Genomic DNA, 60,948 nt, shown 5'->3' with positions numbered 1-60,948 from the left:
CGGCATGGTTGGATTAGTTGAAAGGATTTTCCTTAGTCTAGATGCCTCAGAGGAGTCTTCAATTTTACTACAGAAATTCCTCCAGGAGGATCTTTTACTTTTCCGTAGTTGTTTTTTGTAACTTTTTAGAAAAACTTTGTACAGGTCCCAGTCTGATGGGTTCCTTGTTTGTTTACCCCTATTGAAAGCCTTTTCTACAGTCTTTCCTGAGCGGTTCAAGCTCTTTATTCCACCAGTGCGGTTTTTTCTTTCCTCTTATTGTGGTCAGAGCACAAGAGTTAGCCATGGATTTGTTTAGAGCTTTAGTGAGATCGTTGACTTCTATGTCAAGATCATCAGTATTAGAAGGGAAAATATTGTCCTGATTATTATAGCAGTTACTGAAAGTTTCCCTATATTATACCCAATCGGTTTTCCTGTAATTAAGAAAACCATTACCAATATTACAAATAAGGAGACTAGTACTAAGAATAAAATAAAAAAGCGACTCACCTCTTTCATTTACGTCAGTACTACCCCACACTATGTGATGAGCATCATAGGAGCTAGTCCAGAATTTTGACAGGAAAAAGTCTTTCACAAATAAATTTTATTTCACTTTTTCAAATCCTTTTTTCTTGAGTTTTTTTTTACTTATTTGTTTGGACTCGGCCTCCAAAAATAACGCGACATTTGTCATGGACACTTTTTAATTTTCTTAAATGAAATAACTTCAACTCGTTCGTATTCTTTGAATTGGGTGCGTTTAAGTTCGCACAGATACCCTATCCAAGATACCTAAGTATCCGCTACGTTTGTGAACACGAATCAGCTGTTCTTCAAATCTCCTATAAGATATACAAGAATCCAGAAATTTTTAGGATACCTTTGGTTTTTTTTGCTTATCAACACTTGTGTTCGATCAGCTCAGATTTTATATGGGATTACAACAACACAAAGGTATACGGATACCCTTGGATCGGTACGTGAACGCACCCATTGTTTTTTCATTCTTCAAGCAAGAAAACGGAGTTCGGAAGAGACACTCCGACCTCCGAACGAGAAAAGCGGGGTTGCACTCACACACTTGAAACTTTTTGTGTATGAACACAAAGTCGAAGGAGTAATAGTGGTGAAAAGTGCAAAAAGGAGAAATAAAGGAGGAAAGACAAAGGCAACAAAATGACATAGCGCCATTTTGTTATTTGTTGCATTGTCTCGCGTGTCGTGGCTCGTCATAAATTAATTTTTATTTTTATAATAATGTTAACAAATTGGAATATTTCAACCAAAAATAAAGGTAAGCATTGCTGAAATGTAGCATAGCAATTTTCTTGTTAATAATTAATCATTTTATGTTTTTCGTAGGTAATCTTCTCCGGCATTAAACCACCACCAACATTCAACAGCTACATAATTATGCAATAATTTGTTGAATTATATGGAAGGAAGATCAAACACCACTCCAGCCGCTGGCCAGTACAGGATATATCAACAGAAAATTATCAAAATATGTTTTCGTTTGTGAAAATAAAATGAAAAAATTTTAGTGAAAAAAAAAATAAATTGTGTTCTTTTTGTTGGTGCAAATGGCTTCAGGTGCCAAACGTCATTCCTTTTTCGATTCCTTTTCTGGTAGGCTTTTGCTGATCCACCTCGGGTCCGACTTCGGCTCCGTTTTCTCGGAATGGAGGTTTTCACCACACCAATACATATGCAATCGACTTCGCGGTGATTATAATTTCCATACTAATTTGAGCCGCCTTCGGACCAGTTTCTGATCCGAAGTCGGACTCAGCTCCGCCTCAGGCGGAGCGGATTCGGACCGAGGTCGGACTTGTTTGCTTGAAGGGATCTTTCATCTTCCTTCAAGCAAGAAAACTGAGTTCAACAAAGACACTCCGACCTCAGAACGCGAAAAAAGGGGTTGCAACTTTTTGTGTATGAACACAAAAGTCAAAGGAGAAGCGTGGTGAAAAATGCGAAAAGGAGAACTGACGAAAGAAAGGCATGTCTTTGCAAAGGCAAGAAAATGATAAAGCGCCATTTTGTTATTTATTTGTTATTTGTTGAAGTTCCTCGCGTGTCGTGCTCGTGACTCGTCAAAAATAATAATAATAATATTATTAATATTAATTGGAAAAAAAAAACAGGTATGCATTGCTGAAATGTAGCTTAGCAAATTTCTAATCAATAATTAATCTTTTTTATGTTTTTCGTAGGAAGTCATCTTCTCCTGCAGCCTGACGCCACCACCAACCACGAACAACATTCAACAAATAAAATTTTGGAAAATCAATTATTCCTGCCGCTGGCCTGTATGCTGTTTCTCCAGAAAATAATTGTAAACATTTGTGTTTGTGAAAGTTTAATAAATAAAACAATTTCAGTGAAAAAAAAATAAATCTTGTTCTTTTTTTGGTCGCAAATGCGAAACGTCATCAATTTTTTGTTCCTCTTTCTAATAGGTTTTCGCTACTCCGCCTCGGGTCCGACTTCGGCTCCGTTTTCTCGGAATGGAGATTTTCACCAAACCAATACACATGCAATCGACCTCGCGGTGATTATAATTTCCATACTAATTTGAGCCGCTTTCGGACCAGTTTCTGATCCGAAGTCGGACTCAGCTCCGCCTCAGGCGGAGCGGATTCAGACCGAGGTCGGAGCTGTTGTTTTTTTCTGCCATCTGTGATAATTATAGAGATGGCCTTCTCAAAAAATATATCGATATTTTTCGATTCGATATTTTTTTGAATAGAAATATCGCAATATCGATTAATTTTCTAATAAACGCAAGGGTGTGATTTACCCTTACATTGACATCCCTACTTATGAGAAACTATGAAATGAAACTCTAAATAGTTATATGACAATTTAAATGTATTTAGGTGTTTTTATATAAAAATATCGGAAGATATATCAAGTTATCGATATATTGGTATATTTTGTGCATCTCTATTAAAATCTTGAATCTGACACATGTCAATTGAATCCCTTCAAGCAAACAGGTCCGACCTCGGTCCGAATCCGCTCCGCCTGAGGAGGAGCTGAGTCCGACTTTGGATCAGAAACTGGTCCGAAGGCGGCTCAAATTAGTATGGAAATTATAATCACCGCGAAGTCGATTGCATATGTATTAGTGTGGTGAAAATCTCCATTTCGAGAAAACGGAGCCGAAGGCGGACCTGAGTCGGAGCAGCGAAAACCTACCAGAAAGAGGAATAAAAAAGGGATGACGTTTCGCATTTGCGACCAAAAAAAGAACAAGATTTATTTTTTTTTTTACTGAAACTGTTTTATTTGTTTTTTTCTTTTCTTTATTTTATTTTCACAAACACAATTTTTATAACTACCCTTCAAGCAAGAAAACTGAGTTCAACAAAGAAACTCCGACCTCAGACCGCGAAAATCGGGCTTGCACTCACACACTTGCAACTTTTTGTGTATGAACACAAAAGTCGAACGAGAATCGTGGTGAAAAAGTGCGAAAAGGAAAATTGACGAAGGAAAGACAAAGGGAACAGAAAAACAAAGCGTCAACTTCATTTTATTTTTTTTCTTGCAGTGTTTGTGGCGTGTCGTATCTCGCCTTGTTTAATATTAAATTAAATAAATATTAAATAATATGGGATCATTTTAAGGCAAAAAAAGAATTTATCGATAAAATATGGGTGAGTGTGCTCGCGCAGTGATTTTTTAAATAATAAACTAATCATTATGTGTTTTTCTTAGGAAATCTTCTTCGGCAGCCTGACGCCACCAGCACCCACATACATTCAACATCCACAATTTGTCGAATTACATCGAGTTCTCCTGCCGCTGACCTTCACCAGAAAATAGTTATAAAAATTGTGTTTGTGAAAATAAAATAAAGAAAAGAAAAAAAAAATAAAACAGTTTCAGTGAAAAAAAAAAATAAATCTTGTTTTGTTTTGGTCGCAAATGCGAAACGTCATCCCTTTTTTATTCCTCTTTCTGGTAGGTTTTCGCTGCTCCGACTCAGGTCCGCCTTCGGCTCCGTTTTCTCGAAATGGAGATTTTCACCACACTAATACATATGCAATCGACTTCGCGGTGATTATAATTTCCATACTAATTTGAGCCGCCTTCGGACCAGTTTCTGATCCGAAGTCGGACTCAGCTCCTCCTCAGGCGGAGCGGATTCGGACCGAGGTCGGACCTGTTTGCTTAAAGGGTATTTTCTGGTGAAGGTCAGCGGCAGGAGAACTCGATGTAATTCGACAAATTGTGGATGTTGAATGTATGTGGGTGCTGGTGGCGTCAGGCTGCCGAAGAAGATTTCCTAAGAAAAACACATAATGATTAGTTTATTATTTAAAAAATCACTGCGCGAGCACACTCACCCATATTTTATCGATAAATTCTTTTTTTGCCTTAAAATGATCCCATATTATTTAATATTTATTTAATTTAATATTAAACAAGGCGAGATACGACACGCCACAAACACTGCAAGAAAAAAAATAAAATGAAGTTGACGCTTTGTTTTTCTGTTCCCTTTGTCTTTCCTTCGTCAATTTTCCTTTTCGCACTTTTTCACCACGATTCTCGTTCGACTTTTGTGTTCATACACAAAAAGTTGAAAGTGTGTGAGTGCAAGCCCGATTTTCGCGGTCTGAGGTCGGAGTTTCTTTGTTGAACTCAGTTTTCTTGCTTGAAGGGATGCGATGTGGTGGGTTGTCTGTCGTATTTGTCTAACATTTTTTCCAATGAAAGATACCTCGAATGCAATTTGAACCTCAGACGAAGTATGCGTTGCGGAAAATCTCCGCTCTGATGGAATACCTCACTAGGGCAGAGAGATGTAACGATCTCTGATCCTCGCAAACGATAAGTTTGACCCTATTTTGGTGCCATCGAAGTAAGTAATTCGAAGTACCGGTGGTACGCCATCCAACACCCTTGCTTTTTTGGGTTGAAGCCTGATACGCTGCTCGCGCTAAATTTTAGCCGAGATAAAATTCCCATACAAGTTATTGATAATTTGTATGGGATCCATTTTAGCTCAGATAAAATTTTTCGATAATTTGTATGGGAGCTAAAATTTAGCGCGAGCAGCGTACCAGGCTTGAGGCTTTTCATCCTCAAAGGACCTTTCACGCCTAGACGTAGAGTCTTCGCTGGTCCTCTCCAACACTTTGCGCGCCCACTTGAGCTTGCTGAGTTCAGAACGACTTCTCTCCCCCGTAGCTTTTTCAGCATCGAGTTCGATGATCTTCTTCACTCGGCGACGCTCATTAGAGGCCTGGATCTCGTTTTGTTCCCTTTCTTGGCCGAGCTGGAGTTCTTGTTCAGAACTGCAGCTCCACCAAGGGAAGGATCAACTGGATTCGAAGATGACTTATCGAGGCCAGCGGTTGGCAAGACTGTCGCTTCACTTGCTTGTGTAGGCTTTTCAGCTTACTTAGATCAAGTGGCCGGCAAGCCTTGCTTCCCGTGAGGTTTTTTTTTGTTTTGTTTTTTAAAGAATTATTCAAACAGGTATTCAAAGAAGGAAAATAGTTCTTATAGAAACTGTTATGATTTACATTTTAAAAAATTTCTTCAAGTTAAGGCATGACATCAAAAGTGGTAAAAAACGTTTTTTTTTTCATTTTCTAACCGTAATATTTAAAAAACGGGAGCTGATAGGATATTTTTGACTTCGGACTCGAATTCAGCACACCAAAAGCATTCAGAAAAGTATATTTTCGTTTATGTGGGGAAAATCTTAATAACTTCAAAATTAGTCAAAAAACGATTTTTTTTAATTTTCTAACGGTAATTTTTCAAAAACGGGAGCTGATAGGATATTTTTGACTTCGGATTCGAGTTCAGCACACCAATAACATTCAGAAAAGTATATTTTAGTGTATGTGGGGAAAGTCTTAATAACTTCAAAATTAGTCAAAAAACGATTTTTTTTAAATTTTCTCACGGTAATATTTCAAAAACGGGAGCTGATAGGATATTTCTGACTTCAGATTGGCGTTGAGCATATCAAATACCTATAGAAAAATATATTTTAATGTCCGCACCAAAAAAAAATTTAATTTTGTAGATCAGTGTTATATGTGCCATTAATTAAGAAAGTGGAATAAGTCACTCCTAAAAAAACGATCAAAACTAGCCTAAAAATAGTTATTATTCAAGGTGTAAAGCTTATTTAAAAGCGAAATCGCTGTGAATAACCTTTTTAATTGCTTCTTCAGTGATTTCAAAAAAGAAATACAATTTAATCGTTGTAATAAAATTATTATGTAAGTTTTTCTTTAAACAATGCAAAAAGTGACTTAGTCCACTTTCATAATCATGGGCACATTTAAATTGCAGCCAAAGAGGATTTAATTAATACTGTTTCGTTTATAGAAATGACGGGGAGTAATCAAATCTACCTTTTAAAAAAGATTTCAACTAGGAGTGATTATTTTATATTTATATTTTTTATAACATTTTTGTGCTTGGATAAATGTTTGAATAAATTTATTTAATAATAATTAAATAAAACTACATAAAAGTATTTTTTTAATGTTTAGTTTGCTCCATATCTTTCAACGTTATGTATGTTTATATACATACACATCTTATCTAATGTTTGCTTTAATAATTGTAATCAAGTGTTTATTATTGTTTTTCAGATTAGTAAAACAGCATTTAAATAGTGCAATAAATATAAATATTCCTAAAGTAGACAGTATGTATTTGTATATAAATTGTGTTATAAATCAAAATGTTCAACATTTTGCATAACACTGTGCAAGTTTTTTCAAACAAATTTTTGATACAAGTGCGCTGTTGACTGTTCCCCCCTATTTCGGACCTGAGAAATCGATTGGCATCATTAGTTTTTCGATTTATCGGTACGACTTCGAACAAAATTTTTTTCGGAAGTTTTTTCATACTCCAGTCAAAGCGTCGGAAAAAAAGGGCCTAACCTTAGGCACTGTCAGTTTTTATTTCATGGATCGATAGGGGTATATTTAAAAGGCTTAAACCCAATTTCTCAAAAGCTAATTTTTTTTTAAATTGTAGATAATTTTAAGGACTACAACAGTATTTTATTTTGTTAGCCAATACTTGCACCGTTTACAAAATAATAAGGCAAGAGTTTGCTGAACAAAAAAACGTCTTTGACTTAATATTACTTATTTTCTATTTGTTTCAACAAAAATAATGTGCATTAAATCGATAGAAAATGTTGTAACGAACAATAGCTTTATTTTTTGTCGTAAGACATTCTGAAGCCGAGTTTATCCAAAAAAACGATATTTTTGGGTGTTTTCGCACCGGTTTTGCATTGTTATCGTTTTATTATGTTTTAGTGGAGTAACTTAAGCAAATTACATATCCAATTTTGATAATTTCTGTTCTTAAACGTTGGTAATGAAAAATACTTTAAAATCTATGTGTTAAAAATTGCCGGTGTTGCCGTTTTTTTAAACTAAAAATAATTTTTTTTTCTAAAACTTTTTTTTAATTTCATAAATAAAATGATGTATAAGGATTATTTTGATTATTTACAGAAAAAAATTTTATTGGACTGAAGGATAATATTAAATCGTTTAGGTGGTAGAAGCAATTTTCTCACAAATCGGCTTCAAATGTAAAAAAAAATGTATTAAAACTCAACGGCAACACATTCGTTATCAAGATATATATTTTCACAAAGCCAGTAGTTTATGCTGGTAGTAAATAACGTTTGAGTAGAAAAATATAAATATAAAGAAGAAAAATGACTTTAAACCAGGCAAAATGCTTAAAATTATTGAAAAAACTCCCGAAAAAAATTTTGTTCGAAGTCGTACCGATAAATCGAAAAACTAATGATGCCAATCTATTTCTTAGGTCCGAAATAGGGGGAAACAGTCAACAGCGCACTTGTCAAAGATTTCGACTTGCACAGTGTAATTATTCAAGACTTTTTCTTTTTTTGTAATATATTATTATGTATTCAATCAACATTTTTTATTGGATAAATTTTTGTTATAAAAGTTGAATACTAATAAAAGCTTATTTTAGGCGGATGTTTCATTGGGCTCTACCCAACCTTCGCTGTCGTCCTCGCTATCTGAATCTTCGGATTCAGACAATTCAATTGCAACCCGCCTGGCGAGAATCGATGCAACATCATGTAATGCAGTATTTCTTTCGATTTCTTTTTGTTCTGATTTTTCAACTTTTCTCAAAGTTATACCTGCAAGAAAAAAGAAAAAAATTAATTACTTAACAATTAAGTTCGTTTTTTAGTTTTATGTGTTTTATCAATCTATTTTATCAAAAATACCACGAACCACGATGTCTGTAGTGTTTAGAATAAATGTGATAACCATCAAATTGGATATTCATCATAAAACTAAGTTAAGTATTTATTTAACATTCACCTCTAGGGCCCTATTTTTTAAAACGATTATCGTTGAAACTACTTGTTCTTGTTCAAATGCGTTTAGGTATTATGATAATCGTTTTATTTCAACGATACTCGTTTATCCTTACGATTGTCATTTGCCTATCGTTTGACTTTCTTTTCGCTAGCTTAGAATAATTTGCCAAACTTCGAAACCAATTTTATTTTCACTGATTGCGCTCAAATATTAAAACGAAGAAGCAAATTTCGTTTTATTATTACATCACCACAACACAACAAAACGATAAACCAAAAAATTGATCTCAATGGCAGAGGTAAAGTTCTCGGAAAGATGATTTTTTTCTTTAAACTCATAAAATAAAAAGTCAAAATCAAAAAATATGTCCACAACTAGAGTTTTAATATGTTTTTGAATAGAAAAAATAATTAAATAGAGCAAGAAAAGTAAAATAAAAATTATTTTCCCACTAAAAATTTTGTTTGTCTACTATTTTTTTGACAGTTCTTCATATGCGTGAAATTGGATGCGCTTGAAAAAAACATGGATTCACTATCGTTGTACTTGATCGGACTTTGTCGTGACTATCGTAGGTATCCTGGGTATCGTTGTTTTGTCTTTCGCTTCGTAATACGAAATAGGGCCCCTGAACGTACGTTCATTTGGAAACATTTATCTACTGCTTAGCACTTTCAACTACTATTAATCTATTGAAAATGTACTTCAAAGCTGCTTTTATCCTAAGCAGTAGATACATTTTTGCAAAGGAACGAAAACAGAGTATCATAGAAGTAGACTTGTACGCAGTTATCATGTTTACACCACAGATATTTTAATGATACATTACAAACATACACCAAAAACAAAAGAAAAGCAAATTGAAGTAAAACATTGTGCTTGATTTTTTCCGTGTCTTAAAGTTTACATCTAGTTATTACAAATCAAGTCGTGCTTGAGTTAGGAAAGTACCAATCTGGTGTACAGACTACAGAGTGCTTCTCCGCTTTTTAGGAGAACTAGGTTCCAAAATTGGATTACCAGGTTCTTAAACTAGTGACGTCTGCTATCTTAGATTTTAATCTATAGTGACGTCTGCTATATCAGACTGTAGTCTATAGTGACTGTAATCTATAGTGACGCCTGCTATCTCAGACTGTAGTTTATAGTGACGTTTGCTATCTCAGACTGTAGTCTATATTAGCGTCTGCTATCTCAGACTGTAATCTATAGTGAAGTCTGCTATCTCAGACTGTATTTTATAGTGACGTCTGCTATCTCAGACTGTAGTCAATAGTGACGTCTGCTACCTCAGACTCAAGGCCGGATTTAAGGTTGTGGGAACCCCGGGGCGGAAAAAAAAGTGGAGGCCCCCTCTCATCTAACTTATTTTGTACAAAACAAAATTAAGATTATTTTTTGGACCAGTTTTAAATTTATTGGGAATAGATGAAACTACCGTTAAATGGTATGACTTTGTGACACAAAGGTGGTTTTGTGCCAGCTCTGTTTTTTCAACTTCAATTCCATTTTACCAATAATTTTACTTAAACATGGAATTTTTTTAAATGTGGAAAATGAGCTGGGATGTTTTTTTAATCATGACTATGTGATTGTTTTCCCTATATTCTTTCTCTCATTAAAACTCATATTTTTAGGTAAAAATTGTTAGTTCAAAAAATTTCTTTGGGAACAGAATTAATATAAAATGATGAAATTCAAAGGACGTTATATTTTAATCGTTTAAATCAGGGATTCCTTTACTTTTAATGAGATTATTTTTAGAAAGACGCTAATTCATGGGGTTACGTTCGGAAAATTCAATTGCTAATTTATTTTTATCGCTTCAGGAAGAAACTTGTTTCAAAAACAAGTATATCAGCGGCTTAGAAACAACATAGTAGAAAAACACTATTCTCCTCACTCCTATATGTGTTTCTTTTTAGTTTAAATAAAGTTGATTTTATGCATTTGAAAGCTTTGGATATTATATGCTTTACCTTATCCTTAGGAGAGATTAATTACAAATCCTATTTTGACTGGGAATTTCTTAAATAGTAAGATAGTTTTTTGAATTGTTAATAATTTCAGAATAAACTGTCATACTAAGTTTATTTTTATTTAGGTCAAATTCACTAAAGATGTTGTTTTTTTGCCTTTGAAGAACTAATTTTACATAATTGCTCATACACGGAGAAAAGAGACCACATAAAATTAAGAGGATCCCACCTTAAATTAAACGGATTTCTCCATGGTGTTTTGCTAAGATGACTTCCACATTAAATTTAGGTGACAAATCACAATATTTTCTTGAATGCGCAAATTAAAAAAAAAAGAACTGACAGCCACTGGGGATCGAACCTATAACTGTTGGGTCAATTGGCGAGTGCCTTACCATCGTGCTATATCACTGTTGGAAATGAATATGATAAACTGTAACTAAAGCTTAAGTGTGACTATAATAATTTTTTTTTCGGTTTTTTAAGATGAAAATTCATATTAAAATAAGATGAAGTTCACATTAAATTTAACTGAGTTTAAGTGAAATCACCTTATTTAAAGCGGATATCACCTTATTTTAAAGTGGTGAAATTTAATGAGCGCATCATCTCATTTTAAGATGCCCTTTTTTTCGTGTAGGTTTACATTAAATAAATTTTTATGAAAACAAATTTAAAATTTTGAATAACTCAGTCACACACTTTATTTTTTATGACAACAATGATGGTTCTTTGGTTCTTATTTGTTTTTCTGTCGGAAAATGATTATTTTTTTTTTGTTTTGTGGGGGCCCCAATTTTGTTGGGGCCCGGGGCTGAAGTCCCGGTTGCCCTTCCCTAAATCCGGCTCTGCTCAGACTGTAATCTATAGTGACGTTTGCTATCTCAGACTGTAATTTATAGTGACGTCTGCTATCTCAGACTGTAATTTATAGTGACGTCTGCTATCTCAGACTGTAATTTATAGTGGACACTGCTACCTCAGTTAAAACTAGAATTAAGTTTATGAATTTGAATTATATAATGTATATGTATTAAAATTGTATTAAGAAAATTGTAAATGTTAAGATTCCAAAAAATGAAAGATTGTAAGATTGTAACATCAGTTTAAGATAGACAACAACTATGAATATGGCCCAATATGCTGTATTCGAATTATAAAGCGTTCCTGACACGCTCGATGTGTGACATTTATTCGTTTGCTTTATTTTTTTTTTTTTTGACTGACCAAAATCAAAACTGTTTAGATACAGATTAACATCAATCCGATTAATAATAAAAATAACAATACAGTGAATTCAAATTAAAACAAAATATTTTGTTTTAGTTTGGACGGTCCAATGACTAAATTTCAGATTTGCTTGACTTTGAACCAAAAATCAGGTGACACTTTTGAAGCATGTACTGTTTTCATGAACGTTGATTGACTTAAAAAAGAACATTTTTTGAAGCATTGAGAATGAGAAGGGGTTAAATGACAATTTTAAAAATTTAAATTTTTTTCGAGCGGATAAAGGTGTCAACTGACAACTTAAATTTTGGAGTTAATGCTTTTCATCTAGTGCAATTAATTAAGAAGTTTGCCTTAGACCTTTTTTCTAATCTCACTAATTTCCGTACAAAACTTACAAACCAAAAACTTTAAACGACGATTACTCAAAACTCGAAATATTTCGCTTAACCCCTTCTCATTCAAAAATTTAGTTGATAGCAGCCTGATAAGCAATCTTCTTTTTTGTTGTCCGCACTCGGTTTTTAACGACACGATCATTTTCATATGATTTTTCACCAGTCAGGCCTCCATAGACACTTAAATACCGCTACTTTTAGAATTTGAACATGAGTGCTCTTGAGTATATTATCTGATAATAAGACAGACAAAATTTATTTAATATAATTTAATGTATTTAATAAAAACTATGTTCTTATTAATTCCTGTAATGATATTGTTAAATCACAGAGTATAAGGAATATGTTTTTCAATCAATATCGTTAAAAATTAATTTTTTATCCAATGTTAAATGTTAATCTTAAATCTGTATAATCTGTACCGTTAGTATTTAACGAAATAAATAAATAAATAAAGCATAATTAACTAGATAGATTACTTTATATAGGATCGCTAAAAATATTGTCAGCTGCGCAACAGATCTGTTTAACTCAGACAGAAACTAGGAGGTACCGGAAATAAAATGTTCGCAAGCTTTGGAAGATACTTAGCGAGGTTTTTATTGGCAAGCAGAGATCATTGGATCTAGAGGTTGATTGTAATGAACTAAACAAACTTTTGTAGCATGCGTTCCCTTACCCACATTTTCGCACGCACCACTTCTCAAGGTAGCCTGCATCACATAATCTTGCTAGTTCAACTTCGAAAGTGTTTTTCTCTATGGTCATATCACTTGAAAAGATGTGAACTTTGTGTCCAACGACAGTAAAAGTTTGTATGACTTGAGTTCAACCCACCTTTTGAAATTTAGAAACTGACCAAGTTGTTTAAAAACAAGCTGCCACCTGAGCAATATTCAGTTTTTGTCATCAAACAGAACAAACCTTAAATCTAATCTATCCTAAATTTTTACCTGTCTTACATATGAACGACAGTTCTTTATTGACGCGGATCGCTTTTTGGAATTTGCTTTCACGCGAATTAAGAGGAACGGAAAATCTGAAAATATTTCAGACGAACTTAAATAAATACTGGTCCAACTACTAAACAATTATTATTATTACTCTTGCTTATGGTTTTTTCCTACTTTTGCCTGCTAGATTTTTTCAAATTTTTTTTTTTGTAGTTAAAATTGCTTTTCTCCTTCTCTTTTTTTCTTACTTCTTCTTCCTTTCTCCCAACCCAGGAGTTTGTCAAAAACAGTGGGTGTATCCCCCGTGGTAGTTTTAAAAGAAAAAAATGTGTGTCGGAAGTGCAAGAGGAAAAACATTTGCGTTAGGCTCGATTATCTTAATCACTTTTTACTTTTTAAATTATAAGTTTGATCAAATTGTTTATTTAATATTTTTGCTTATATAGCAAACAAAAATCTTGTCAAAACACGGGGAAAACTAAAATAAATTAGTTCTCAATAAATAACACGGTGCGACACTGAAAATACACCCGAGAAATAACATAGTGTAGGCTGTTCGTATGGTCGCATAATGAATACAAATATTTTTGTTATATTTTTGGATCCCTCCATTTTTTTTTTATTTACAAAAAACCATTTTTACAGACCTTGCGATGTAATCTATCAATATTTCAGTCATTTTTCTAACAACTCTCAATATGTTATATGTTTTTGGAAAGAGGATTTCTAGACCTTGAATAAATAAAATGTATGTTTTTTAAATTTTTGGCATTAAACGTGTAAAAAGCGATTTTTAAAAAAGTCTGAAAAAATGACTTTTTTTACCAAGCTAAATCTCTAAAATTATAACAATTAAAAATCTGAAAAATTTTCACATGATAGCTACACTTATTAAACTTGAGTCTGTAAAGTTTTAAATTTTTTGAACGAATGGTTTGGCTGGAATTTAAAATTGATCGAACAAGGTCCAAGAAACACTATGTTATTCCCATAAGAAACTTCAACCGCTTGGCGGCACGGGTTAGAATTAAGTTAGAGACTTGAAACTTGGGGAATATTTTTTTTAGTTTATTTCCAACCATATAAGATCCTAGGAGCATAGAAATTCTTATTATCTTAAAATAACGAACACCCTATTGTGCACCTTGCAATTCACATCATGAAAAGCCACATTTTCTATTTACGAAAAAATAGCATAGATTCCGCAGTTTTGGTCAAATTCAATAAAAAAATACGCCAATTTGTGCCTAAATGTATATTCTTTCAGAATATAACCTTACTTTATTTTTTTGTTAGTTTTATTTTGCAAAAAAAATTGGGTAAAGTTGAAAAAATTGGGAAAAAATCACTTTTTCAAGATTTGTGGGATAAAAACCTACACTTAATTTGTTTAAACAATAGACTGGTCTGGAAATCTTCTTTCCAAAAACATATAACATATTGAGAGTTGTTAGAAAAATGACTGAAATATTGATAGATTACATCGCAAGGTCTGTAAAAATGGTTTTTTGTAAATAAAAAAGAAATGGAGGGTTCCAAAAATATAACAAAAATATTTTTATGCATTATTATTATTTTTTTATTTTGTAGCAGAGTGTAATTGCTTGAATTTTAGCATTTCTAAAAACCAAATAAGCTAATAACTTCAAAATAAAATTTTACAAAAAAAAAGGATCTGTAATGTGTACATTGGGTGAATGTTGTAAACAGCGATCTTACCATCTCTAATAGCTTTCATCAAATCGTTCCTGGAATCGTGATAGGGTGGAAGTAGCTTCTTTGCCCCCACAATATGAGCAGGGTTTGTAATGGCTGTGGGAATATCACCATTGGCAATTATTGGTTTTAAAATTTGATGAGATATCTGAGCTTCAATTGGTGGCGGAGGTGGTGGTGGTGGTGGGGCTGGTTGCAATAATTTTGGTAAATGCTATTAATAAAAAAAATTAATATTTCATTTCATTTGTTTGATTTTTTATAAAACCTGATCTGGAATTGGTGGTGGAGGTGGAAGATCATTTTGCGAATTAATTTGATGTACGATATTGTTATTAAAACTATTAATCTGGTTGCTCAATTGTGCCATCACAAGGGCATTAGCATCCTGAACACTACTGCTAGGCGCCAATTGCGGAGAACTTACTCTGGAAGTGCTATTAGTGCGACCCAACAACTTAGCGGCTACGTTGCTGCCATTAATTGCACCCATTGTTGGTGATGTCATTCCATCTGGAATCGGTGGTGGTGGCGGTAATGCATCTCGGCTAGTAGACATACTTCGTCCGCGTGTTGGAGTGTTGGCATTCGATGTATTTGGCGTACCAGTACCACTTCCGTTAGATGGTGGAGCTGGTGGTGGCTGCGATGGGCGAGGTTTCGTTCGCGAGGGTGTTCCAGCGGCATAAATAACTTCTGAAGACATTGAACTTTGATTTGCTTGTCCATATAAGGTCTGAGAACTATAAGCACCTTCCTCGTATTGCTGCATTTGCTGTTGAATTTGTTGTTGTTGATTTTGGGAAACATTATTTCCGTTTTCATTGTTAGCCATTGCAGAGGCTGCAGAATGTGGTGTTAATGGACCATACATATCAACAGTGTCAGCAGGATAACTGCGTCGTAGCTCTATCGAGCTAGGTCGAGCGGGCCTCGTTTCATAGATTCCCATACCTGAAAATAAAATAAAATCAAACATCAAAGCACAAAGTATCTTATTTCGTTGACTTACTACTATAACCAGATTCATCAGTTACAACTGAATTTGGTGTCCTGTATATTACATTATTCGGCATAAGAGTTTCTCCATGTCCAATGACTATTTGTCTTTGCTTCTCTCTTGTGTTGTGAGGAATGCGAACTCTCTTTTTATGACCCCTAGCTCCACCACCACCACTACCACCCTCTTGGCGAGGTCGATGCATTTTCCTGCCTTTGTCATGCATTACTCGTTCGGTATCCTTAAGCATTTCTTGTCGCCACAATTCAAAGAAGTAGTTCGGGTCAGTGTAGAACTTAAGCCCATCTTTTCCATCGTCTCTGTAAACATTCAATTTGTCTAATGGTGGTGGCTTATCACATTGTGAGTAAGTTTCCAACATAGGAGTTGGCATTGTATTTCTTGAAAATATTTGTTGATCAAAAACTTTTGCAGATTTAAATGCTTTTTTCCGCTGAATATCGGTTAACGGGACTTCTTCTACATTGCTGTCCAATTGTGTAACTTTGATCGCTAGTCGATCTATTCTGGCTTGTAATGAATTGGCTCGATCTCCGATATTACCAACGTCACGGGCAAGTTCACCAAATATATCTTCAGCATGCTTCGAAAGTGAAGAAAGTTGCCGAATTATATTTGTTAAAGTGGTATTTGTAACTGTTTCAAGTTCAGTGGTTTGAAGCTCCTCTTGTTGATACACAGAACGAGCTACATGCACAGGATCAATAGACCTTTTGGGAAGCGGCATTTTTGTTGTGTGGCCGAGCTTTATATTATAATTTGTATACAAATAAATAATACTGTGAAGTTAAAATTGGAAATCTGAAAAAAATTAGTTAATTTATTGAATAGATAAAAATGGAGTTATTCGCTTAGATTAAAATTCTCAATATATAAAATCATAAATGGTTTATTAATGGAAAGAATTGTTGTGTTATTTAAAAAAAAAACTGACAACCTTCATTTGTGGATGTAATGTGAAAAAATGTAGGATGGTCAACAAAATTAATTAATTAATCAAATACTTGTACTTTTTTTATGTTTTAGGGCAGGCTGAAGAAATAATTAAACAATTTATACTTTTTTTGCATATTACTACAGGATAATGACCCAAAATACTCATGGCCTTAGTCCCATCGAGAATCTTTGGGGATATACACAAATAACGGAGTTATAGATTGTTGTTTAGCAGACTTGGCGATCTACAACACCTCAAAGATATCAGGGACTTGTCGACTCCCCGAAACTTCGTTGCGAAGCTGTAAAGTGTGAAACAGATTGAACTAGCACCGGCCAGCAACAGCGGTGGTTATTATTTTGTATTTGAATCGTTCAACACAGAATAGACCAGCTTAAGCATTGTCAGCAGCGTTGTTTAAACAAAATCCTAAATTTGCTGGTGCAACAACTTTCCCATTACGAAATTCAAAGGCGCCACACTACAAAAAATAAAAACAACAACAAAATGTTGTTTTTACACGAAATTTCAATATATGCAGATGATGACAATGAGTTTGAAAAATATTTGCTGACCAGCGTGCTCTTGATGTCGCTGGTTTAATGGTGTTCCACACATAATTAATTAAAGTGCTCATGCTACCAAATACTAGTTTTTTTTTAATTTGAATTAACAAAGTAAGAAAAACATAACATTCTATACAGTTTATGGACAAATAAATAGGACAATAGTGAGAAAAATCATGCGATAAAGTGCACAAAAAGTTTTAAAAGTACCTTTACTCCCTAAACTTTTTTTTTTATTTTCATATTAATGTTTTTCATGACTCTCTCGCTAGTAGACACAGAAATAGCACAAATTTTTTTAAATTGCGGAAAAATGAGAATTTTTTTTGGTAACAGTTGAGGAAAAAATTTTCTTAAATAGCTTAAACTCTAAGTTTTTACGCTAAAATTGTTGATAGAGCCATTTATTTAGTAAGATATAATAGGAATTTTAACTCTGAAAATAAATTGCGCGAACGCACACAGGAGTATCCGACCTCAAAATCCGGTCAAAAATATTTTTAATGTTTTTCTTATTGGAATTGGCCTAAAATATTATTTTACAACTTATAATGCATCAAAAAGTTACACTAAAAAAAATTTTCGGGTTAGTTAAAAAAAAAAATAATAATTAAGTACCTAATTTTTTTTCAATTTTATTTAATTCATGTAACTAATTTTTGCATGAAATTTTTAAATATTGTTAATATTTTAGGTTGCAGAAGACAAAATTTTGAAAATAAGTAGTATTTTTGAGCAACAAAAGGCAATTTGAGTAAAAACACCTCAAAACAAAAAAACCATAAAAAAAAAGGTGGAAACATGTGATAATTTTTTTTATGTGTATGAGATGACAAAGATGTACTGTCAAATATAAAAGAAAAATGTTTGCCTGATCATACCCGAAACTATAACAAAAAAACTCTTTTCCTACTACATAAATGTTCACGTTTTTCTATGCACTCTTGTCAGCTTTGCTCGGTATCTATAAATGTTATAACTTTCAGGGAAAAAAGTCAAATGTGAGGCCTCAGTTATAGCTATCAGTAAAATCCATCAGTAAAAATTGAACCATCAGGAATCTGAAATGTTTTACTGATGAGCGTTCATAGCAATCAGTAAATTTACGTCATTAAATTATAATGTTTTTTTTGACATTTGCTTCCCAAACTATTTTTTTACTGATCATTGCATCAGTAATTTTTTTAATGATGTCACCGGAACAGTAAAAAAAAATGAACGCCATCAGTAAAATTTATAAAATGGATTTGTGAATAAAATTTAACACCAAATGCAATGCTTCTTTTTGAAAAAATTAGTTAAAATAAGCTTTCAACTTATTTCATCAATATTTAGTTCAAAATAAAAGTTTAAAGTATTCAAAATAGCTAAACAAAATTTTAACTGATGGATTTTACTCATAGCTATAACTGAGACCTAAAAAGCAATTTTTTGGAGTGGGTTTGAGTTTGCAATGACCAGTTTTTTCGCGGGTTATAAAACAAAACATTCCCACTTTATAATACAGTTTATTTACGTTTGAATATACATGCGACGATCGGCAATGGATAGAAGGGTTACAGGAATCTGCATTATCGAAAATGCCTACAGCAATGAGATCCCTTTTTGTTCAAATTTTAATTTACGGGTCAGAAAGTTTTAGATGGTGAATATAAAGTTAATCTTTTTTTGCCGGCAAAGCTTAGTATGAAGAAATACTATTTTTATCCATGTCTCTGTTTTATTCTGTATCAGTGTATGCTTTACTTCTCTCTTTTTTTACTTATATATTATAGGTCGTTTCAAATCAAGTCCTGACTCTGAGTTTATTTTCTCCCTTCCAATAAAATTGAGAACAAATAAACCATAAACTCAATTTTATTGGGTCATTGCGACAAATCAACTCAAAAATAACAACAAATCATGCTTGTTTGAATGAAAGAAATGCTAGAGAAAAAAATAAACAAGCGAAAAATCTGAATTTGTTTATTAATGATTTCTATGGTGACGACTCCAAAATAATTTTTTTTTTTTTTTTTGACGGGAGGAAATCTTCAAAAGACACTTGGCAGTATTCGACACCAAGTAGTGTGGGACTCTTAACCACTAAAACCACCTCTTTATCAGGACCAATCTTGAGAGATCGACATCAGATTTTTCTTTCTTAACTTTGTAAAATCACTTTGGGGGAAGTTTAAACTTTTAATACTTTCCCATGTTTTTTTAGACCATAAGCTCATGAGGCTTGGTTCTTCTTAATCTCCGAACATGGTTTCTTGTATTCAAGACGGACACCATTTCAGAATTGGTATGACATTGCAGTCTCTGATTATGGGATACAGCGTATTTTTTAACAACTTCTGTAACCGTTTCTATTTGTAAGTCACGATGTAGATCGCTATTTCTTATGTACCAGGGTGCATTAACTATTCCACGAAGGACTTTGTTTTGGAATTTTTGGATGATTTCGGTATTTGTTTTCTTTGTACAGCCCCATAATTGGATACCATAGGTCCAAACAGGCTTTAGTACTTGATTATACAGCATTATTTTGTTTTGGGTTGATAAATCAGAGTTGTTACCAAGTAACCAGTACATTTTTCTATATTTCAAGTTTAGTTCTTCTCTTTTCTTTTTGATGTGCTCTTTCCACTTTAGCTTTGCATCCAAAGTCATTCCAAGGTATTTGGCCGTATTGGCGTAAGGTACAGCTTGATTATTAATGAATATTGGAATATTGTTTATCTTTTTATTTGTAAAGTTTATATGTGAAGATTTTGTTTCATTGAGTTTGATACGCCATTTTTCGGTCCAATCTCTGACTGTGTCGACGGCATATTGCAGCTTTACTGCTCCCCTAGAGACACATTTGTCGGGTACCAAAATTGCGGTATCATCTGCAAAAGTAGCCATTATGGTGTGATTCCCAACTGGGATATCCCTTGTGTATAGTAAATACAGGGTAGGACCTAGGACACTTCCTTGTGGTACACCGGCTTCTATTTTCTTCAATTCCGATTATTCTTGATCGTACCTTACTCTAAACAATCGGTCTGAGATGTACGATTTTAATATTTCATAGTACTGTCTGGGAAGATCCCTTTGCAGTTTGTACTCAAGTCCCTCATGCCAAACCTTGTCAAAGGCTTGAGCAACATCTAAGAAAATAGCTGAACAGACTTGTTTTTCTTCTAATGCTTTTTCTATTACATCCGTTATTCTATGAACTTGGTCTATCGTGGAATGTTTATTTCTAAAGCCAAACTGATGATTTGGGATTAACCTTCTTTCTTCTATAATTTTGCTAAGTCTCTTCAGAAGCAGTTTTTCAAAAACTTTTGCCATAATTGGTATAAGCGATATTGGTCTGTAAGACGTCACTTCTGTAGGTGGCTTACCTTGCTTGGGTATGACAATAACTTCAGCAATTTTCCAATGGTGTGGGACATACCGTTGCTTAAGGCATGCATTTATTATATATTGGAGTTTTATGAAGGCTTTCAAAGGCATTTCTTTCATAACCTGAGCAGTAATAAGATCGTAACCTGGTGATTTTTTATTTGATAGTTGATGTAAACACATACTTTTTACTTCTTTTAATCTTACAATTGGTATTTCACTTTCATCTATCTTATCAACAAGCTGTAAGCTATTTTCAGCCGCGTTTGTTGGGTATGGCTTAAAAACATTCGCAAGATGCTCCGCGAAAAGGTTAGCTTTTTCTTTTGGGTTACCGATCCATTTCCCATCTTGAGATTTCAAGGGAGAGTTTAGTAACTGCGGTCTTTTCAGGCGCTTGGCTGCTTTCCATAGCGAAAATCGGTTGAAGCATTAGTCGTTAAATTCTTTAGGAATGTACTGAGTGAATCATTTTTGAATTTATAAATTTGTTTTTTAAGATTGTTGCTTATACGGTTAAACGTTGTTTTATCATCTGGAAATCTAGTATTTTGCCATTTTCTTCGAGCTCTTCTTTTCTCTATTATCAACTCTCTTATCTCTAAAGGATATTTTATTTCACTTTGTCTTCTATTAGAAAATGTTGGAGTACTTTCTTCAGCGGCCTGTTGCACATCAGCAATAAATTGTTCCACTTCATGGTCAATTTGCTCGATTGTATCCATGGGAGATCTTAAATTTATAAAACTTAAAAGCCTTTCTCTAAAATCACTCCAGTTTGTTTTCTTATTTACAAGCTTTGGATTACTTTTTTCTATTACTTCCGATTCACTTAGTGATAGAAATAATTGAAAAATAAAAATAAGATTTTTACTTCCCTATTATACAAATGAAAAGATGTGAATAGAATTTTAAGTTATGAATTGCTATCATATAAACTGGACATTTCTGGTCCATCTTCACCTAGTCCTATAATAATATCTTCGGCAAAGTTATCCCAACTGCCTTCAAATGATAAATAACACTGGTTAACAAGGTTTTTGCCACAAGAACCAAAATATACTTTTCTAGTAGTTTTTAGGGTGCTGAATCCGAATCTGAAGTCAGAAAAATTTGATTGGCCTTCGTTTTTGAAATATTACCGTTAGAAAATGTCAAAAAAACGTAATTTTGGCTGTTTTCGAGGTTATGTTTTTATGTGGAGTAATTAATTGTGAATAAATAAATGTGAATAGATTCGGATTCAGCACCCTAAAAACTACTAAAAAAGTATATTTTGGTTCTTGTGGCAAAAAAAAAGTTAAATTTTGTTGACCAGTGTAATTAAATAATTGTATGTTTTTTTTGTATTGCCCGCGGATATCGAGTGATGCAAGCCCGGGATACTTGCCTCCGCTTTCTGAGGCTAACCCAGTAAATCTTACAGACGGATCAATTAATTAAAATAGGGATATCAAGAACTGTTCTTTGTTATTTTATCGTAATTTTAGAAAAAGTTCAGCTGCTACTGATGCAGCTGATTTAAAATTTTTGAATGCATTTGGTAGCAGGGTTATTCAAGGTTCCGTAACAAAAGAAAAAAATGTGAAAAATTAAGACTTGTAGTCACGGCACATGAAACACCGTCACAGGGTGACACTTTTTTCGACTTTTTTTCAAATGCCCATAACTCACAAAATATATGGCTGCGATTTTTTTTATTATTTTTCTGATAACTGTCACCACTTACCCTATCTACCGTTTTCGTTTCGACGTTAACTTTTGGGACACCCTGTATACCTAATTTGAAATTCGAAATGAGATAATTTAGGTTCTAGTAAAAATGTACTATCAAATTAAGACTTTTGCATTTTTTTTGTGTTTTGCCTTAAAAAATCAGTTACAAACCATTACTCGGTATGGCTCCCATTGGTACGCGCCATTCGCTTCTTTTTTGTCGCAACTTCTTTGCATCCGCATCCGCATGAAAATCCGCATTGATTATTGTGGATGCGGATGTCCAAATTCAAGCGGAAATTCCGTGTTTGCGGGTGCGGATGCGAATATTCGCAACATACCTAGTGTTGTGCCCTCTTCCATACAATTGTAATGTTCATTTCAATAAAAGCATGAAACATAAGATCGAAGGGATAACTAACTTAAAGTAGTTACAAGCATATAAAATCTACCTATACATACTAAATGTGTACTCTGGGTATCTCAACGCCGAGAGATCTCTGCAAAACAGTCACTTAATTGATAGGAGTGCTGATGTTTCCGTTCCCGTACAAATATTCTTGCTGGGAAACATTCAACTTTGATGTTATGAAGATGAATATGATTCAAAATTATTTTGAATCCAAAATAAGTCTGGTCGAAACTCAATAGGCAAAATCATGTTGTGCTTGATAGAATATAGTAATGGAAATTGGTTACCCTCAGTGAAGCAGACAAAATACACTACGGCCACGGTAAACGAAAACCGCCAGACAAGCAGCCACACAGTCAATCAACACCTAGCTTAAACACACTGACCGAATATAATAAAATTGCAAATATGGATATTGCCATTAAAAAGAAAATACAAAATAAATATATATTTTATATAAATATTGAAAATTAAATATTCTATTTAAACATAATAAAATAAATACTTTACATTTGTAAGTTCCATAACATAAATTGATAAAAATGGTTTAAAGATATTTAAAATATTTAATGTATTCAAAATTCATAATTAACTATAAAGAAATTAAATTAAAAAAAAATAAATAAACTATAGATATGACAAAACAAGAAATAATTTATAGAAAATAAGAAATCAATTGTTATATATTTATAAGAAAATGCAAAACAAATATGTTATTTAATCTTGTCGATCGTCATCCTGTTGATCGTGAGTTCTTCCTCCGGGTGGGAAGAGATGTTGTGCCCTCTTCCATACCTACCAGAGGAAATCTTCGTCCGTTGAACTCAGCACACTTCAATTATAATGTTCACTTTGATTGTCCATACAATATCATCTTTCGGATATTGTTTTGGGTCAATAAAAGTGCAATGAGACAATAATAGAATTGTGCTGACTCTTTAAACGTGCCGACGACTATTCACTGAGGAAGTTGGGCTCGCGACTATCCGAATGAGAAGACAAGTTGAGTCTCACGTTAACAAGAGTAGTTCAAATATTAATCACTGCGTTATCCCAATGTTATAACACTAGTATGTATATACGAATAAGCAAAAAAAAAACTAAATATAAAAAATAAACATCAAAGATTGCCTAACATTTTAGATTCGGTTGACCTTGTACAAAAATAAAACTATTGTTCATATTACGTTCAAATTTGGATACTTATTTCTCATAACATGATCTGTCATATGACATCAAATTTGCATTTATTAAAAAAAAAGTTTAAACACATTTTAAGATACTAATTGAAAAAACAGCAAAAATATCGAAATCCTGCAGTTTTTAGTTAATCCCACATGAAAAAAACAACACCTTAGTTAAGGAAAACTTATAATATCAACGCCCATTATATTTAAAAAGTCAAATATGTAAACCATAATAAAATACATTAAATTTTTACGTGTTTTGTAATTTTATATACTGTTTTTCTATTTAGAAATATCTTATTTGTAGTAAACCATTCGATAAACTGCCTTGTTAAGCTTTAGATTTGTTTCTGCCAGATGTGCTAGTTTTTAATGTGCTGAGTTAGAATCCGAAGTCAAAAAAAATTCTATCACGTCAGGATTTTGAGATCTTCGCATTAAAGGATCACAAAATAAAATTTTTTGTTTAGAAAATCTCAAAAAAACTACTATAACTCAAAAACCAGAGCTGACTGAAATTTTTTGAGTTCCGATTCAAAATCAGCACATTAAAATCCATTAGAAAAGTATACTTTTGTTCTAGGGAGAAAGATATATGCATTTTTAGAGATCAGTTTCTTTATGGTAAGATATGCCAAACCTACTAAACTTACTTAAATTAAGATATCTCGGAAAAGAAAAGGGATATTGAGAAAATCAAAACTGAATTTGAAAGAAAAGTTCTTTCATAAACCCTTACAATTTTAATTGAATAAGATTACATTATGCCAAAATATTTCTTCGAAAACAGCAAAAAAAAATGGGTTTTTTAGATTTTCTAACGGGAATATCTAGAAAACGTGACGTGCTAGGCCAATTCTGACTTTGGATTCGGAATCAGCATACAAAAATCTATACTAAAGTATAGTTTTATTAAACGGAGGATTTGCAGACCAGTGTTATCAATAAAATGAAATATATTAAAACATATCTATTTTTCCTTAATACACAATAATAATGCTGCATAGCTTTCTCAATTTTCTTTCATTTTGGAACTATTAGCTCCGTTTCCTTGGGAACATTTATCTACTGCTAAGTAATTCAAACTATGTACTTTTGCAGTATTGAAAAATTAGTTCAAAGTTGCTTTAAATACTAAGCAGTAGGTAAATATTTCTAAAGCAACGCAGCAATAATTAAAAATCGGATTCCATGCCACTGCTTCATAATTTTAAACCGTTTTTAATTGTACTCCATTTTAGAAAACATTTCCCCTTTTTGGTCATAATAAAAATGGTCACCGTATTTATAATAGGTACTGTTTTAGCAAAACTACCATTCACAATTACATCATCATTTGTGGAAGATGATGATGATGTGTGAAGCTAAATTATGACATAAAAAGTTATCTATTATTTTTGTTTTCTTCACTTTGCTTTAAAATAAATTAAAGTTTGCGCAAAATTCACAACAAAAAATAACATTTTTGTCATTACTTTTATGTCTAATGTGTGAACATGTGCGCGTGATTCTCGTTCTGATTTTATCTTAAAATTCGGAATCGATTTTTTCTTCTTTTTCAAAATTAGAATTGCCATTGAGTGCAAAACGAATTATTTCAGAACCGTTCGGAGTTATTCCAGACAGTCTCGGACGACCAAATGAAACCGCTTTTAGAAGAAAATCATAAGCATTCTCTATTCCTACCGTTTATTTAGGTATAGACAGGAACGAGGTAGGTACCTACCTACCTACTTTAATTTTTCAACATTTAATTTTATTTCCTTTTTGCATATACCTACATACATTACATTAGAATATAGGTTATAAGATTTATTCTATTTTTTGAAAAAGTTCTTTTATTTTTTGCTTTTTACACTTTGAATGTTGTTACACTTCAATAAAAGCAACAGTGCACATTACCTCACACCGCTTCTTCCACCACCTTGTAACCAGCCTAAGAAGCTATATAATTAATTATTAACTCTTTTACAATAAGACTCTATTTTTATAGAATCTCTGAGATCATAGGTTAACCTAGCTATTATTATTTAAGCTAAATCGTGCTTTAATTTTATAGGTATTTTCTTTTTTCATATTCAGACAAAATATAACAAATTTTACGTGTAAAGAACATTACTCACACTGGCACCTTACAAATGGAGTCAATGAAGAGATATTTGAAAACGCAGATAGGTACCTATTATATTCGACGAAAATAAGTTTTACTTTCTCTTAGTGGTTTTTGCGCACTAAACGTAGTTTAAAATGCAAATTTGAATCCTCCTATAAGTTGTTTTTGTATTAATTAATGAATAATAAAAAAAATATCATAAGGTTGCAGAATTTGCCACACCCTTTCTCAAAAAGTCGCTATAATATTTTTGCTAACATTTTAATATTGCCTGTACACTCCTCTTCTGTTAAAAAAATAGTAATTTTCCAAAGTACGTATGTTAAAGGTTGAAAGAAAATATTAAATCTTCCATAAAATATAAAGTTATGGTTGATTTTAAGAGTAAAATGACCAAATTTGTATTTTCGCTCACCTTGATTCATATGGTACTTATCATGCCGTCTATTTTATTCAGCAATTGAAAATGCAATCAATCAAAAACAGCATAAGACACAAGTCTTGCTTAACTTCGAATAGTTTATTTAATACATTTCTATAATATTGTTGGTTGCATTGCTGACGTGGTTTTTCGTAGGTTATTTTTAATTTTCGTTTATTTTTTTAACACGAACTCCCACTTTATCGATTTACGTAGAAAATTTATTCTCACTGCAAATACAAATTATATTTGCTTTATAATCGTATTATTTTTACTTAATCAGAAAACAAAAACATATTTTGGGAAAAAAGAAACTATTTGAAATTTCTTGTGTAAAAAGATTATTTCAATTAAACAAAAAGAAAAAAACCACGGATTTGATTTTTTGATAAGGGTGCGGAAGTGAAGATAATTATTTTTCAATTTGTCTCCCCTACAGAGAAAATACGTGATAAATATTTTCACTTCAATACTGTTGGAAATTAAATATTCTTAATCTTTCACTTTTCTTCAGGTTTATCTTGTGTTTCGTATGTTAGATTTTTAATAAATTTGAATGAAAAACCCTTTAAAATTAAAAAAGAAAAAAAATATCACCTCTTTAATATTTCTTTCACTTTCAGCATTAACTTGCTCACACAAATTTAAAGTAAAGATAGAGAAGCACTGAACTGTCATTTTTGAGAAAATTTCTCAAACTGTGTGTGTACTAAACATGATTTGAGAGCAATGCTTAAGTCCTAACCAAATTAGCCGCGTTCCAATAGCCCTGTTCTATTGGGAAGTGGCAAAGTACTACTAGTAGCTTACTAGCGATTTACAATGGAACGCACCATTGACCTACTATATATGGACTGCTAGTCGTTTGACTTTTCCATACAAAAATTGAAAAAAAATGATTCCACATCTTTCTAGCTCTACTAGCGGTATAACCTTAGACGGCGAAAAGAGGAAACTTTTAGTTAATGACATTTCTGTCGTTAAAAGGCAGTGCTTTCTCTGTTTTTCTATATTTGTTCCTTTCGCACTTCGTCAAAAATGTTGCACTTATTCTCCGCTTTTTTTTAGGGCGCTAGTATCGCGAAGAAACAAGTGGAACCAACCTGAATATGCTTCTAGCAGTCCATATATATTAAGTCAATGTTGATTTCTTTGGAAATGAGTAGGTATGCCCAAGTCATAAAAAGATCTACTAATAAATGTACATCATCTACTCATGTATGTATTCGTTACTAAAATGCGGGTATTTGCTTCAGTAACGAGTAACGAAACGTTACTTTCTAAACAGTATCGTTACTCGTATGTTTCGTTACTGGGTACTGAAGTAAGAGTAACGACCGCATTCCAATTTCAATACTAAATCATCCGATACATGAGATACGAAACGAAGTGATACACTCAATTTGTCGCATTTAGCATCTTCTATCGACATCGTTACCTTATTCGGAATGCTAACTCCAGTTAATTATCTTCAGTTCACTTTTATCTCAATAAAGACAGTAGTGCCAAGGTATCGTTGTGTTATCGATAATAATTTATACAGAAATATCAAAAGAGACACGTTTTGGTATTTTCTCTATGTGGCCGAAACCAATGTGTTTATGACCTTTTTGTTAATGGTCTTGAAATGTAGCTTAAGAATATACAAAAGTTTTTTGGTTTTTCAAAAAATTTGTTTATTTTCCCTGAAAAATTTTCAACTAAAAATAAAGCAGAGAAAACAAGGTTTGAAAATCACTCTCAATAGAAAAAAAATGAAAGATTGTTCGACATGGTTGTATTGAAGTGTTAATATTCCGAGATCTACGAGATGTACTTTTGAAATAAAGGTCTCTAAAGAATTGTGATAAGATTACTGAACGAATGTAAACAAAAAATTACCAATGTTTTGTCGAAAAATTAGGGAAAAAAATAAAATAAGTTTCCACGTTTCGAAAAAAAAATCAGTATAGCTACCTTCAAACTCTTATAACATGAGAACGCCGCAACTTAAATTAATGTTTATGACCTTAAAATGTACCTTAGATTACACAAATTGTTTTTGGTTTTTTCAAAAAAAAAAAAAAAAATTTACACCCTCATACCTACCAACGTACGAAAATACTTAAAATATCTACCAAACACACAAATCGTATCAAATACATAAAATATACGAAATGTACGAAACATACGAAGCATGCGAAAGTAACGAAACATGCGAAAGTAACGAAACATGCGAAACACACGAACCATATGAAATATACGGAAAATGCGAAACATACGAAAGTAGCCACCCCCAAAAGAACGGGGTGAAATCGAATGGCATTCCAACTGGATTGGATAGTTCACATTTCTTGTTCTAATAAAAACTTGAAAAACTTACCTACTTACCTAGTCACTACGCTTTTGACATGCACATTTTTACTTCTTTTGAAAATTTGGTTTGTTTACCTTTTCACCGAGTTAAGAAACGTCACTTTTTTTTTTGCGTTTGACAGTGACATTTGAGCGAAATTCCGAATAGCCGTTTTTTTATCTTCCTATATGATCCATATCTTATCTTATCTTATAACTTTAAACGAGCTAAAATTGTTTATATATATATAAATATATATATACTTATATAAAATTGGGATCTCGGAAATGGCCCTAACGATTTCGATGAAATTTCCAGCGTTTGTTCATCTAAGCGAGTAAAAAGATTTGGAAGTATTTTTGGAAAAATCCGCCCACTTTTTTACCATATAAGTTTTTTCGGTAACAGCTCTAGCGATTTCGATGAAATTTTCAGGGTTTGTTTATCTAAGCGAGTAAAAAGTTTTGGAATTTTTTTTGGAAAAATACGCCCACTGCCACGCCCACTTTTTTAACATATAAGTTTTTTTCGGAAACGGCTCTAACGATTTCGATGAAATTTTCAGGGTTTGTTTATCTAAGCGAGAAAAAGGTTTTGGAAGTGTTTGTGGAAAAATCCGCCCACTGCCACGCCTACTTTTTTAACCTAGAATTTTTTTTTTTGGTAACAACTAAAGATTTAGATGAAATTTTGAGGGTTTGGTCTTCTAGGCGAATAAAATATTTTGGAAGTACTTTTATAAATATCCGCCCACAGCTACGCTTATTTTTCTCACATATAAGTTTTTTGGTTATTGCTTTTAGGATTTCGATGACATTTTGAGGATTTTTTCCTCTAGGCAAATACAACATTTTTGAAGTATTTTCTCTTATATTAGTTTTTTTCGCGGAGACAGATTCAACGATTTCAATTAAATTTTGAGGGATGGTTCCATGTTTAACGCATTGTTCTTTTTCTTTTTTTTACAATAGGGGTATTCACGATTCGATGCAAATGGTCTTGTATCGTTGCAAAAGTGTAACATTTTCTAAAATTTAAACAGCCAAATACCTAGACTACAATTTGTTTACACTTTTGCTATACCCTAACCCTATTACAAAAATAAAATACAATGGGGTAAAATTTGTCTTTTATAGTTGTTGTAGTAGAAAAATAAAATTTAGCAATTTTAAACTTTTCGTTGCACCGGATCGTGAATACCCCTAATAACTAAACAAAATTTTTTAGATCATGAATATTTTGATCATGTATTGAAATTTATTTGTTAATTTGGTATCACTAATCATTATCTTTGTTTTACGTTTTTTTTTTAATGCAACTATTGTTAACGTATAAAGCCTGGTACGCAGCTCGCGCTAAATTTTAGCTCCCATACAAATTATCGAAAAATTTTGTCTCAGCTAAAATGGATCCCATACAAATTATCGATAACTTGAATGGGAATTTTATCTCGGCTAAAATTTAGCGCGAACTGCGTTCCAGGCTTAAGAATAAAATAACTCACAACAAGCAACACCATTGACCTAATGTTAATCTTATAATATATAAGTAAAAAAAGAGAGAAGTAAAGCATCCACTGATACAGAATAAAACAGAGACAATGATAAAAATAGTATTTCTTCATACTAAGCTTTGCCGGCAATGCTAAAGTTGAGAAAAAGATTAACTTTATATTCACCATCTAAAACTTTCTGACCCGTAAATTAAAATTTGAACAAAAAGGGATCTCATTGCTGTAGGCATTTTCGATAATGCAGATTCCTGTAACCCTTCTATCCATTGCCGATCGTCGCATGTATATTCAAACGTAAATAAACTGTATTATAAAGTGGGAATGTGGTGTTTTATAACCCGCGAAAAAACTGGTCATTGCAAACTCAAACCCACTCCAAAAAATTGCTTTTTAGGCCTCAGTTATAGCTATGAGTAAAATCCATCAGTAAAAATTTTGTTTACCTATGTAGAATACTTTAAACTTTTATTTTGAACTAATATTGATGAAATAAGTTGAAAGCTTGTTTTAACTAATTTTTTCAAAAAGAAGCATTGCATTTGGTGTTAAATTTTATTCACAAATCCATTTTATAAATTTTACTGATGAAGTTTCATTTTACTGAACAACTGATTTCAAATGCCAAAAAAAAATTCCATTTCGTTTTACTGATGGCGTTTCATTTTTTTACTGTTCCGGTGCCATCATTAAAAAAATTACTGATGCAATGATCAGTAAAAAAATAGTTTGGGAAGCAAATGTCAAAAAAACATTATAATTCAATGACGTAAATTTACTGATTGCTTTGAACGCTCATCAGTAAAACATTTCAGATTCCTGATGGTTCAATTTTTACTGATGGATTTTACTGATAGCTATAACTGAGGCCTCATATTTGACTTTTTTCACTGAAAGTTATAACATTTAAAGATACCGACTTGTACCCCCCTTGCCTAAAACACCCGCAAATTTAATTTCAGATAATTGGTATACATCTCTCTTATTTTTCTCTTGTTTTCCTATCTGTGAATACGTGTGAAAGCTATAATGCGTTTAATACCTTCCTTTCACCAGTTGATGTCCTCACAAACTTTGAATTTAAACATGATTTTGGTTTGTACATGAACTTGAATAGCTCAAATAGCTCACTCCAGACACCCACCTTTCAATAAATATGTACAGAAATAAAAAAAAAGGTTCGTGTTTTGAATTTATTATATTATTTTCTTATGAATTAATTCCTCTACTGAGCACTTAAATTGTTTTTAATTGTTTTGAGCACAACTCCACAGTTGAATGTGTTGGTGCCATTTAAAATGCACGGGAAAACTACCACATATAAGCACTGTGGAGTTTTTCCTCTCATTGCAGCTTGTAGGGTGGAAGAGAAAAACCAACCGAAGTCACGTCTCTAGGTATTCCTTCCTCTATGCTTTTCATGAGGATCATCAATCGTGATCTTGCTTTTCTTCAGGATCACGAATCGTGATCTTGCTTTTCATTAGGATCGCACGACCCAACTTACATTTTTGCTTCCGGGTTTCAAGCCCAAAGGGCTATTCGCACCTATAAAACTGGTATACTACCCACGGTTCATCAAACTTGAGCACATCAAATGATGATTCGTCGTACTACCCGACTAACAAATTTGCTTCTATAAAGCTTTACAGGGGAAAATGTAGCTCCTGTAAGGCTGTATAGAAGGGATATTGTTTGTTGTGTATAGACTTTAGACACATGAAAATGATGAAGAAGAGTATGCGGGAACAAAGAAAAATGATGTTAACCAATTTTTAAATTTCTGGGGAATACCTTTTTGTTTTTTATTCACTTGCTCACTTTTGTAGATAAGTTTAACACATCGTCTTCTCGGTTTGTTTTTTACAATTTAATTTTTATCTTGAAATGTAATTTATTTTACATAAATACTACCTACACTCAGTCACAAAAGTAAGTATACACCCCTAACTTTGTTTAACCAAGACCTCAAAAAAAAGAATCTAACACATTTTCGAAAAAAATTTAAATGTGGTTTTATTTCATTAATCATTGCCTACATATTTACAAAAAAAAGTTTGTCAAATAATCAATACTAAATGAAAAAGTGACAAAAAATTAAACACAGTACAAAATTTCGCATTACAAAAGTAAGTATACAGAGAAGAAAAAACTATGAAAATCGATGTTAAAAGTATAAATATCTAAATTTTTTTGGGAATTAATATATTTTAGTCTACCCCCTAGACTTGACGAGGTCAAACTCACTTGAAGGCATTGATTTTACTAGATTTTTTGCAACTTTTGGGCCGAATCTTTTCCACTCTTCCTAAAAGACTAGTTTCAGCTAATCCTTTGAATGCTTCCTTACTTTTCTCACCAAATGGTCCAACAGATGCTAAATAGTATCCAATTCGAGTGACTGGGGGACGTTTAGATCTGGTTTTGAAAGTTTTTGATCAAAAATTCACTCAAAAATACCGAGTTTTGCTTAGGGCCGTTACCTTTATTGAAGATAATCAATCCATCTTAGCCTAATTATTCGACACTCTGGTGCAGGTTTGTCTATAAAATATCTAAAAAACAATACTCATCTATTGTTTCCTCAAGGAGACCAAATAACCCACACCAAAAGCAATACGTTTTTACCAGTACCTTCATTTCTTTTCGGGTCTACTTCTTTTATCGGTTTTCTAGAAATATTGCCACATCCATAACTCATATACACGTAAGACGAAGTGTACTGCTTAGATGGACCTGGTAAAATTTGGAGAAAGATACAAAAGTAACAAAATCCCATCAAAAAGCTGGTACTGGTTTATGTTTTTCAGAATTATACGTTCACATGGACTGCGTTCAACGAGCAGATTTGTCATCATCTTTAAGAAAAATAAAGTTCCTAATTTATCAAAACTGCAATGTGTCTTGCTTGGAAGGTTGTTCTTTAGTTTTCTTATGTATTTTTTGTTTGTTTAGCACTGAGCGTCCAAAAAATAAAAATAAATAATTTTTTTGTTTGTTTAGCACTGAGCGTCCAAATAATAAAAATAAAAAAAGAAATTGGTTCGATTCATTTCCCCGTCGTGAAATACCCAATAGGACAAAGTTCCAATAGGTCCTTAAAAAAAATTAGAAATTTTTAGCCCAAGACTAGGAACACTTAAAAACATTAAGGCTTGACAACGTTTTCTGATTTCAAGCGGTGGCTTAGAATAAAGAAAAGCTATAGGTATGCAAAGTATGAAAAGTTTGCTCCTAACTTGTTAGGTCTACATGTACAGATAAAAAGAACTTCATTGGAGTTATCAACTTAAAGATGATCTCCAATAAATCGAGGTAAGAATATTGGTACTGGACTGATGGAAATAAAGTTGACTAGAAGATGCTATTTCTTGCAACCCAACGCATTTGATAAAAATGAGTTGCGTATGAAATACCTTCTATAACAACAAAATTGCTTACTGTGGCTAATAATCGACTTTCAGTATACCCAACACACATTCTATTCTATAAGTTAAACTTAATTATAAGTTTTTGCTGTTAAATGAATTAAAAAAGATTAGTTATTCAGTACTGAGTGAGCATTGTAAGTAAATGATATCTTCAGGCTTTCAAAGAAGGGAAAAAAGGTGCCTAAAAGGTTTACCTTGGCCACAAGTTTTAAAAGGTACCTACACTTTTTTTTACTTTCAATGAATTATACTTACTCTAAACTAGTGCCCAACATAGATTATTACTGTGCACGTGCTTCATTCCCGACTAACAATTTTGCTTCTGTAAAGCTTTATACATGCTTCTTTTGCTCTATAAAGCTTTATAGAAGCAAAATTGTTAGTTAGGTTATGACTTTTCTTTTTCAAATCGATCATTTCCAGTCTAGCATGTTCAATAACATGGCTTCCTGCAAAGAAAAGAAAATACATTCTTGTTAGTTCAAAGTATTTAAACGAAATCTTAATTCTTTGACTTACCTTGCTGTTCCAGCAACAATTGTCGATTTCTTTCAATTTCTTTAATACTGTCAAATATCTTATAACTTGTTTCTTAGGTTGAAATCAGTGCATCCGAGGCAACCTAATCTTCAATTGATGGCAACGAACCTTGAAGAGAGTTTCTAGGAGTTTGTATTGGTGATAGATAGGTGGATCAATAACACTGACTAACAAAATTAAACTTTTTTTTTGTTGCCGAAACAAAAATATACTTTTCTGAAGGTTTTCGGTGTGCTGAACTTGAATCCGAAGTCAAAAAAAATTATTCAGCTCCCGTTTTTTAAAATATTACCTTTAGAAAAGGCAGTACTTCGGGCCTTATTTTTTTAGTGCCAATTGTACAAACGTGGTTCAGCCTTGGTTCAGAAACTTAACCCGCCGATTTCGGCGGATGAGCTGCGGGTCAACTGCGGTTCAAGCATGATTGTGGCTATTTATATATAAATGGACCTTGAACCAGTGCTAAATCTCAGCAATAATACCGATTTCAGAAGATAAAAGTTGGTGATCCACGTATTAAATATTTGTACAACTGGCCCTTATATAAGTCAAATTGTTTGAGCATATTTAGTAACGGTTTTTATAAAAACTATTTTCCACCTTTTTAAATCTGTTTAAATCTTTCCGATATCTTTTTATTGCCCGAGATATCCTCAGTTGTTTGGCATATTTTATAAATTTTATAACGTCATTATCAAAAGATGGAAAACAGGGGGGTCATTCCGATAATAATCGTTTGATGATAATCGTTTTACAGTTTGAGAATCTTTAAAGCTATTTTAAGTGAATTCTGATTCAATATTTCTTAAATAGTTTATATAAATAAAAGTTTTCGTATCCTTAGAAGTCGTATTAGTCTAGGTGATTAATTTAGTAGTTGCCTCTTACTCGGGTGTCTGAGGTTCAATTCCCGAAATTGGAATTGTTTTTTTTTTTTTATTTTCTCAATAATCGTCAAAAAATAAACGATAGCTAAATAGGTCTCGTTTTTGGAGAATTTATTCGTTTTTGGATGCAATATTTGATTTTTTAAAAGTGTTTATTAATTTATGCCAATCACCGATTAATTTGCAAATTCCACAAACAAAAAAAAATATTAATGATTAATTTCTAAAAATAACCATAATGTTAGAGTAAATTATTTTAATATGTGTATCGAACAACTATTCGTTTTTTAATACAAGATATAGGCGGAATGTATGTTGAACGGCGGCCGTTGTTTAAATTAATAGTTTCTAATACTAAAACGAACGCTTCTTTAGATAGGCGAAAGTTTTGAAAAAATCTATGAGAATTATTGTCAAAATGGTCATGTACACTTAAATATGCGTTGGAAGAGACAAAGGATTTGATTTGTTTCTAAGTTGCCTTCTTAATCGTATCGTACGAGTAATTTTTTAAAATTTTCATTTTCCAAAATTAGTTCGTTTAAACGTCGAAAAATTTTGCTATAGCTTAACCACTATGAATTTTTTAATGACCCAAAAGTCGAAATTTACATACTGTAATGTTTTATTCCGGGTTCACAATAAAACTTATTTAATTTCCACTTATATTTCCGTTCAAATAAGAACACACTTTATTTCAACTCAATTTACTTTTATTATTCGCTCAAACAAACACACTTTTAAATCACTTTATTTACGATTAACAATTCGCAACACTTTATTTCACTTTGTATTGTACTCTTTCACTTTCAAGATTAAACTGTATCCGGTCGGTGTCTACGCTGCCCTTTTATACCGGAATCTCGAGACTCGAGAACGTCCTCGAAGGCTCTCGTCCCTGCCTCTCGAAACTTCCTTTCCAGGAAGGGCACTTCATAGTCTGCTTTTACATGAAGACGCAAGAGTCAAGATTCAATGAAGAGTAAGGGAGAACGAAAGTTCGAAAAAGAGGGATGGAAGATTTTTTACCCTGTGAGTCCCCGGTCGAAAATTTTGAGACTCATTTTGACGTCTCTCTTTGATCTTGTTCTTTTTTTTGCTGTTTTGCTTTAATTGATTTCGTCGGTGGCAGAGTTCGCTTCGTCGGATGTATATTATTTGGGTGTATACTAACTTTTATTAATTTATTTAAATGTTTTTGTTGCACATAGAGCCCCCTGATGTTGTTTTTTGTATATTTTGGTGCTTTTTTTTTAAATATAAATAGATACGAAAACGAGAACAAGATAAAATAAAAAAAATAGCTGTCAAATTTGCGTCTTATAAAAATTACTACGTGTAGAAGCGCGCGACTTAGTCTGCTTTTACATGAAGACGCAAGAGTCAAGATTCAATGAAGAGTAAGGGAGAAAGAAAGTTCGAAAAAGAGGGATAGAAGATTTTTTACCCTGTGAGTCTCCGGTCGAAAATTTTGAGACTCATTTTGACGTCTCTCTTTGATCTTGTTCTTTTTTTTGCTGTTTTGCTTTAATTGATTTCGTCGGTGGCAGAGTTCGCTTCGTCGGATGTATATTATTTGGGTGTATACTAACTTTTATTAATTTATTTAAATGTTTTTGTTGCACATAGAGCCCCCTGATGTTGTTTTTTGTATATTTTGGTGCTTTTTTTTTAAATTAAAATAGATACGAAAACGAGAACAAGATAAAATAAAAAAAATAGCTGTCAAATTTGCGTCTTATAAAAATTACTACGTGTAGAAGCGCGCGACTTACCGAAGGGAAAATCAAAAGGAAATTCGAAGATAATTTCTGCGCCTTGCGTCTTCATGTAAAAGCAGACTTACCGAAGGGAAAATCAAAAGGAAATTCGAAGATAATTTCTGCGCCTTGCGTCTTCATGTAAAAGCAGACATACTTCCATTCTAGTGGGATATTTTGAGATGTGTTCAGTGGGATATTTTGAGATGTGTTCAGTGGGATATTTTCTTAATTACTAAAGGTCCGTTCACATTTCTACCTTTGCAGTAGTAGGTAGTGTGTTCAGACTTTTATCTTAAAAGTAGTTCAGTAATTCATCGTTACATTGCCCCCCTCTTAGGATTGTTCGTCCCGAACAACTCCATTGCTTCTTTCACCATTATAACGATGTAAACGGTCACAATGAACTACCTTTAGTTTGCCTCTTACCCCTCTTTGTATACGGTAAACCACGTCGTTAATTCTGGTTATTACTGTGTAAGGGCCTTCCCAGTTTTGTTGTAGTTTCGGTGATAGTCCCTTTTGTCGGTGGGGATTGTAAAACCACACAAGTTCTCCTTCTTGAAACCCTGTGGCTGTCGCTCGTGCGTCATATCTTGTTTTCATCCTGTCACTAGACGCTTTTATATTTGTCCTTGTCCGTTGGTGAATGTCAGCCAGTGTTCCTTTCAGGTTATCTACGTACTCATCCATTTCATGTGGCTCGTTTGGAACACTTCCAAATTTTATCTCACTTGGCAGGCGTATTGTTTAGCCAAATAGGACTTCCGATGGTGTATGTCCAGTAGAACTATGTGTTGCACTTCTATAAGCCATCAAGAATAATGGAATATGTCGGTCCCAGTCTCGTTGATTATCATTGACTACTTTTGACAGGTGTTCCTTAAGTGTCCTGTTAAATCGCTCAACCATCCCATCAGATTGTGGATGAAGCGGTGTTGTTCGCGTCTTCTTGATGCCAAGGAGTGAGCAAACCTCTTGAAAGATCTTAGATTCGAAGTTCCTTCCTTGGTCGGAATGAAGTTAAATGGGTACTCCGAACCTGCTCACCCAATGAAAGACAATCTTATCCACATCTGTTTTGGTTTCCTGGTTTGGAATGGAAAATGCCTCAGGCCATTTGCTGAAGTAGTCCATCACTACAAGGATGTATCGATTTCCGTTGTTGGTTTCGGGAAAAGGACCTGCTACGTCTATTGCAATTCTCTCAAAAGGTGAACCCACATTGTACTGCTGCATCTTGCTTTGGATTTTTCTAGCTGGTCCTTTGCTAGCGGCACAAGTATCACATTTTCGGCACCACTTTTCAACGTCTTCTCTCATACGTAACCAGTAGAATTGCTGTCGTAGCTTTTCCAGCGTCTTGTTGATGCCTAAATGGCCTCCAGAAATTCCACCGTGCATCTCTCGGAGAACATCATTTACCTTTGACTGAGGTACGACTAGCTGCATTACATAGGATTTACCATCTGCGGATTCCCACTTACGCCTGAGTAGCCCTTCTTGCACATGAAGTGAGTCCCATTGTGCCCAATATGCTTTTAGAGTGGGGCTTCGGTCGGAGATGTCGGCCCATTCTGGTTTCTCTTGATGTTCCTTCCATGCAAGGATGGGTTCGATGTCCGAATCTTCCTGTTGGGCCATTCTGAGTTCTTCATTACTCCAGCCGCAAATGGGATCAGCTCTCGTTCTTCTAACAGCGACAACTTCCTTTTCTTCTAGTCGTGTGCAATGCTTGCAGTCTAGCTTGCACGGGCGCCGAGATAATGCGTCTGCATTTGAATGCAGCTTTCCTCTTCAATGTTGAATCTGACATTGATATATCTGAAGTATCTCGATCCATCTTGCTACTTGACCCTCTGGATTTTTGAAGTTCAAAAGCCAATTTAGTGCACCATGATCTGTGCGAAGAAGGAACTTCTGCCCATAGATGTACTTATGGAAGTGCTTTGTTGCCAATACTAGAGCTAGAAGTTCCCTTCTGGTCACGCAATAGTTTCTTTCTTGTTTCGAGAGTACCTTGCTGAAATAGGCAACGACCTTTTCTTCTCCGTCATGAACTTGCGATAAAACAGCACCAACTCCAATATTACTTGCATCTGCGTCAATGATGAATTGTTTGCCTGGAGTCAGATAGGCCAGCACAGGAGCTTCACATAACCACAGCTTTAGTTCCTGAAAGCTTTTCTCACACTCACCTGACCATTTAAAGGGTTTACCCTTCTCCGTAAGTTGGTGCAAGCTTTAGGCGATTCTCGCAAAATCCTTCACAAATCGTCGATAGTACGTTGCCAGACCGAGGAAACTCTGAAGTTGATGCTTGTCCTGAGGGGTTGGCCAGTTCTTCACAGTGTCAACTTTTTCAGGATCAGTCTTCACTCCTTGGGATGAGATGATATGCCCCAAATATTTAACCTCGGTCTTGAAAAGTGCACATTTCTTTGGATTCAACTTAAGATGTGCTTCTCGTAGCCTCTGGAATACAGCCTTTAAGTTTTCACAATGGTCATCAAATGTTATTCCGTAAACGATGACATCATCCAAATAGACTAGACAAGATTTCCAGGTTAATCCATTTAAAACGCACTCCATTAAGCGCTCAAAAGTAGCTGGGGCATTGCATAGCCCAAACGGCATGACATTAAACTGCCACAGACCATTTCCGGTGGAGAAAGCCGTCTTCTCCCGATCATCTGGATGGATTTCTACCTGCCAGTAGCCACTCTTCAAATCCAAAGTTGAAAACCATTGTGCTCCTTCCATTGCATCTAGAGTATCGCTGATTCTTGGCAGTGAGTAGCTGTCTTTCTTCGTCACATCATTCAGCCTGCGATAGTCGACACAAAATCGAGTGCTTCCATCCTTCTTTTTGACGAAAACTACCGGTGATGCCCAAGGGCTTTTAGAATTTTCGATTAGCCCGTCTTTCTTCATTGTTGTTATCATTTCTTCAGCTTCACCTTGTTTGACCAAGGGGAGACGTCTTGCTGGTTGACGAATCGGCCTAGCATCTCCTGTATCGTTTCGATGCTGCACCAGTTGTGTCCGGCCGTATTGCCCGCTGGGTGAAGAGAAAATATCAGCATATTCATGAAGAAGACTTCCCGCAACATTAAGCTGATGTTGACTCAAGTTGTCTGATTTGAGAATTTGTTTCTTTAGTTTCTCCGAGTTCATAGTCATCTGTGTATCCACCTCGTTGATCTTAGTTATTGCGGCCACAGATTCACATTGCCCAACAACTTCTCCTTTCTTAAGCTTGATTGGGTACGGTTTGATGTTAACTATCCGTACAGGTACCATGTTGTTCTTTGGTGCCACAAGAGTCTTCCCGATGATGATGTTTTGGGAACTTTGTTCAACTTCTGGCTCAACCATGAGGTATCGATGGCTTCCAATATTCCCCTTTAGTTTCGTCCACACAAAAACTTCTGAAGAAGGAGGCAGGCACATGTCTTCTTTGATGACAGTTCTAATTGTTGTTGAGTTTTCGTTGCCAAAGACCATTGGAATCTCTACGTTTCTGTATTTCAGGACTTGATAACCGATATCCAAGATGATTCCATGCTCCTTCATGAAGTCGATTCCAATAATGCAGTCATCACATATATCTGCCACCAAAAACACATGGGAAAATTTTAGTTCTGCCAAACGGATCTCAAGACGAACTTCTCCACTGCTTCTCCTGTGGCTGTCTTCAGACGGTAGCTGTTGGTGTTATGTAGCCATGTCATCTTTACCAAGTCTCTTCGTACAATAGAGGCGGTGGCACCGGTGTCAATTGTAGCCACGTGTTGTTTGCTGTTTATGATTGCCTCCACTGTCAGACTTTTGTTGTCTCGTTTAGTCTGTGAGACTTGAATTGTGGTTCTGGGGTCATCGATACCAGAAACCAGCTTCTGCCCCTCGAAGATGGTTCTTACTCGTTTCCCGAATGGGAATCAAGCTGAGGATGATTGCTGGTTGTATCGCTTACCTGTTGTTGGGTATTATTCCTGTTTCCACAGTGTTTGCAAGCAGTTCTTCTTGGTGGCAATCTGCACTGCCGCTGGAGATGTCCAGTCTTGTTACAGTTCCAGCATCGAGCAGCTCCGTCTCGCTGGTTTCTTTGGAATGCGAGTTTTTGACAAGAGCATTCCTCCACTGCAACTTCTCTTACCCGATGAACGCCTTGAGAAGCCTGTTCTGCTGCTTCCATAGTGAGTGCAAACGCTAATGCTTCAGGAAGGGAACGTTTTCCAGCTGTTCGAATTGCTCCCTGAAGATTTATATCAGATACAGCACGTACAAAGGCTTCTGTCGCAAACTGATTGATAATGTCGTCTCCTGCTGTCGGATATGCCAGATGAGCTAACCTTTCAATATCTGCTTGGAGTTGTTGCAGAGTTTCTCCTCTTTTCTGGACTCTTGTATTGAGTTGGACGCGGAAGACTTCCTGCATATGGCCATCTCCAAAGCGTTTTTCAATGACCTGGACAAGAGCGTTAAAGTTACCATTCTTTTCTAGTGGTAAAGTTTGTAACAACTCAGCAGCAGGACCTCTAAGAGCAAGAGTCAGCGCTATACATTTGTCTTCGTCATCCCAGCCATTTTTTGTGGCAGCTGCCTCAAACTGTTTCTTGTAGATCGACCAAGAACTTTGTCCATCAAAGGTTGGTGGATGCATTTCTTTCTTCTTTAAATACTCACCAGAACTTTCTCGCACCTTAATTTTTCGAACCTTGTCAAGTTCTTCGGTAAAACTTTGCATTTTAACATCCATTCCTTTCAATTTGTCATCGAATTTTATTTCTACTTTCTCGAGTTTTTCTTCAAATTTCTCGAACTTTTCTTGAGATTGTTTTTCAACACCTTTGATGGAAGCATCAAGAGCAACGAACTTGTTCTCGATAGCATCAAGCTTACCTTCGATGAGGTTTTTCTGTTCATCTAGAAGGTTCTTTTGCTCTGTGCGTTGTTGTTCCATTTGTTCTCTCTGTTCTTTGCATTGTGTCTCAATTTTTTCGAGAACACTACTCTGTTGTTTTTCTAATTGTTCTCTCTGTTCCTTGCGTTGTGTCTCAATTTATTCAAGAAGATTTTACTCGAACTTAGCAAGGAGAACAGACATCATGGACGACATATCGGAAGCGGAACCAGTACTTACTTGTTCTTCTGTCATTTCAACTTCGAATTGAAATGTATCCAAATCTTCGTTTTTCTGGGTTAAATAATCCTGTAGACGAATAATGAGATCATTTTTCGATCCAGCAGTAGGAAGACTTCGCTTAGTTAATTCCGCCTTCAGCTCAGTCAAACTTAACTGATTTAGTGTTTTGCCCATTTTAACATTTCAAAACGCGAGCACTTTTAATTATTTCAAAATGTTTTACACTTTGTTTATTGTTAAAACACACACGCACTTTTTATTTTATTCGCGAAACTATCTGATTCGCACAAAAAAATAAGTTTTATTCCACTTTTCTGACACCAATGTAATGTTTTATTCCGGGTTCACAATAAAACTTATTTAATTTCCACTTATATTTCCGTTCAAATAAGAACACACTTTTTTTCAACTCAATTTACTTTTATTATTCGCTCAAACAAACACACTTTTAAATCACTTTATTTACTACTAACAATTCGCAACACTTTATTTCACTTTGTACTGTACTCTTTCACTTTCAAGATTAAACTGTATCCGGTCGGTGTCTACGCTGCCCTTTTATACCGGAATCTCGAGACTCGAGAACGTCCTCGAAGGCTCTCGGCCCTGCCTCTCGAAACTTCCTTTCCAGGAAGGGCACTTCATACTTCCAGTCTAGTGGGATAATTTGAGATGTGTTCAGCTCTTAATTCACATTTCTACCTTTGCAGTAGTAGGTAGTGTGTTCAGACTTTTATCTTAAAAGTAGTTCAGTAATTCATCGTTACAATACATTGAATACAATTTTGGAAAATGCATAAAGGGTTTAATTACACATATTAAAATAATTTACTCTAACATTATGGTTATTTGTAGAAATTAATCATTAATATTTTTGTTTTTGTTTGTGGAATTTGCAAATTAATCGGTGATTGGCATAAATTAATAAACACTTAAAAAATCAAATATTGCATCCAAAAACGAATAAATTCTCCAAAAACGAGACTTATTTAGCTATCGTTTATTTATTGACGATTATTGAGAAAATAAAAAAAAAAAAAATTCCAATTTCGGGAATTGAACCTCAGACACCCGAGTAAGAGGCAACTACTAAATCACCTAGACTAATACGACTTCTAAGGATACGAAAACTTTTATTTATATAAACTATTTAAGAAATATTGAATCAGAATTGACTTAAAATAGCTTTAAAGATTCTCAAACTGTAAAACGATTATCATCGATTCGATTATCGTTTTCAAAGTTACGGAATGACCCCCCGGTCTTATAGAAACCGTTACCGTTAGTTGGGTCATGCGATCCTAATGAAAAGCAAGATCACGATTGATGATCCTGATGAAAAGCAAGATATCATGTAGTTGTTGTAAAACGTGTTAAATAATTATCTATATGGATCATGTAGGAAAATAAAAAAACGGCTATTGGCTACTTTTTGCAAATTTTCAAAATGTGAAAAGTTTTTACACACATACAGTAGCGACATCTTCTCGCGAAAAATAGTTCATTTTTTTTGCAGTTGGTATGAATCATGGTATAAAAAGACAAGGTATGATCATTATAGCCGCCATCTTACAAAATGGGGTAATAAGGTTTTGACGTTTGGCAATTGGCACAGTCAAAAGCAACAACAATTTCCAAGACAAATTTGTTTAAAACAACAATTTCAATGGGCAGCTGTCAAAATCTTAAGTAGCCATTTTTAAGTTTTCTCGCTCCCTTCAACCACATCATTACAGAAATGATTATATTTATCAATAAAAAAATTACACAAAAAAATAGTAAACAAATGTATTCTTCTAATTGAAACAATCGCTCATGAATGCAAACGAAGTGCTTGAAGTGTTCAAACAAGTCCAGAGATACCCAAAGGAGATGGGAAACTTTCGTACGTTTTACCCCCCAAACCCCATTTGTTTATTTCGTGTTGTTGTAATTTCTTTGGTATTCGTGAATAAATGTGAAAAACACACACAGTGTAACCACAGTGTTTTTACGTATACTTAGCCAAAAGCGTCCGTTTTTTCACGCATACTTAGCCAAAATTGTCCGATTTTTCACGCATACTTAGCCAAAAATATCCGTCGGAGCTTGTAGGCAAACGCGTTTGACGTCAGAAGTTTCCCATCTCCTTTGGGTATCTCTGAACAATTGTTCTTAAGTCGTTGCTCCAATGAATGAAAGCTAAGTCATTCATGCCTATTACAGAAGACGCAGTGACTCAGTCCCCGGGAATTTACTCGATCCGCAACCGAATCAAATTTCAATCTGTGAACTCCCCGGGATGAACTGTATTATCGATCCACGAAAACACACTAAACTGCTTACCGACATATGTCATTGTTGACACTTACATAGCCAAATGTCATTCTATCACTTCCGCACCGGCGGCTTCGGTAATAAGAAATCTTGTGAAAGTGACTCTCACTCCCGCCGCAGTGCATCTGCGTCTTCGGTAATAGGCATGATTATTCCACAAATTGCTACTTTGGTTGTATGTTTGTTGTCCAAGACACTCAAGACAGTGGCTACACGAATTTGTTGAAAATAGCAATTTCCGCTTTCACTGAGAACGGCTAGCATTATCCATTAGGGGTATTCACGATTCGATGCAAATGGTCTTGTATCGTTGCAAAAGTGTAGCAATTTCTTAAATAAAACAACCAAATATAAGGGGTATTCACGATCCGGTGCAACAAAAATGTGTAAAATTGCTAAATTTTGTTTTTCTACTTCTACAACTACAACAGACAAATTTTGCACCATTCTATTTTATTTTTGCAATAGGGTTGGGGTATAGGAAAAGTGTAGTCTGTATATTTGGCTGTTTAAGTTTAAGAAAATGTTACACTTTTGCACGTTTGCAACGATACAAGACCATTTGCATCGAATCGTGAATACCCTTATTGTTCTTTTTGGTGCTTCGGCAATTGCATAAATTGATGAAGTCTTCTTGAAACTAATTGCAATTGGATTCATTTGGCCGAGATTCTTGACGATCGGTCATTCTTGTATCCGTTGTTGAAGCAATTGCTTCGATAAAAATCCAAAGGCATTCTACAAATGGATTTAAAAATTTATTAGAAGTCTCAATGGATACAAATAATAAAATGTAGATACCTTAAAACAAATATTTATAAAATAAAACCTATATGCTTTGGTGCTGTTCTTCGTCTCCATTTTTTTTTTTTATGCAAATGTCAAAAAAAGGCGTGTTCATTTAAAGTTTTCTTTATAAGCTACGTCCAGCTATGATTTTGTTTTACTTTTTGTTTAGATGTGTTTGTTCATCATCATCATTTTGTTTGTGATTTCAAAAAGTGAGAAATTTTCAAAAAGTGAAACTTAAAACCTTATTAGCTTTCACTTTTGTTTTTCTGAGGTAAAAGATAGAATTTCGTAGTGTGTTGGAAGGAGACAAAATATTTTTTCTACTTTTGTACTTTTTGTTGTTGAATTAAGCTAAGCCTGGAGATGAAAGATATAATTTCGCAGTGTATTGGTGAAAGACAAAACATTTTTTCACCTTTGTACTTTTTGAAGGTGAATGTAGTTAAAGGCTTAAGGCTTAACTACATTCAACTTCAAAAAGTACAAAAGTGAAAAAATGTTTTGTCTTTCACCAACACACTACAAAATTCTATCTTTCATCTCAGAAAAACAAAAGTGAAAGTTAAAACATTTTTAACTTTTACTTTTTCACTTTTTGAAAACACCAACACATGCAAACCAACAACTTAAGAACATGATTGCTAGATGGCGTTGCAAAGGATAATTTTCAATGAATATGCCTTTTTTTGACAGATGATTTTTTGTAAACAAAAAAAATTTTCTGCAAAAATTTATAAATTCCAAACAAATTCCAATCCAACATAATCTTTCAAAATAGAGCAAGATCCCAGGGCCGCCAGACATTACTTATTTTCTCAAGAAAAAAATGTATGGAATTACGTAGTGCTAGGCCATACTATTAGTGAATGGATACTGGCTATCTTGTGCCGACGGCCATTTTACCACTAACAGGTGCTAAAGGTACGAAAAATACGTAGTTAGATTTCTTATTTTCTCAAGGCTGATTTTTATATATGATCAGCGATGCCAACTGAGGCATAATTATGCCTTTTAGGCATAATTTTATTAGCTAAGGCATTGAGGCTTATTTTTTGCCAAAAAGGCATAATTTTTTTCATTCCAATATTTTGATAAAAAATGACTAAAAATCAATATATTCTATATTTTTTAAATAAAGGTGTTTGAAATTTTATTTACAGAATTTGTTTTTACCATTTAACACATGATAGTGTTTAATTTTTCGAAGAATTTTGTCGACACTTATCAATTTTACTAAAAAATAATCAGGAAATAGCATTTTTTTTTGCTATGAAAAGGTCTAAACCGCGATTTTTTCTTGTTGATGAAAAAATTGATTGCTAATTGCTTCCAATTATGAAAAGCAATGTCTTGAAAGATTCCTTTCAAAGAAAATAAGCTGCCGTTTTGTGACAAATAAGTTGCCTTAATGTATAAATTAGTTAATTAAACATTTCGTTTTGTGTACTTGCACTTTTTATGTATAATTTCTTAAACATAAGCTAAAAAATCTAAATTGAGGCATAATTTATTTGAAAAGGCATAATTTTTTTCCAAGTGAGGCATAATTTTGACTGAACGGGTTGGCAACACTGTATATGATACTCAGGGAACTAATACATTAATTTTTGTAAGCTGCCAGACCCGTCGGATGGGCCTAACACCTTGCCAGACACGCATTTTAGTATACGGGAAAGTTAGATTTTGTTATATAGAGGTCTGGGAAAAAATTTATAACACATTTTGACTTCAGGAATCGAAAGAGTATCAAGAAACGAGTCGAAAACCACATTTTGAACAATCGCATCTAGAGTCATTTGGCCGCCATTTTGTTTTTTTTTTTTTTAATTTCAATTTTTCACATAACTCATGTATTTTTGAATCTACAGAAAAAAAATGTATTGCAAACTTGAAGATAATTTAATTTACTACAATATATGTTAAATTACTTTTTTCGATTATACCTTCGGTTTAAGAGTTAGGGTGTTTTTTTTTTTGAAACCATATTTTCGTCATATCTCATTTATTTGAGCTTTTTTGAAAATTAACTTGAAGTAAAAGTTGTAGATCTTTTTATTACCTTCAATTATTACATTAACGGTTTTTCGATTTGACAGTCCGTTTTTGATCTGTAGGAAAAAAAATTTGCATTAGATGTAACAACAACCTAGGCGTGTGGGTTGCACTCAGACAAAAACAAAATCGTATAAATAACACTGCCAGACCCATTAGTTCCCTGAGTATCATATATAAAAATCAGCCTTGAGAAAATAAGAAATCTAACTACGTATTTTTCGTACCTTTAGCACCTGTTAGTGGTAAAATGGCCGTCGGCACAAGATAGCCAGTATCCATTCACTAATAGTATGGCCTAGCACTACGTAATTCCATACATTTTTTTCTTGAGAAAATAAGTAATGTCTGGCGGCCCTGGGATCTTGGACTAAAAGGTTTGTTGTAATTTCAAAAGGTTTCCTTTTTTGATTTGATATATATCATTTCTATAGCCTTGGAAGCTGTAGCCCTTCAACATAACTTGATACAATCGGTATAGTAAAATAAATGAAACCCGAAACTCATGTTTTTAATCTAAAATTTTTCTTTGGCCAAAAAAGGATACATAATAATTGCTCATTTCACTTTAGTTTCTTTTTTGTTTCGTTGCTTTTCCACCGACTGAGGAGACGGTATAAGCTCGATGGTAACCTCCAAGAAGAAAATTCTCGGGCACCGCAACACCACCACCAATCACAATCTCCTACTCCAATAATAAATCTAGCCCCTATCATACTGGGCCACACCATCACCCAGCAAATGGTGTTTATTTCCAATATTTATGTTGGTATGAAGAGTGCAATAACAAAAAATCCTATTAAAGTTGGAAAACACCATGTCGTGATGCTTCTCGGAAAAGCGGGGACTCTTTGGTTTGGTTGTTGTTTTCTTTCCCAGCGGTGGCGATGAGCTAGATGAACAACGGAAATTAATGCACACAGTTGAATGATGAAGTTTCTTTATGCTTACATATTTAAAAAAAATTATAAAATAAAAATTATGAAATCTTAAGAAATGAATCAAAAATTGTTAGCTCACAACTCACAAGACAAAAACAAATAACTGCACAATTTTTTTTTCACAAATGACAGATAATCTTAAAGTTTTAAACACAATGTTGATACTTATTTTCGTATGAAGATGTCGCTAGTAGTATGTGTGTATTTTTCACTTTTTGAAATCAAAAAGTGAATGTAGTTAAGCCTTTAACAACATTCACTTTTTGATTCCAAAAAGTGAAAAAGTGAAAAATACACACATAAATTAGCAACATCTGTATAAGAAAAGCTTCATGAAAATTGAATCATTTATTTGCAAAACATGATAAGTCCACTTTTTTTCAAAATTCGTTTTTTTGACTAAATTTGTACTTCCTTTAAAATATGAAGTATCTATTCCATCTATATCCGATTTTACAGCTACGCGAAATATTTTTTTAGTATCAAAAACAGAATAAGTCCCGGACTTATCATCTTTTGAAAATAAACAACAGCTTCTTTTTGTGTAAATGGTTTATTAGATAAATGGCTGAAAATCTTAAGTTTAAAACTACTTTAAAGTTAAATAAGCAGTCCGGACATTGTATTTTATTCTCAAATACAACTGTTTGATAGACTGGGGCTAAAAGCAAAATTGCATATCCATTTAAAAACTAATTTCACATCCGTTTATTTTCAAAGTATGATAAGTCCAAAAGCGTTTTTATTTTTTATCTTTTGAGCTATCGCTCCAAAAATTAAAAACGAAACGGTATTTTGTAGCTAGGCAAGAGTTCTACAGAATATATTTTTTATAAATTTTTCTACGCATATCAAAAGAAAATAGAACGTTTTTTCTTCTCCTGAAAAATTTAAAATCATGGACTTATCATGTTTTGCAAATAAATGATTCAATTGAGTTTGATGCTTAAGATTATCTGTCACTTTTGTAAAATAAAAACACGTGCTCATTTTATTTTTATTTTTTTTGCATCATCGTGTAAGTGCTTTTTCCTACATATTCTACATATTCTTAGTTAATCAAGCGATGCAGTTGATACAGCAAGACGGAGTTCGCAATGTCTTAGGAAAGCGAGAACTGTTATTGATCAGAAAGAAGTTTTAAGAAAATGCATAACTATACAAGTATCTTGAAGAAAGTAAATAAAAACAAATGTAATTGGTGTACTTTCAGAATCAATTTATTTTGTATTAAAACATATGAGAAGGACTTAATATTTTTTAATTCCACTACGACATAAGAAAAAGGTACGAGAACATGAATAATGATGAATTATTTTATGATTCCTTACAATCATCGGACCGATTGATATCCTGCCTGTACTTAACAAAATATATTTGGTACTGGGATCCAAATAAATTATTTATTAACTTATTAAAAATAGTTGAGAGAAACGTTGAAAAATTAAATAAATTTTTACAGGCCGCCTTCACTGGGCATGAACGATGCCCGGTTCATAAATATCACAGTACACATATAAGGTTTGGAAGTATTTTTGTACGTTTTAGGATGGTTTATTAATTGAAAGAGATAAAAGTAGGATAAATACCTTGGTGAAGGTTTTTGGACGGTGTTGGTTTGGTGGTTGACTACACTGGTTGCTTGAAGTAGATCAGATCTAAAAAAATAAAAAGCAATGATGTTGAAGGGTAAGTATATCTTTGTAGATAAAAAAAAATAGATATATGTATACCTTGGTGGAGGATATTGGACAGTGTTGGTATTTTGATTGCTTGCTTGAAGATGTTGAGATTGTTGGGTGTTTAAGTTGGAGCCTTGAAGTGGCTGAGCTCTGAAAGAAAGGATGTGAATTGAAGGGTTAGTTTTCTCTTATAAATTTGTTCGTTATTATTAAGCGATATGTATCAAGGTCAACATAATTTTTTATTCATTTAATTAACATTTCATCGTAAAATTTAAATAACCTTGATTGATTTTCCTGCTTTTTTGGTACCTTAGACACCAAAAACTGTGATGGTACCGATCCTTTCTTCAATCGCTGGATTCCTTTAACCGTAGGATGGAAAACTTCTTCTTTGAAATGGACGCTACAAACCCTTGCATTTCTTTTGTTGATGGTATCACTCCTGCAGCAGGCCAATATCCATATTTTTAATTCGTTTTCCTCATACGGAAAACGGAAAAAAGAAATTTTATTTTTGCATTTCTCTCCCCTGTTGTCATTATCGCACCCATATATCGCACAACGCATTTTTTTTTATTTAAGTTCATAAAATAACAAGATATAATTTAGAAATTTATATTACTATTTTAAATTATTATGGAAAATGGCGAGCAAAATTTTTATTTAACACGACAGAGCACAGAAAAATACACAATAATTCAAATTACATTCAAACAATTGAGAATTACGGTAGCTGTCACTTTTTTTCAAACTGACACTGGTCGCCAAAGTGTCATGTTTTGACAATCTGGCGACCAATGTCAGTTCGGAATATATTACCTTTTTATGTGTACTGTGCATAAATATGTCTTGAAAAAATCCAATGGAGACAGAAAAATCCATGCCCACACCGACATCTTGTCGAAGAATCTCGTTTTTTGAACATGATGATGATTCTGACGTTTCGTGCACGTGTAAGGTTTTTTCTTGAATGTATAAGTAATACGAGTCATTTTACCTCTCCATTCAAAAGAAAACCTTACATCTACACGAAAGATTAAATGAGACGTCATGACATAATTTGCCCAGCGAAAAAAATTGTTCTGTTTGTGGATTGGATTGCGGTTGTGATGTTGGGCAGCTGTATGCTAAGTGGAGACGCTGTGTTAAGTTTCGCTGATGTATATGCAAACAGTTGAATTTTTTTTACAATAAGTCAGCTATTACATGAAGCCTCAAGAGGCGCGACTCTTTTTAAACATAATGAGTGCAAAAGAGAAAAAAAGATGAAAGAAAAAATTATCCGACCGGAGAGTCGTGGGTCGTGAGTCCGAGACTCTTTTTTGACGTTTTTTTTCCACTTTTTCTTTTTTCAACGTTCCCTCTATTTCTTTTTGCTTCTTGGTGCAATACAACAACAACAGATTTTAAATCAAAAGAGAAATGTCAAATTTGAGTCCTTGACTCAAGAGGCATCGTGTAATAGTACGCGCCTCACAGAATGATTATCAAAAGAAAATTCGAAAAAAGAGTCAAGACTCTTGAGGCTTCGTGTAATAGCTGACTAATATGTCAAAAAAAAGGCGTGTTCATTTAAATTGTCAATATGAGCGATATCTAGTATTCATTTACCTTAACACTTTATTTGCGTGTATTTGTGTTTTCAAAAAGTGAAAGTTAAAGCCTTTTTAACTTTTACTTTTGTTTTTCTGAGATGAAAGATAGAATTTCGTAGTGTGTTGTGTTGACGAAGACGCAATCCTCTCTCCGGAATATAGATTTCAAAATTGTAAACAATTTGTGGGCATTTGATACAGTATGAAAATACATCATGGACGAACAGTACACACTGAACAGTACCTACGCCTTTTTTTGTAAAGAATCAAGTCCAATCAAAGCACATCTTGACGGGTATGAAGGAGTATCTATTGTCCATTTCAGTTGCCTAACTACAAATCTTGTGAAAGCCTTTTGAACTCTTTCAATACGAGTTATCCCAATGGAAGTAGAAGGACACCAATTAATTGAACAATACTCAAGGATCGGACGAACTAATGACATGTACACTGATTTCAGAGCAAAAGGGTTAGAAAACTCGCTGCAGTTTCGCTTGACGAAACTAAGCATTGAATTAGCCCTTGCAATTACATAATCTATATGTAACGAAAAAGACAACTTCGGATCAAAAATGACTGCAAGATCACGAATCTCAGATTTGCGATCAAGAATCTGGTTGAACATATGGTAGTTGTGGATCATTGGAACTAAAATACGATGTGCTGTAAACACATTACATTTCGTGATATTTAATGGAAGGATATTCCTATCACACCAATCAGATAAAACATTTAAATCATTTTGAAGATTTTGCTGATCAATTCTATTTTTGATACAAAGAAGAATTTTCATGTCATTAGCATACATCAAACAAGATGCATTTTTAAGAAGAGATGGGATATCATTAACAAATATATTGAAAAGAAGTGGTCCCAGATGGCTACCTTGAGGAACTAATGATGATACCTGTATGATATTAGAGAAGAATTTTTCCAATTTCATACATTTTGTTCTTTTATAAAGGTAGCTGGAAATCCATTTCAGAAGCAATCCATGAATGTCAAAAGCTCGAAGTTTAGCTAGAAGAATTTCATGACAAATAGAATCAAATGCTTTTATAAAGTCTCTGTAGATAGTATCTCCCTGATAACCAGAATATAATGAATCGATGACTAGTTACAATAAAGCATGAGATTTGTTGAAGTAGACATGCCTGACATAAACCCATGTTGTTCAACGCAAATATGCTCTTTTATACTAAAATACAAACAATCTTTTACTATAAGCTCAAATAATTTAGGTATTGCAGAAAGCTTAGTTATAGCGCGGTAATATATTACAAGATTTTTTGGACAAGCTTTGTAAATAGGACTTATATATGAGAACTTCGACTCATCAAGAAATTCGCCAGTACAGAGAGATTTATTAAAAACTATTAGTAGTGGGAACACTAATGTGAATTGACATTGCTTCAGAACTAGAGATGGAATTCCATATGGACCAGGATTTGAGCTTCAATATGTATTCTTGTGCAAATACTTGTGTAGAAAATCATATTCTTTTCGAAATTGGTAGAAAAGCTTTCTGTCAGCTTCTGAAAATCATCATTCGACAACAGTATAGAGTTTTTAACACAGTTTTCAAATTTTAAAATAGAACATATTGCAACATGATGAATTGAATGGTTTAAAAGTAGAAATTGGACTTGAATAATTTCAATATTAATATTATCTACATAAACTAAATCTAACAATCTATTAAGTGAATTATAAATATGATTGACTTGAGAATACATAGAATCAATAAAATTATATTCATAATCTTTTTTCATGTCAAATGGAATAAGACACTTATGTTCATTTGAATAATTCCATGTAATATCACCTAAATTAAAATCCCCAACTATAAATGGGTATTGATTTTCCAATAAATTGCCTACGATATTTTCTATGTAATAAATACGACTTTCATATATATCTGTTTTAGACCTCGCCTCCATTTTTTCTTATCGACGACAGTCATGATCTCGAATAGGATCATAGCTCTCCCACTTGACTGCTTCACACTACGGCTCCACATGTGCGGTTCGCCGGGTTGACCTCAGGAAACGTCGGCAGGCCTCCCTGCAGGGCCGGTTTTAGGGGGGGGGGGGGCAGCCTGGGCAGTTGCCCAGGGGCGCCGAAGGCGCCTTTATCTTTTACGAAAGTTGTATAAATAACGAAGTCTTTCCAATCGATGTTTTATTTATTTTTACTTTCGCAAAGGCGCCCAAATTTGTTTATTGTTTTCTATTTTACTTTTTCAACGGCGCGGTGGCGGCACTCGGTTGTCCTAAATTTTTTGAAGAATGAAGGCGCCCCCCAATTTTGGGTTGATTTGTTTGGCTTCCGGACGATCAATGATGACAAAATAACAGTTCATCTTTGAAAAACAAGGCGCCCCAATTTCTTTTGAAAGACTAAAGCAATCCTAATATTCCTCCAACCAATTTAATTTTTGCAAAGGCGCCCCTATATATAAATCACTAAATCATATATATAAATCCCTAAATCATAGCTGGTAATATCCAGACGTAATAATGAATAAAGAAACAGAAGGGACACGGACCGAATCCCGAAATTAAAAATCCAGAAAGCCCAAAATCCAGAAAACCCTTAATCCCGAAAACTCAAAAACACGAAAACCCAAAATCTCGAAAACCCAAAATCCCGAAAACCCAATGTCCTGAAAACATAAAATCCAGAAAGGCCAAACATTGAAAGCTTCTCCATTTCTCTTAAAAAATATGTTTGTGTGTGAGAATAAACAAATAGATCTGTTCGTTGTTCCCCCCTCCAGGGTATTCCAAGTCATGTTAATTAACTGTCAAAAAATCAGAGTTTCTCGGGTATTCATTTTATATCGAACACCTCAGAGCTTTAGCTTCATCAGCGAACATCGAACACCGAGGAAATATCTCTGGTTGAAAAAGGAGCTACAAAAAACGCTTGACAACGAATTCGCAGCGACCCAGAATGCCCTAGAGCTCACAACGAACAAACTCAATACTTATAATGGTATGTCGTTTTCGATTGGCTGTCCGGAAGCGTCCGGAATCATTCAGAAGCTGCAAGTTTTTTATTCTCCTAGTGAAAAAACAAAAGAAAATTATTTGATTTTTCACCAATACACATATTAAATTTCAGAATTAGGTGGAAGCGATTCAAACTTTTTTATTGGATTTCAGAATGACTGAATTATTGAGTGATTCCAATCAAAAACGACATTTATGTAGGTACCTAGTTGAAAAAGTTTTTGAAAAAATATTATTCAAACAAAACAACTGTACCTACTCTTTAAATGTGTTTAAACAAAAAAGTCAGAGATAAAGGTAAACTTGTTAATTTAGCCTAAATAACATGAATATTTAATTTTTTTTAAGTTAAGCTTATGTTCTTTAATAAACTGCACATTGTTACATAAATGCATTAACAAGTATATGAGAGGTAAGACATAATCTGCTATTGCTTTTTTTCGTGATTTTAAAAAATTGTTTTAAAATGATTTTTTTTTAGGCGCCACTTGCAATCTTGCTCAGGGGTGTCGGTAGTGCTTAAAACGGCACTGGTCGTTCTTGTGTTATAAGCGTTTGAAGGTAGCCATATTGAATTTTTTTTTTCGATTTTTTAAAAATCAAACGTGGAAACTTTTTTATTTTTATTTCTAATTTTTCGAAAAAACTTTGGTTATTTTATATAAATGTTTGTTCAACAATCTTAAACCGGCACTGGTCGTTCTTGTGTTATAAGCGTTTGAAGGTAGCCATATTGAATTTTTTTTTCGATTTTTTAAAAATCAAACGTGGAAACTAATTTTTCGAAAAAACTTTGGTTATTTTATATAAATGTTTGTTCAACAATCTTAAACCGGCACTGGTCGTTCTTGTGTTATAAGCGTTTGAAGGTAGCCATATTGAATTTTTTTTTCGATTTTTTAAAAATCAAACGTGGAAACTAATTTTTCGAAAAAACTTTGGTTATTTTATATAAATGTTTGTTCAACAATCTTAAACCGGCACTGGTCGTTCTTGTGTTATAAGCGTTTGAAGGTAGCCATATTGAATTTTTTTTCGATTTTTTAAAAATCAAACGTGGAAACTTTTTTATTTTTATTTCTAATTTTTCGAAAAAACTTTGGTTATTTTATATAAATGTTTGTTCAACAATCTTATCAGAATCCATTTAAGACTTTTATCTGAAAAATGCATTGCATATATCTGGAAATATTATCATTTCAATAGCCGTTTTTTATTATACCACTTGATCCATATAGATCATTAATTAACACGTATTACAACAACTACATGAGATCTTGCTTTTCATCAAAATCACGAATCGTGATCTTGCTTTTCGTGATCCTGATGAAAAGCAAGATCTCATGTAGTTGTACTAAAACGTATTAATTAATGATCTATATGGATCAAGTAGGATAATAAAAAACGGCAAATGCAACCATGTCAAACAAATGTTTGATTATTTTTTTCTATGAGAGCTTTTTTCAATCCCTATTTTCACCGCTAGTTATTTGTTAATATTTTTATGTCGTTTTCTATTGACTTTTGAGATTTGTGTGTAAAATTCTCAGATTTTCCACTGCAAATAGAATATGAAATCTAGTTTTGTAATTGTGTGCGAAATCTGTGCGTATAAAAAAAAATAAAACAACAACAAATGTTCAGACAAATGTCAAACGGAGGAGTGTGTGTGAAAGTGCGTGTGTTTGTATGAGTGAATCTTGATAAAAATCCAGAATCAGATTCTTGAATCTCAGATTCATTTTTTTGTCATTTTTTTGAATCTCAAGACGCAAATAGATCATGAAATCTGAGATTTGTCCACTATTTCCCCTCTTCACCCCCCCCTTTCAGCTGTCAAATTCACAAATCTCATTCTGAAATTCGTCAATAGAAAACGACATTAGATATTTCTGTATAAAATACAAATAAAGTACCTTGGCACTACTGTTTTTATCGAGAGAAAGTAAAATCTGGATGATTCCCCGCGTTCAACGCAGGTCACCTGAACTTAAGATCTGAATTTTCAGAGGCTCTAAAAAGATGTCATAAAAAGTTAGGCGGCATTTAGTTACGATTTTCAGGTGGAAATTTTTATCTGAAAATTCAGATGGGTGTGTTTGTGTTGGTGAAGTTGGTAAAAGTACCAAATGTGCTACACACCAAAATTGAACTTTGATTTTAATACAAGTTATAAATGGGTTTGTTTATATTCCTTTTGTGTTTGGAAATTTGTTCGGGTGTTATTGTTATTTGTTGATATATGATATTACAATGCATATGTAATATAATTTTGTGTTCTTCCACATGTTTATGTGCAGAAATGGAATAATGAAAATAAATGAGGAAATAAAAAAACTTAATGAAGTTGGGGACCAAAACAAAATTAAACATGCACAAGTGGATAGCAGAAAGAGATTTTAAGAATCCAACAAAATAAATTTTACAAATACTGAAGTGATCTCAGTGGAAATATTAATAAATATGTAACTCTTTTTTTATAATCCATTGAACTATTTTTATTATCCTAGGAAAATAAATGTTCTTTTTTTAAAGTCAATCCGAGTAAAGAAAAAAAGTAGATTCTTAGTTGAATCCGGACTGCTTATTTAACTTTAAAGTAGCTTTAAACTTAAGATTTTCCACCATTAATCTAATATACCATTTACACAAAAAGAAGCTGTTGTTTATTTTCAAAAGATGATAAGTCCGGGACTTATTCTGTTTTTGATACTAAAAAAATATTTCGCGTAGCTGTAAAATCGGATATAGATGGAGTAGATACTTCATATTTTAAAGACAGACGTGGTTATCCCTGGAGTACAAATTTAGTCAAAAAAACGAATTTTGAAAAAAAGTGGACTTATAGCCCAGGGAAATAAGTAAATTAAATCGCATTTTTCGCGGGACAAAATTTTTTTCATGGAATGTGGTCGGGTGGTTGTCCTTATCATAAAAGTCAATTTGTTGGGATAATTGGAGGTTGGGAACAGCCGCCATCTTGGAAAAGAGATTGGTATCGTTTTCATTGAATAGCTCCATTGTTTTTCATTTTAACAAAAACTGACAAAGGTAAGACTTATTAACAATAAAATTATCTAAAAAATCATATACAAAACAATTCCGTGAGTTGATTAAATAAAATTTTATAGTTTGTCAAAGTGCGTGTTTGTATCGCAAGGTCGGGGCAAAATGACATTTGTTCATATATCTGACGAACTTTTGATTTGTTTGGATAATTCTTCAAAAATGAATTATATTGGTTTAGAAAAAAAAATTTTTCGATTTCAACCCAGATACAGAAATTCGAACTTTTAGGTATAGAACAAAAATGTTGTTTCGGCACGTAGTAGGATAAGTTGGGCGCCAGGATTTGATGAATGGTTTTTGTAGAGGAGCTCAATACAAACATTTTTTTCTTTGGGAGGGGGGTCTATCTCCCCCCGTTTAGGTGGGAGGGGCATTTTTCTAAAAAAAATGTCAATTTTCCCAAAAACTAGAAGACATAGAAACATATAGTTTTCACGGTTTGATATGGAATCAATTGAGGCAGTTTTCTGTTTAACTAATTTATTTACTAAAATTCACAGTCTGGACAAAAATAGTATAAAATGAGTTTTAAAAAAATTTTTTTCCCCTATTTTTAACTTTGAAATCGATTATTTCAAAAACTATTGGGAATATTATATTGATTTGAAAATTAGAATCAAATGCACAATTTTGCCTTTTGGAAATGGTATCATTTATTACTGTAAGTGTTGCCGTTGTTTTTTAATAATTTTTTTTTTTTTGATAATTTTTTTTTAGAAAAATGCCCCTTCCACCTAAACGGGGGGAGATAGACCCCCCTCCCAAAGAAAAAAATATTTGTATTGAGCTCCTCTACAAAAACCTTTCATCAAATCCTGGCGCCCAACTTATCCTACTACGTGCCGAAACAACATTTTTGTTCTATACCTAAAAGTTCGAATGTCTGTATCTGGGTTGAAATGGAAAAATTTTTTTTTCTAAGCCAATTTTGAAGTGATTTTCATAAAAAATACATCGATCAATTGGGAAATAGATATAGTTTTAGAATATATTTTTTAAATAGCATGTTGTTTTGAAAACATATACTTTAAATTGATGCCGAAGTTGGGCAAATGACAAAAAAAATTGAATTTTTGAACTTTGACATCTTATAAATTCTAAGTGGTTTAACCGAGTTACATGTTTTATACATTGTTAAAAAGGTATATTTATCTTCTATCAGAAACTGTAAAAAAATCGAAAATGGGTAAAAAATTGTCGAAGCTAGAATTTTTTCAATGGGTGAAGGTCCAAAAAACCGTTTTTTGCCCGTAACTCCAGATTTTGGGGGTGTAAGGGGATTTTCAAATACCGTTTCGTATTCAGTGCGACTAGCTCTACAAAACCTGATAGGTCTCCGCCCGCGTATATTTTAAAACCTCATTTTTGTAACACCGTGTTATCTATAAAATGAGACCACAATCGTTATTGTAGAAGTAATCTAACAATCGTTATTGTAACCATCATATTGTAGAAGTAATCTAACTCCGAAACTCTCCATGTACTAGTCAAAAGTGAGAAAAAAGCTAGTTTTTTGCTAGTAGGCCGAGCAAATTTTGGGAGTAGAGGTACAACCAAAATATAAGTACGCAGTTTTGCAGCCATACGCGTCTAATATCGATTTCAAATGTCTGACAACTCTAATTTTGTGCTTTATACGGTTTTCGAGGGGTTAAATATCTTAAGTTTTCCACTTAATGTGAATTGGCTAAATTTATACTTTTTGAAATTATAAATACACAAGCTGGTGCTTTATTATTTTTCCTAAATCTAGACACCCCAATTTTGAGGATGTGACCAATAGAACTCCCAAAATTTGCTCGGCCTACTAGCAAAAAACTAGCTTTTTTCTCACTTTTGACTAGTACATGGAGAGTTTCGGAGTTAGATTACTTCTACAATATGATGGTTACAATAACGATTGTGGTCTCATTTTATAGATAATTATAAATACTATAATTCATTTTTGAAGAATTATCCCAACAAATCAAAAGTTCGTCAGATATATGAACAAATGTCATTTTGCCCCGACCTTGCGATACAAACACGCACTTTGACCAACTATAAAATTTTATTTAATCAACTCACGGAATTGTTTTGTATGTGATTTTTTAGATAATTTTATTGATAATAAGTCTTACCTTTGTCAGTTTTTGTTAAAATGAATAACAATGGAGCTATTCAATAAAAACGATACCAATCTCTTTTCCAAGATGGCGGCTGTTCCCAACCTCCAATTATCCCAACAAATTGACTTTTATGATAAAGACAACCGCCCGAACACATTCCATGAAAAAAAATTTTGTCCCGCGAAAAATGCAATTTCATGCCCATATTTTGACTAATTTCCCTGAGCTATTATCATGTTTTGCAAATAAATGATTCAGTTAATGTATTGTAATGTTTTATTCCGGGTTCACAATAAAACTTATTTAATTTACACTTATATTTCCGTTCAAATAAGAACACACTTTATTTCAACTTAATTTACTTTTATTAAATAAACACACTTTTAAATCACTTTATTTGCTACTAACAATTCGCACTACTTTATTTCACTTTGTACTGTACTCTTTCACTTTCAAGATTAAACTGTCCCCGGTCGGTGTCTACGCTGCCCTTTTATACCGGAATCTCGAGACTCGAGAACGTCCTCGAAGGCTCTCGTCCCTGTCTCTCGAAACTTCCTTTCCAGGAAGGGCATTTCATACTTCCAGTCTAGTGGGATATTTTTAGATGTGTTCACGGTGGGATATTTTTAGATGTGTTCAGTGGGATATTTTAGATGTGTTCAGTGGGATATTTTGAGATGTGTTCAGTGAGATATTTTCTTAACTGCTAAAGGTCCGTTCACATTTCTACCTTTGCAGTAGTAGGTAGTGTGTTCAGACTTCTATCTTAAAAGTAGTTCAGTAATTCATCGTTACATTGCCCCCCTCTTAGGATTGTTCGTCCCGAACAACTCCATTGCTTCTTTCACCATTATAACGATGTAAACGGTCACAATGAACTACCTTTAGTTTGCCTTTCACCCCTCTTTGTATACGGTAAACCACGTCGTTAATTCTGGTTATTACTGTGTAAGGGCCTTCCCAGTTTTGTTGTAGCTTTGGTGATAGTCCCTTTTGTCGGTGGGGATTGTAAAACCATACAAGTTCTCCTTCTTGAAACCCTGTTGCTGTCGCTCGTGCGTCATATCTTGTTTTCATCCTGTCACTAGACGCTTTTATATTTGTCCTTGTCCGTTGGTGAATGTCAGCCAGTGTTCCTTTCAGGTTATCTACGTACTCATCCATTTCATGTGGCTCGTTTGGAACACTTCCAAATTTTATCTCACTTGGCAGGCGTATTGTTGAGCCAAATAGGACTTCCGATGGTGTATGTCCAGTAGAACTATGTGTTGCACTTCTATAGGCCATCAAGAATAATGGAATATGTCGGTCCCAGTCTCGTTGATTATCATTGACTACTTTTGACAGGTGTTCCTTAAGTGTCCTGTTAAATCG

At 33.5% G+C, this 60,948-nt stretch overlaps 2 protein-coding genes across 2 annotated transcripts; both read right to left on the bottom strand.

Moving 5' to 3' along the window:
* Positions 1–6,415: 6,415 nt before the first annotated feature.
* On the bottom strand, positions 6,416–27,095 carry LOC129916169 (actin-binding protein WASF3). The gene is given in 6 exon segments (XM_055995983.1): positions 6,416–8,173; positions 14,640–14,850; positions 14,905–15,652; positions 15,654–16,458; positions 26,382–26,617; positions 26,985–27,095. Coding segments are annotated over 4 exon segments (1,869 nt in total). The 5' UTR covers positions 16,385–16,458; positions 26,382–26,617; positions 26,985–27,095; the 3' UTR covers positions 6,416–7,994.
* Positions 27,096–47,622: 20,527 nt separating this feature from the next.
* LOC129916161 (THAP domain-containing protein 7-like) lies at positions 47,623–51,310 on the bottom strand. Its single transcript, XM_055995970.1, has 4 exons — positions 50,066–51,310; positions 49,834–49,932; positions 49,690–49,758; positions 47,623–48,051 (listed from the first exon to the last, which is right to left on the bottom strand). Exons 1-4 carry the CDS (start codon positions 50,350–50,352, stop codon positions 47,862–47,864), a joined length of 645 nt encoding a protein of 214 aa, XP_055851945.1. The 5' UTR covers positions 50,353–51,310; the 3' UTR covers positions 47,623–47,861.
* Between the last annotated feature and the right edge of the window lie 9,638 nt (positions 51,311–60,948).

This window comes from Episyrphus balteatus, chromosome 1, assembly GCF_945859705.1.
Source record: "Episyrphus balteatus chromosome 1, idEpiBalt1.1, whole genome shotgun sequence".
NCBI classification, from domain to species: Eukaryota; Metazoa; Arthropoda; class Insecta; order Diptera; family Syrphidae; genus Episyrphus; species Episyrphus balteatus.
Note: the sequence above shows the minus strand (reverse complement) of the source record. Positions and strands in the feature narration are given on the sequence as shown.

Coding starts and splice junctions, on each gene's coding strand:
- LOC129916161 (XM_055995970.1), bottom strand. CDS start 50,352: ATGCGTTGTGCGATATATGGGTGCGATAATGACAACAGGGGAGAGAAA. Junction 49,933..50,065: donor AAGCAGGAAAATCAATCAAG/GTTATTTAAATT, acceptor CCTTTCTTTCAG/AGCTCAGCCACTTCAAGGCT. Junction 49,759..49,833: donor GTCCAATATCCTCCACCAAG/GTATACATATAT, acceptor TTATTTTTTTAG/ATCTGATCTACTTCAAGCAA.